Here is a 71,463-nt window from a genome sequence, read left to right as displayed (position 1 = left end):
ATGGCCCAGGTCTAGGTGGTGGGTGATTCACAACAGGGCTCTTGTTAGCAGTATTGGCTCAGAAACTGTTTTCAGGCTAGGCACCATATGAAATATTGATGAGTATGGAGAAGCAACGTGGCATTTTCAGCCAGCAAAGGGGCTCTGCCAAAGGGCACGCTTGCAGAGTCTGGTACCAGCTCAGTGTATCAACCAAAAAAGGGGGCTGGAGAGCCACAAGACAGACAGGCCAGGCAGCTCCTTCGCTGCATCCCTTGGCAAGAAGCGCTGCCAAGGGGCACATTCATGGTGATCACTGCTGGGAGTCAGGAAATCCCTGGAAACACTGACCAACTGCTGCAAAACCAGGGGGCACACGGGAACGAGGGGCTGTGCCCACATGCCACCTTCCTGGGAAACACCAGAAGGAGGAGGACAACAATTCTGGAGGCTTTTAGCCTTGCCGGTCTTTTCACATACGTGCATTTATCTTCGGTGCCCTCTATGCAAAGGAACTTGCAAGGAGAGCATGGATTTTTGCTGACTGCCGTGCTAAGGACATCGGTATATGGGATGCAACATGCAGCCTGCACAAGCAACATCTGCAGGCAAAGCAGAGCAGCGCTGTAACTGCAGCGCCAAGGGCTAGGAGGAAAGGTGCTGACAGCTGTGACGAGGGTGGAGGGACCTGGGGGAATGCCTGATACGGGACGGCTACGCACAACCATGCAGGTGCACAAAGCAAAGCAAAAGCTGCAGAATACCTAACTACAGGCAGAGGAAGCCACCTCTAAAAACTGCTTTTTAGCGTGCTATATTGATTGACCTCTTCTGACTGTAAAGCAAGTCTTAAAGACTTCACTCAACAATCAGCAAAATGCAGTTTATAAACATTCTCCTTTTGCTTTTTTTCTGTTCTATAAACCCATAAACTGGTATAGAGATACACTTTGATTACTGTATTCACTTTCTCTCCCAAGTTGCATGTTTCCTTTTCTTCTTTTTTTTTCCAGTTAATGAAGCTTACTTGTATGATTGGAGATTGTGAGATAGGATAGCTGGAAAAGTCTTATTTCAAATAGCTCACAATTATCATTTAGACTTTTGTTAGTTTTTGTGCTCCCAGATCAATACTGCTCTTAACTATTTCAGATTGGAGGAAAAGCATCAAAATGTCGCTGTTTCTATTCTATTTTCACATGAGATACAGGATTAGATCACTTGTTCCAAGACACCAATTATTTTTATGTTAATGATTGTTCCAGCCACAGGGATTTTTTCATTTCTGATGCCTTTTACAAAAACAGGAACACTGTAAAATGCTAGTTAAATTAAAACTTGACTTCTCCTATTATAATATGTTGGTTAATTTGGGGGATAAAACATTTGAAAAAATATGGATAAAGCATTCAAAATACAGTCTGAAGAGTGAGTCCATTTAAAACCTCAGAAATAAAACACCACATTTTTTTTTTTTTGCACACATCCATCTTCAATTTCAGCTGCAGGCATTGACAGTGGCTGGCTGTGTGGGAGAATGAAATTGCCCAGGCTGCGCCAAGTTAATGATGTAGAGCTAGATTTTTTTTCTATTTTATTTTACTCTTTTCATCAGACAACATGTTTTTTTTCCAAGTCTCAAATGATGAGGGGAAGGAACTGTGCAGAGAAAAGGAAATCAAAGAATTCACAGAAGAGAATTCGGGAAACAAAACCGTCTGCTCCGGTCCCCACGTATTGAGAGGCAGCAAGGCAACTCCTTAACCAGGCGCAACATTAAAGAGGGAAGGGATTTAGGGACTGCTGTGGAAAACTCTTTAAAGTTATTGGCTGCTGTGCACTGCTCACATCAAAGCAAGCATTGCATGCAGCCATGTCAGCTGAAACCCTGCGCTCACGGAGGAGAGGGCAGGGAACCTCTGTGCACACGGGCTCTCCCAGAGCTTGGCAGAAAACAGCCTCCAACATTTGTCCAGTGCAATTTTTCTCCCTTTTGGTTACTCCATAACTGAGTCCTCTCTCCACAGGAACCACCTCCCTGTGCATGGAAAGGCTCCTCCAGACCAGGGAGAGATGGAAAGGATGTTTATTGTGGGCCTGCCAGTGCGTAATGGCTTGGGTGGTCGCTGCCTCCAGAGAGGGGCTGGCTGCATCGTGCTCTTCCCTGTAGCACCAGGGTGAGTTTTTGTTCTCGGTAATAACCCACATCTGCCCTTTGTTGAGGCATCTCTGTGTCTATTTACATGCATTTCCAAAAAACTTTCATGAAAGCCCCCATTTGGGAGGAAAGTGCCGGCAGGCTGCAAGGGCCACAGCTGGGGCGACTGGTAACGACAGCCAGTTTCTCCTGCAAAGCTGGTGTGGGAATTGGAGGACTCCTCTGCTCCCCTTTATTAAAATACTTCAAACGAGACACCAAAGCCATAAGGCACGGCAAAGCAGAAGAGAAGCTAAACTGAGAGGGAAGTTCAAGTGGCTGCTTTACAAAATGCCTCATTTTTCTTTGAAATTAATTGCCTGAATTCTGACAAAACCTGTTATTAAAAGAACACCCTCGCTTTTTTAATTATTCAAGTTGTTTGTAAAGCATTCCCAGAAACTCGGAGCCATATCCCCTCTTCCAACTTTCCATCTGAGGGGGAATTCATGGAAATTCATTAGAAGGTTATTGGCACCCCAAAGCCAAAAGCAATAGCACTCTGAAAATGTCCAGATAAAAACCTCGCTAATGAATAATCAGTGTCAAATAGCCAAGCTAAGAAAGAAAAACAGGACAGCAAACAAAACTAAACAAAAACATAAGCAGCTGAATTGTCTGCTAAGCTGGGATTGCAATTATATGTGGCTGGGGGAAAGCTGTCTGCAGTGGGAACTTCAGGGAAGATACCCTGGCCTCCCTTGTTGAAGGACTGGGAAAAAACACAGTTGAAATTACTTGTGCACAGATACATAGCATTCACTATTGACACCTTAACATACACCCACCAGAGCTCTGTCTACAGAGTGATTTGGGGGAGATAGATAGCTTCACCACAATGCCATGGGACTTACATTTTGCAAGTGAAAAGATAGGGTTGAAGGCAGTTGGGATATTTAAAACGTGCAAATGCAACTTAAATTCTAAAAGCAAACTTGGCTTCTTGCTTATTGCACAGTCCCACCAGGACAGCTAAGTGGGTCAAAGTCTGCCTTGAGATATCCTCTTGCCACCACGCGATAGGTGGCAGGCCCAGCTGTTGACAACTGCCTGTCCTCAGGAGCTGAGCCTGCACAGGGATAGAGTGAGCATCGTTTGGTCCTGAGGGATGGTGTTAGCATGATGTCTTTTATCAGCTAGATGGGCAGCAGGAAGAGGAGTGGAAGGTAGTCTGTGGTCCAGAGGGTCATCTACACCATGGCCCAGCCAGGACCTCTTGGGGGAGACCACGGAGCAAGGCAGAGGGAGAAACCAAGCCAAGCGCAGGACATGGGTGGCCAGGGCATCCCATTGACTGAAGCTACAAGGTCCTGCTCCAGGTTGCTCTAGCCCAGTGGCCCTCATCCCTTGCCCCTGCCCCCATGGTGGGAGTGGGCTTTGCAGGCTTCGGGTTGCACTTACAATGGCTGCATCAATATTCATCTCTTTGTAAACATAACCTGCCCTTGCTGCTTGGAGTCACTTCAGATTATTCATATCGATTCTGCACTGTTAATGATTAAATACAATGTTCTTCAAAGGTTGCATTTAACAGGAAAGCTTGATTGGATTTGCTGTTTTGAGGTTGGGTGGGGTGTTTTCAGCTAGGTTGTTGTTGTTGTTTTTTTTCTTTTGCCTTGTGGAACATTGTGTCATTTTGTAAATCAAGAATTACCTTCTTGGCTTTTAATAAAAACCTTCCATCTCTTAACGTCCTCCTGCTTAATCAGACTATTAATACACTGTACACCCCACCAATATCTCCGCACCCCTCTCTCCCCACAGCCGTCACAGGGGTGGCAGCTCCTGCAGATCTGGCAGGCTGAGCCTAGCACACCAGTGAGCTGCCGGGCCGGGGGCACTGGGGGATTAGGCCTGGGGACTGGAGAACAGGGCATAGGAACAGGTCCCCAGGAAGGCAGAGGGCTGCAAAGTTGGTGTCTTTAGGGCTCAGTCTTCTTCACATGTCTCCACGCTGCACCCAGGGAAACACTCCTTCCCTCTTCTGCCACCAAGCTTCCCTCCTGCAGAAACCAGGGGTGGGAATGTCTCATGGGATTATGTGTTGTGCAATGTCATGGGGAGGCAGACGCAGGTCTCCCACGTGCCAGGCTGACACCCTCACTGTTGGACGGACCTTCCTATCTGCACAGAAGCCCTATCCCCCATACTGACCACGCACGTCACTGCCGAAATGTGGCTCCTTGCAGATGTACGCGGGGCTTGCTCTGGGCTCCTGCGTGCTCCGGGCGGGTTGCAGGTCACACTGAAGCAGCCGGGCAGCCCGCGGGCAGGTGGCTGTGCCCACCACTGCACTACAGGGCCCGGCATGGGCATCCGGCAGCCAGGGTGCAGCTGGAAGCCCTCTCCCAGGTCAGATTATTGTCAGATAAATCATGAGTGGGCTGCCAGTGGGGCAGGGGTGCCAACAAGCACACAACCACAACCAGCAAGTGTTCTCTTCTGCAGAGAGACTTGATTTTTTTTCTCTCTCTTGTTTCTTCCAGTGTAAGAATGGCAAAGACTGAAAACACATGGCTACTTCTAACAGGTAGAAACCATAAATAGAGATGACATTGAAATGAAAATGGCTAGGGAAATTGAAGTAGATATGAAGAGGTTTTCTGGTCAAAGGCCTCTTGAAATACAGCATTAGCAGATACAGACTTTTTTCTCACCTCAAAGTTTAGTCTATAAATCACTTACCACCACAGAAAAATAGACTTTCTGATGTCAAGGATTTCATCAGGAGGTGTTCTCAATTCTTCAGGTCTTCAGCGCTAAGCATTTCTGTTTTCAAAATCTGCTTTTCTAAAATTAAATAATGCTGGACATGGCTCCTATTGACACTCATATCTCAGCTTCCACCGGTTAGAGAAGATAACAATTAGAAAACCTGGTTGCTTGTCCTGAACAGTATTTCATGCCTTTACAGAGAAAGTCAGAAGCCAAAATGTAAAAAGAAGTGAAGTGAATTTCCTGATGTTTTCAACAGATTACTGGCAATGCTGGGAGAAGAACCCCTCTTCCCAAAACCCCAATGCAATGCACTGTGCAGTTTTGCCTTCCAACTGAACCAACAGGAATCCACACATCCAGACACCTTCCATCCCTCGCTGAGTCCCAGCCTCTGCAGGAAATGCAGTGTGACTGCATTGGGGTGGAGACTCTGCCAATGTTTCCCCTAATCACATGCTAGCCCTGTCCAACACTGCATGCATTAACAGTAAGATTTCTGCAAACTCATGGCCATGTGTGTGATTCTGCTGTCAAGCCTCTGCACCAAGAAGATAGAGAAATAAAAGTGACCCAGAAGTCTGAGGTTACATCTGCTTAGACTCAATGAGATGAAATCAATTTCAAGATCTCTAATGACCCTCATTCAGCAGTGTCACGGTGGAGTCAGCACATTAGGGACACCTGTCAGGGCTAATTTAGGAAACAGAGACCTCCTGCCTGGTGCCCCTCCTCCTCTCTGCACTGAGCTCACATCGCATCAGATGAGGTCTGCTGGAGCAGGACATGTGGGAAGTTCTGATTTTAGTGGAAAGCCTGGATGAGAAACTGGCTTTCTGAGCCTCCCGTCACACTCAGATCTGAATTCTGTGGGTTTATTTTTGGTGTCCACTTCCACCAGTGGACTTCGGAACCAGCTTCACACCTAGGGCTTTCCACATCCCCAGGGACAGAAAATGGATTAAGGCTTCTCCTAGAGAGCTGCCTTGCGAAGCTGAGCTGTTACCTTCTCCCTTGTGGAAGGCAGGACAGGAGGAGAAGGAAAATGAGCGTTCAGTATCTAAGCATGAAGAGGAGACTTCCCTTCAAAGCAGCGAAGCAGATGGCATGCTGGTTAAACAGAACCAGGCAAAAACATTTGGGCTCTGACCTGCCGAAGTGCAAATGCTTTGAGTTTTAGATGTGGGTCCTGATCTCATGTCTCCCACAAGGCTCAGGATGAAATCCCTAAGCCTGCAGTCTTAATGCCCAGGGTGGGTCTAGCCTGGCTCTGTCCCGTTACACCTGTCACTCAGAACATCACTTGGATCCAGGAAGAAAGTTGTGAAGATTGGGTTTGCTCCTCTATGAGAGCTATTTCCATAACTACCTTACCTTTCCTCTTATTCACTACTGCCGTGGGTTGCAGTTCCCTTGTTTTTGAGCAGAAGTAGGTTGATCGCAGGCACCTCAACATGGGCAATTGGGTTTTGGTTCCTGGACACCCTGTCCCTACAGAGCCTCCCACACTGGGAGCACTGCAGATGCAGTGTGCTTTGTTTGATTCAGAATCATTTGGGGAAAAGCACATAGCAGAGGGATAGAATGTGTTTTAAAACAAGGGACTGAAGACAAACCTATGAAGTGTTCCATAAGCAAAAGCAGGAGGAATCCTTCCAGCTCAAAAAAGATCCTGCTGCGATTTGCATGTGAAATGAACCATTGGTGGAAGAAAGTAGGTGTACAATTTCTCATCAAATGACTGGATCAGCCAGCCAAGAACACACTTTTCAAGATTATGTTGCAGTTAATTCAATTTAACATCAGACCCTCCTTTTTGTTGTGCCATTATCTCCTCCAAAGCTTCCTCAGACTCCAACTATCTCTTTAGAGTTACTGTTTCCCAGCACAGGGGAAGTCAGTACCATGCAGCCAGCTCCCTTGGCAGCAAGTTATGAAGGCAACCTCTCCTCCTACCCTTTGCAAGACCATAGCAAGATGTATTTCTCTTACTAGCCTTAAAGCCAAAAGGAAAAGAAACAGGGGGAAAGTAAGAAATAGGCAAATGAAGGAGTTGGTGTGTGATTTAGGAGATGCCTCACCAGCTCAACTAACCCCACTGGCTGAATGCAGTCCTGAGTGCCACAGGAGCTAACACTCCTTCAGGTGTGGGCACTACGCTCCCTTCATCCACAGCACTTAGATACTGCCCCAGAATTGGAGCTTTTGCTCCCTTTGAGGCTCTGCTGCAGAATTTTGCAATTATGGACAAGGGACATGAAGTCACCCAGACTGAAACAGCCAGACACACTCCTCAGCTTGATAAATTTCAACAGCAGTTACTGTTTCAGCCCTTTTATGAGCCTGGTTAGGATATATTATCCACCTTTTGCTTTCAGGTGTAAACTTAAAGAGGTTATTTCTTCTTTTCTCAGACTACAGGGCAAGATGCTCCAGGGAGATTTTTACACCAAGGACTGGGATTTCTCAAGACCACAGCCAGTCAGGCACTGATGATTCAGTAAGAAAGCTAACCCTAGAGACAGTTAGATTTATGAGGGGTCTGAAAGAGCCCTGCCTGCCAGCAAGCATGTCTCCAGCCACCTAGCATGGTGCTGCCAAGCCTGGTTTCCAGCTCTCTTTAAAGTCATCTGGAGATGGGCAGACAACAAAAGCATCCAGAAACCCCTCCAGGTTCCTGATGAGATGACCCTTATTTACTTCAGCAAGACTACAGCCCAGTTCAACACATCATCAGATACTCAAGGCAAAAATAAATTGCATTTTCTCTACTGCTGCTAGTATAAGAGTTAGTTGCTTAGAAATCCTCCCAGTTTCTCCTACTATAGCTTCTTTCCCCTCTCCAAGCTCATCTTCTCTGAAGCATTAAGGAATGCCAGAAGGAAAATCAAAGTCAGTGCAAACTCCAACTACACCAGTAGTAGGTAGGTTCCCATAACAGTTCCTATTCCAACTGTGCATGAATCAAAGACAAATTCTTCTTTCTCAGAGCACCTCTTCCCTATACCTTCAGCATTTCCCTCCCTCACAGTTTCTCCTTCTTCCCTGAGCTGAATTTCAGAGCAGACCCTCTTAACAAGAAATCCATTGGTATTTCTCTTTCCTTTTTGCTAACCTACAGAGCTATCTTAAGAAAATAAAGAGCTGTCTCTAGTCTCCTCTGCACTGTTCCCTAAACCCACAAAAGTTAGAGCTGTAGATTAAGATCAGCTGTGGAGCATTTAAGGCCTCATCTGTGTAACAAGTGGCTGCTGGGAGGAAACCATAGAAGGCAGCACTGGTTGCCCAGGTGCAAAGGGCTCTGCTAGAGTCCACCCCTGGTTTTATTCTACTGCTTAGCTAGGGGAGCTGCTAGGTGACCTGAGCTGTAGGCTTATGGCTGAGGAAATTTGTTCTCTGTCTTTTATTAGAGCTGCTAGTCTCTCTCTGTTTCTCTCTCTCACTGCTAGGCACTCCTGGCAAACTGTGCATGCCTTCCCTGGTGCCAGTGACCTTGTGCTCTTGGAGAGCTGGTGGCTGAACCAGCTGCCTGTGGGCTGCAGGAGGAAGCAAAGCTGAGCCCTGCAGCCTGCAGGAGCTAAACTGAGCTCTCCTAGAGCTGGAGGCTGGTTGTGACCTGGCTAGTAGAGCAAGTCAGGCTGGTGGGAAAACTCAGGAGCCAGGCAGCTTATTAATGAGCTGAACACTGCAGGCTGAGCCCTCTAGGAGATAGGCAAGTGGGTCACTCCAGCTTCCCCTAGCTTGCAGTGAGACACTGTGCTAGAAGAGCGGGTGTTTGGAGCCTGTTCCTTCTCTTGGAGATGTTAGAGCCATTAAAAGATTTGCTGTGGAGCCTATATTCTGCAAATTGCACTGCATAACTAGGCAGGGGGTCCTGGCTGTCTGCACGTGCCTTCTTTTGGGTTTCAAATGCCATCCTAGTCATTGAGGTATCTTTGTGGCTGATGCTACTTTAGAAATGAGTTCCCTTTAGGAGTTCTGCTCAGGGAAGTCTGTCCTGGTCCCAGCTGCTGTAGAAGACCCTTCAGTGAGCCCCTGCCACAAGGGAGTGGCCATCTACATTGACTGGATTTAGTTACTGTTTGTGGGGGAGACCTATGGCTCAGCTGCTAATGTAATAAATGATCCTCTTGTTTACAAATCCTATCACATCAGCAGAGGCACTTATGTCACTGAAGGCTGTGCTAATTGCTAAAAAGCAGAGAAATATATCTGCTACTAAAATTTATCTCTGAATTTGAGCAGGGAATATAGATATGTCTCAGCTATCTACATCCAAAGTTGAAAGGAAATTTCCTACTCAGAACTCTCATCTTTTTTCCTTACTTTGGCTTTGAAACCACTGAGGGGAGGAGGGAAATGGAAGGAAATAAGAAGATCTGCAAGGGTGAGGCTTGAGGGCCCTGCACAGGGTCCCCGTCACTCCATCCCTCAGTGCACACTACCCCGAGCTGTGTTGGTAGGAAAGACTGGGACCTTCAGCCTTTGTTGCTGCTGTGTCTCTGCTCAGGCTGTAACTGCTCTGCACCTGGTCCGCGCACCCAGGACAGGACAAGAGGAGGCTGTGCGAGAGGTTGCCGAGGGATGAAGGTTACAGGCAGGCGTGAAGGGCACTTCTGTCATCAGAAAGACATCTGCCCACAGCGGGACAGAGTCACGGACCCTCCTCCATCAGGCACTGCCCAGGAAAGATTAACCCCAAAAAGGGGATGGAAAAACAGCCCTGACATGAACCTACATTCCCTGGTGGAGAGTCTGGAGGGAAATTCAGACACAGGTGCAGGATTCAGTGAGTCAGGTTCCTTTTTCTCCCCTCTAATAATACCACTGAGAAAACAGTTCCCAGGAGTTTGGGACTGGGTTATGTGAGGTCGTGGGGGAATTTGAACAGGGAGGTTTCCAGGAAAAAGCAGAGCTGCTGGTGGGCCTGGTCCTGTGATACTGCAGGGGCTGGAGTGATGTTGGATTTACACCTGTGTAAGTGAGAGGGGAGATCCTGTTTGGATCTGACCTACAGAGCATCCCTCCACTTAGCCCCCCAATAAACAAGTACATATAGACATAGTGGTAAAAAGTCCTTAAAAGGAGCACTCTTCCTAGCCCAGCTGCATCCCCCCAGAGCTCCTGTGGAAATCCCCATATCTGGAGTTTTTCAGTTGCAGAGGAAGACAAGTCAGGCAGTAATGTACTGGGAAAAGCTGTGATGAGTGAATTGGTTCTGCAGAAAGAAATTCCCTCAGCCTGGCAGAAGCTCTGTTAATCTCCCAAAGTCTTTAGTCTCATTTTCTCCCAGGGGAGCAGTAATGGAGCTCATTAGGAGCCCCATGACAAACAAACCTTTGTCACATGCCAAGAGGGCAGGCAGGACTGCCAGCTCTCTGGTCCCCCTCGGAGACACAAGGGGATGCCTCGTGCTGCAAATGCCATGCCAGAGAACATGACAGTGCCACTCAGAGACCCATCTGCTCGCGGGCCATGCAACAGGGCTGTTAATGCAGATAAAACTCCCCTCCCTTGAGGTACCTCCTGTCTCTGGTGGATGGGAGTGAAGTCAGACAAATGCTCCAGATAGAAAAAACCCTTTACCAGCTGGCGTCCCACCACTTCCCTGCTGGAGCAGGAGGGACAGAGACTGCAGCCGCGCTCCTTGGCCAGGGGTGCAGCTCCTTGGCCAGGGGTGCAGCTCCTTGGCCAGGGGTGCAGCTCCTTGCCTCATTCTGTGCTCTGCACCCACACGGAGGCATCCAGAGCCTGGGCCGATGCTGAAGCAAACCTCCCCTCTCACTGCACCCTTTTCCGCAGAAATTCAGACAGCCTTAGGCTGCTCTGAGTGTCAGTAGCCCTCCAAGAGTCATGCACAGGCTCTTGGCAGCCCCGGATAACTGCAGCCCTCAGTGCTGGTCTCCTGTCTCAGGACAGCGTTGACTCTGTGCCCCTGCTGTCAGGGCCGGGAGGAGCTGCTGGCATTGCTGGCACCTTTGCATTTGCCTTGTCCTTCCTGCTCTTACTCACCCTGCTGCTATGGATGGTCCCCTGCCTTGAGTTGGGCTGATCCCAGCACCCACTTTAGCAAGTGCTATTTGTCCCATCATGCCTGGTCCTGCTCTCTTGCCTGCTTGGCAGTACTGGCTCTGGGAAGCCATCTCTGCTGTAGGGTCATGCTCTCGTTAGGTTAAATTACTCAGCTATTGACTACATTAATTAGTCAGATATTGACTCATCACTCTGAAGGAAATGAGCAGGACTATCATAGTAACCGCTTTATTACTCAGCCTGTTAAAAGCGAACTGCTCCCTGTTTGCTTATCCCCAAAAAGTTGAATATTCAAAAGGTCAGAAGGATGTCTAAGCATGAATCAGCCAGGAGACATATACCTACGATCAAAGGGACTGCCATTCCAATTAACAGTCTGGGTTCCTGCAGCGGCAGGCGTTTTACATATAGGATATACTCTATTCATCTCCAAATAAGCCCTCTAACAGTCCAGGTCTCTCTGGAAGTCTGTCCTTTCAAGTCTTTCTTCCCATTTCCCTGGCTGTCCCAGACATCCCTCGGCTAGCAGAAGCAGCTCTATAACCAAGAGTGTAAATTCTCTCTTTCCTCTCCTTTCCTTCCCTAGGGATACTGCTACTTTTCTCTCTCTCTCTTTTTTTTTTTTTTTTTTTTGAGGTTAATTAAAACCACCTCATTTTCTAACTGCAGCTGCCTGCCCAGATCAGAGAGAGGAAGCTCAGTGTTAGACTGCGACAGAGAATTGGACCCTGGGTTTCAGATCACAAACAGGTCATGATCAAAGCAACCAGGGGCAAGCAAGCAATGAATGCACCCTTACTCTGCCCTGGGGATGGGGCTCTGTGTTGCTAGAGGTACTCGGCACTGCTTTAAAACACTGCGTATCCTGGGAGCTGGAAGAGCAGATCTTTGGCTGATCCGACTGAAAGGCAGCATGGGTTTATTTGAGCAAAGCAGGAGGAATAACACTGAGGAAGCTAGAAGAGGCAGAGAAATGTTGTTGGATGCATACAAGGGCTTGTGTGACCCCTGGCTTCAGGATGCCAGGCTGGTGGTCTCCACAAGACGTGCCGTTCCAGGAGAGAGTGGTGCCGGCACAGCCAGCAGCCTCCCCACAGCCACCCCTTGACGCCCAGCTCCCTGCGGGAGAACAGGGCTCTGCCCCAGCACAACCAGCCTCCAGTGTCCATGGAAAGAAACCACAGCCTGAAAGAAGAGGTTGCTCGGAGTGGGTTAAAGTCTGTGAGCACAACATGCAACAAATTCTTGGAGGAAATAAAGATGGGCTATTAATACTCTGCATCATTGCGGGTTCCTCAGGGACACCCAGGGCACCCACATTAATTCCCTATCAGCGCATTAGGATTCATGGGGGCATAAGAGAGGCTGCACTGAAGAAATGAATAATGATGAGGCCATTATTTAATTGGACTTTATGGAAACGCTGACTTCCCCCCATGTAATATTAGCATAGACAGCAGCAACATTGCACACAGGCCAGGATGACTTACTGAATCAGACGGACTTCCAAGTACCCAAACCTTTGTGGATACAGGCTCTCACCCAGTGTAGGGCTCTGAATCCCTGCCTGATGGTAGATAGGAAACCACCCTACTACAGTTGTGGTGCTGCTGTGGTACTCCCTGGTCAAGGAGGTGGCCACTTGTAGGAAAGCAGGACTTGACACCACCTTTGCATTGAGTCCAATATCCTGTCTCCCATAGTGGCACCTGATGTCCCAGAGGAAGATGGAGAATACACAAACGAAGCAAGCCCTTGCCAAATGAGCAAGGTTTTCCTGTTCCTCAGCCAAGATAATAATAGAGCAGGATTCAAACCCTGAGAGCCACATTGTATTTTAAGCTGATCCCAGTTCATTCAGGGGGCCAATAGACTGCACACAACATGCTGGTTCCCCAGGCCATGGGAAGGTGGGAAGGCTGCAGAAAGGCAGTGTTGGTGGAGGAAAGCCCCCCTTGCATTGCTCTCTGATACCCTCATCTGGTTGAATCTGGAAGCTCAACCTCCCAATGGACAGGACAAAGCTCCAAATGGGTCCCCAGCAGCATTTAGGGCAAACGTGCAGGGTTTGGGACTGGGAGTGCCTAAGCTGCCCTTAAAGAGGAGGGACGGGACATGAAATGTCTTGGGAGAGAATACACCATAGGATAGATGAGGATTCTATTTCTTCTCACCATCCGTGTAGAAGACTAGAAGGAGAACTGAGCTGGGAGGGTCCTTCTGTAGCCTGAGGCAAGGAAATGGAGGTATAGCTGAGCTTTTCGGGAAATACACCCCACCCAGGAAGGAGAAGAGCAAGGAGACAAAACAGCATTGGAAGGGGAGGTACAGCCCAGATGGTTGCTCCAACAGGTAGTTACAGAGTGCCGACCTAGGGGAATTCACAGCAGAGAAGGCAGACTTCAAAAACATGTTAGCTTCCTTCAAAGTTATCTAGTGAAGTGGTTTCCTATTAAAAGTAACCGTGGAGATGCAGCTGCCAGTTTTACACTGAATCGCCCCAGTTGGCTCTGCAGTCCCCAGCTGTGACTTGGTGATGCTGCTCTGGTACATTCTGTAATTGTTAATCAGCTCTATACAGTGTGCAACCGCCCCAGGAATCAATGCTTAAATAAGCACAGGGAAGTCTTAGCTAATGAAATGGGTGTTCATTTCTATTCTGGGGACTGGCTTGTTCTCTTGTTCCTGAGAAGTATCCTGTATTTATCTGTGTACTGAAGTTGAGAGAAGCGTGGCAGTTGTGACTCCCCAGCTCTGCATCAGCTGAAATCTTTTCCGCGACACATTTAACACAGCATCCTGCACTGAAACCTGTCCGCTTTCAACACTCCAGCCAGTGCTGTGTTGCTTCACAGCTACAGGGGCTTGAGGCCAACAGCAATGCTGGCCACTGTCTTTTTCTGGGGAGGGCAAAATGAAGGGGTGTGTATCCAGGACAGGAGTAGGTCTCATGAATCAGTTCCAAAGAGTAAGAAAATGGGGACAAAACCAGAGCCATGATCTTCCCCTGAAGTTTCAGAATATTTGTCTCAAGAGAGCTGCTTTTCTCTTACCTTCTGCACTCCCTGTGTTTGCTTTATTTTCTTTGTCCAGTCCCATCTTCTTCATCCTTGTCAGCATTACCAGCACTGTGTTTTCTGTCCCTTTTTGAACAATCCCTTTGGCTGGGAGGGATGTACCTCGGCTGCTGGTGGGTGCGAGAGGTGGAGCTGACTGTGTCCGCATGGAAAGAGACACTAACAAAGCTTTCTGCTATTTAGGATACGGCCTGAGCATCATGTGGACTAATGATCCCATCTCGCTGTAGGACTCAAAAAGAGGGAGGCAAATGTGGGCAGAGTCGGGGCTCCAGGCAGCAGATGACATGGCGTGTTTGCTCCCAGAAGGTTGAAAACAACATCATTCTTTGAAAGCTTTTCAGGGACTTGCCTGCTGGTGTATCTTTATGTCAGCTTTGGAGCTCCTCTGGCATCCATGAGTGCCACAACATGATCTGCCTCCTATTGACCCAAAAATCTTTTCCTGTGAAGTTCCTCTTTTGATTTTTCTGGTCTCTGGAAAGACTGTCCCTTTTCAGTCAGCCTCCCTGGTGCCAGAAAAAGTTTCTCCTCCTCTCTTGTCCTCTGCTTCCTTCCTTCAAGCCCTCTCAAGCTCTCTCGGCTTGGTGAAGATGCAGGACACTTTGCTCAACAACACGTGGGGAGAACAGCCTTGGTGCCCACCAGCACCGCTCAGCACTCACAAACATGCCATTATTGTTCGTCATGTGTCCGGGGCATCTCGCTCAGGATCTGCTCCCTCCCGTCACCTGAAGGCAGCAAGGGGAGGTCTCGGGGGTGAGGTCAGCTCTTCCACCCCCAAGGCTGGGGCAGTTCTTGCTGCTGAGCAACTCTCTCTGGGTGCTCTCTCTGCATAACAAGCTCTTTTGAATTTTGGGCACGCTAAGCCTTCCTGCCCTCAAGCACACTCCAAAAATAGCGCTGAGCCCCTGCTGAGCGCGCAACCTCGCCAGCAACAGGTGCTGAGCTCAGGCCCGCGGTCCCGCGGTCGCCGGCTGGGCTGTGCAGAGCGCACCGCCTGCCTGGCCCTGCGCCTGCCGGGCTGCGGGAGCCTCCATCACTCCTGCAGGGTTTGGGGCTGTTTCTGGGCAATGGGCGGAAAGTAAAATGTAACACGCCTACCATATAGGCCTCTTCTTCTTTCTCTGCAAGGGAAGGGAAGGGAGAGTAGAACAGTCTGACTTGAAGATTTTCCACTTGACCCTTTTCAGCTGGCGTTGCAGCCAGCCCGGAGGCGAGCTCTCCCACAGAGCTTGCATTTTATCTCGTGTAGCAGCCTTGCAAATGAGGCTGCTTTTTCTTGGCAGGGTGCTGTCTCCCCATGCCTCCCTGCCAGCTGTACCTGGGAAGCAGCTCCGTTCACATCAGTGACTGTGCAAAGGTTGCAGCACACGAAGACAAGCGAGGTCTCCCTCTTTTCCACCCTTCCTGCCAGAAAGCATGCTGAGCCCGGCTTCCCACGTGGCAGGGGACCCCGTAATGCAACCACCACCTGGTCTCTTAGCCAGCCATAAATGTGGAGTTTAATGATCTCAGTAAACAACAAATGGGTTAAAATGACAGGAAGCACATAATGAAAATCAGCCAAGGTACGATATAATTTTTGGCTGCAAAAGGTTAACAGCCGAGCGAAAGCAATGAACACCAGGGTAGCTGTCAAACACCAGTGTCTGTAGCCCTGCAAGGCCTGCTGCTCACATCCAAGGTGTTGTGCGGACCCGGGGCTGACCCCTGGGGATGTCCATGTCCTGGCTGCGGTACAGCCGAGCAGTGTGGTACCAGGGATCCTGTCACCCAGAGCTCATTTTCCAAGTGGGACTCTTGAACTGTTTACCACAACCATCCAGAGTTTGCACAAGAACCAGCATGAAGTACTCAGCTATGGCCACAGGATGGAGAGCTGGAAGTGCCATTTAACTAGAGACAGCCACAATTTTGGGATTAGAGAGCGAGATTCCATCAAAACCATTTTTTTCTCAAGAATGCCATTTATGATTACACTTTTATAAGGGAATCTCTGAAACATGGCAAACTTCATTTTGGATTGACACATTCATTTCGCTTTGGTTTTGATGATAAAAGAAAACTGAAAAATTTAATTTCCTCTTCATGTGCTTTATCCTTGAATGCATTTGCCTAGACAATGCTAAGGGTGTTGTCATCTCATTTTTCCCCTCTCCCTTTTTGTTGTTTTAAAAAAAATCACAAAACTTCTCCAACTGATGGAGTGTAGGAGAAAGTGCAACAACTCAAAGTTCAGTGCACTCCACTTACTTATTATTAGAATGATAAAAGGGGAGGAACAGGGTGATGGAGATGTGACTGACTTAGTTTTAAAAAGAAACATCTGAATTTTGCAAAGACAACAAATATTCCCTTAAAAATAACCAAAGGCTTCCTGAAAGTCTGCCTTTGCGAGCCTGATGTTTGTTGTGCAATTGCTTTCTAATTCTACAATTCCTTTGAACATGTTTCTTGCAAGAATCAGCTGCTGATGCTTCTGATGGGCTTTTTCAGCAGCTGAGCATGTGATGGGAAGCAGACAGGAATGTAAAGTTCCCCAAAAGGAGGCCATTGCTGTATGCTCCACCCTGGGAAGGCTGTCACCAAGGGCAAAACATACCTCAGAGCCATGTCCCAGTTACAGCGCCGATGTGGGGCCTGATCCACAGCATTCAAAAGGCTGCAGAGGCTGCACAGAGTGGCCAGGATGTGTCTGACCAAAGGCAGAAGTCTCCAGCTGAGCTACTCAGAGTGGCTTTTGTAACCTTTGTAGAAAAATAGCACTTCTAGGCAGAGGCAGTTTAGCCTAGCACAGGATAGTCATATCTTCCTGATGTTTAGCTGATCTCTGGTTAGCCAAGGTGAAGGCTTAGGTTCTGTTTGCTGCCACTGGGGTGTTTCCTCTGCCTGTCTTTTATTCTCCTTCTTGCCCCCTCCTGCCTATTTAGATCTTGAGCTTGCCAAACTTTTTCCTGCATGGGTAGTATGATACCCAGAACAGCGGCGCTCCCTGCTCCCGTTGCCTCCTTCTGCAGCCCTAGAAGCCTAGAGAGCCTTTCCTTTGGCTTCGATGGGCTTTGAGCAAGGATTAACTCTTAAAAGAAATTGGGTTCCCACAGAGGCTGCTATCAAAACCAGTAGGAAAATAGTTAATAGTTAACAGAAGCATTAGCTATTTTTTCTACTTTTTCAGCTTCAAGTCACAACAATTTGCAGAGAAGCAGCATCAGTCTGGTGTTTGTAATGCCTGGATACATTTTGCTGTTATTTTTTGTGTTTTAATTACCATAATTTCCATTTCTGTAACACCCCATCTTCCTGTTTTTCATTTCCTGCTGTCACATGACAGCCTGGTCTGTGCAGATTCACAATTTCATTATGAATTTCACTGACAGACACATACAAAAAAGAAAAGCAGGCAAATAGCCCAGCCCCCATCACTTCCCTAACTGATGAGGCAAAATCAGTCCCCTCAGCATCAGGATTCTGCAATTTAAATGTGACCCCTTTTATCGATTTCCATGGAGACCAAAACAGTGTCTGAGATTTAAAAGTACTCTCATAATAATCAAAATTATGGTAAATTACCAGCATGAAGTTATTTAGTCCAACATCCACTGGGCTTTATGCCTATAGAATTGAAGGCAAATGTGTCTGCAGGATCCAGAAATCAGCATTGGCCTCAGGAAGGCAGAACAGCACAAGCTGGGGCTGGTCGTGCTATAGGAGAGGACCAGGAACAACAGTGGTGCCATGCCAGCAGCGCCCTTTGGAGTGGTGGTGGGCCAGGGTGGCGTGACTGGGAAGCGTTACGTCCTTCAGATGGCAGGATAAGGCAGGGCAAGTGGCTGTTGCCCAGCTGTATGATTTTAACAAGGTCGCTAAGCATGGGAGCATCCCAGGACGGGAAGATGTGGTTACGGATGGGAGCGACCGTAGCTCTCAGGTCAGTGTCGGAGCTGAACCACCACTCATGGCATGGTCTCCTCAATCTCCCTCCATCACCCAGGCAAACCTGTGCCCAGAAGCAACAGGACTCTGTAGAAAGGCATCCTACAAGAGCTGCCAGAGACAGTGAGCCCTGTCTGCACAGCAGCGAACAGAGCAAACCCTGAAGTTGCAGCTGGAGCAAGGGAATGGTTCTTTCCCCTGTTTTGCTGACAAAAACCAACACTGGTTGCACATGAAAAGCCCCTGACTCTTCTGTGGTCTCTGCTGTCTGCCCAGTAGCACAAACCCTAGCCAGAGGTGGAGTTTTTTATTAACCAGCCTATATTTGCAAATTGTGAGGCTTCTCATCTGTTGCAAGAGATCACAGTGCCAGAGCCTTGAATAGACAAACAGGCCAGAAACCAGGAAGCAAAGTCTGCTGTCTCTGAGCCTGCTGCACGGTGCAAGAGCAAGCGGTCATTCGATTCTTGGAAGGATTAAACGGGCTTGTAAAATAGCCCCATTCAGACAGCAGCATTTGGAAGCACTGACATCTTAGCTTAACAAGGTTTTTCAGCAGTTTGAGAAAGCAGTTTTACATGCTGCTCTAAAGAGCTTTAAACTGCCATAATTCATGTTCATACCTCTAACCATGAAAGGATGAAGAAAAGGTTTATTGCAGTTATGTACTGCAATATGATCTCCTCACAGCTCTTTTTTTCGGGATGGCTTTAAAGGTTTAGGAACTTCAGAAAGCTATTTGGACACATTGTGGGATATCTGGAGACAGCAAGATTGTGCTCTCAGAAAACAAGGCTCAGTCAATCACTATTTGTCCAGTCCTGAAACCCAGGGCTGACCCCAGAGCTCAGCAAAACCAAATACAAAGTCTGGGGCATGGGCAAAACCCATCCTGTTAGCTTGCTGGAGGCCTGCAGAGATTCAACAAACCTCATTAATGGTGGACATGGAGGTGTTTAGGTTCGCATCTGGCTGGCACAGCCGTAAGTGACTTTGGAAATGTCCTTAGGAAGCAGGGCATGAGAGATGCTTGGTGTTTTTATGGTACAACGTTACACTACTAAGTGGAGGTGGGGCACAGTGAAGACATGCATGGGGTTACACAGCTCTCCTGCTTTGTTCAAGGCTGTGTCTATTCCTTGATAAAAGACACACCAAAAACCTCTGGTATCTCTGTATGCTGGTCCCACCCCAGGACCAATCCCAGGGCTATGTGGACCTGGACCTGTAGTGTAGATGCTCTCTACATCCCATGTGCTCTCTGAGCACTGGAGAACAGGCTGCAGGCAGAACACTAAGCAAAACCTCTTCCTTGAACATCTTTATGTATTAAGGCCCTCCAGGCCCTCCAATGTTTAAAATTGGGATGATTAATTGTCTAATCATGAATTCTGTTGGAAATGTATCATTTTCATTCTTTTGGTGTGCAGGGACCAAACGCTTCCCCTGACAATTGCTTCTGAAAAGCTGTAATGCTGTCACTGCCACCCTGCCCCAAATCAGTAAGAGAACAGCCGAGGGCTCAAGGGGGACAACGAAGGAGCCTCCTGCTGTACCAGTGACCTGACATTTGTGCAGAGAACTAGCACTCAGGACCAATTGCTGCCACGTGGAAGGGCAACTCCAGATGCCTTCACTGTGATCCTTTGAAACCCTTGGGAGTCTCAACATCCTCTCTATCTTTTTTTCTCCTCTCTGGTTTCTTTGACCTGTCCTCTTCCGACTCTGCTCCAAAGTAGCTGTGAGAGCTGTACCTACACAGACTGCTTTTCTGTGGCTCGCCTCCTCTCTAGCCTTGTCCCCTACCTCCATTCCCACAGTGCCTGGAGATGCTGCACCCGTTACCTAGCTTGCACCAGCAAACTTTTTGGAGAGGCCCTGCAACTTTCTCTGGTACATTTTGTGTTTTGATTCTCACTGACTGGTCTACCAGCATTCAGCCTCTCTCCCAGGTAACTCCAGGGACCTTCCCTCAAGCTATCCCTATATCCAAGGAAGGACAATGACTTTCTGCTCTTACCATCCAGGTACAGTCCCTTCTTCCAGCTCTGCATGATAAACAACGTTAAAAAAAAGGGGGGTGGGGCGGGGAGAGAGAGTGAAAGGAGCACTTTTCATACTTTATTTGTAGGAACAATTTGTTCAGTGAGAACAGAGCACTTACAATCACAATAGTGCTCTGACCGAGCGCTGTACACAAAGACTCCCCAAGCAATCACTCCACGTGCGTTCACTCTGAATTCACCTGGGTCTGCTGAGGGTTCGTGCTCCCCTGGGGGTGCAGGGCTCCATCGCTGCAGAGCTGTGGCTTCAGCTGATGGAAATGATTTCAGGCAGCACCAGAATAAACAGTGCCCAGACACTCACCGCCACGACACAGACCATTATCCCCCACCACGTGTCCTGGTACGGCTGCATGGGCAACGCCAGAGAGTCACCCACCTCCCTCCGTTGCACAGCTTGGTTTGGCTGAGATGCAGAATTTGCTGTGTGCTTGTCCTCGCAGGTTTTCGCTCCCTGCTGGGTAAAAGGGTGCTCACTGCTGACTCTGGCCCACTTCTCAGAAACATCTCTGTGCCCGACCCTTACCCATGCCACGCGTGCTTCGTTAAATCTCATGCAAACTTCACAGTCTGCTGCGGAGACTGTGCATTGCGAGAGGTCCTGGCTGCACTGCTGATGGGTGCAGATCCCTGACAAACCCTTCATGGCTGCATTAACAAGCAATTAGGCTAATTCTGTGTCAAGGTGTGGGAAGGACAGAGAGCAGCAGCAACTAGGGAGCCAGAGAGGTTCTTTGAGGAGGAAAGATGAATGCTGATCAAGTGGTAAAGCTTGACCAGGACATAAGGAACAGCAAGTATTTGAAAAGGATCACTAGGAATAATGGAATGAATTTTTCTGGAGGAAATGCAGGTGGAATACTAATAGCAGCTCCCGACTGGGACTACAGAGCAGTCTCCCGAGGGATGGCACGATAACCCTGGTGTCAGGGTCATTTAAAAATAGGCTCAGTACATCACTAGTAAATGCAATATATAGAACAAGCCTGAATGGCCATAGGCAGATGGATTTGTTGTACATCTTTTCCATCTCCAACTCTTATAACTCTGCAAGGAAGCAACAGCAATAAACAGGTCACTGCTTTCAGGCCATGTTGGCAAATTATCAGAGAAAGTGTATCTATTTCAGTTATTGCAAACTGCTCCTGCAGAAGAGAAGATTTGTAAGAAAAAGAACTACAAAGATCCGGTGTGTCTTTCTAACTTGAAAACTAATCCCAAGGGCAGTGTTTCCAGTACAGAATACATGACTTGAGCCAGCCAGGAATTTTCTGAGGAAACAGACTTTTGTTGGGAAAGATTGCCATTTGGCAGCCACACCGGTTTGGACAGAGCTTTGGTGGGGCATTTCAGAGGGAGGGATGAGGGAGAAGTCGAGCTCCCTTGGAGCCTGCCCCGAGGGCCATGGCAGGGCCGGGAAGCCCGGGTACTCCGGCTGCCTGCCCGAGTGTGGGGGCTGTGGGAGTGCAGCAGGGCAGGGGAGAGCGTAGCTCTCTCACAGAAATGTTTCCTTTCTGCACTGGACACAGGTTTTTCATGAAGCGGAATATGCAGTCACAAGTAGTTGCTGCCAGTGTGCCAGTTCTCAGCCAAGTGGGTAGGAACAGCCAAGGCTGGACATGAACTGTTAAGAAGAGCTATAGCATTCGCTTAGAGAGTCTCAAGCCTGCCCGTCTCAAACTGGCTGTGTTAAATGGGTCTGTAAATGAATTATTGCTTCTGGAGATCGTGGAAAAGATTGTCAGGCATTTAAACACCTGTGCACCCCTCTCAGCACACTGGTTCGACTTGCCCTGGCTGTGGATATGGCCCACTTGGAGCTCCCGAACCCAGGATGTATGTATAGTAAGTTTGCTTCATAATAGCTGGGAGCGTGGGAAGGACAGGATTTGGGGGTAAAGTAGGAGCAACTCACACAGAGACACGTGCCCTGCGCAGTCACAGCTGCAAATAGAAAATCTGGCTAGCAGGGCTCTCCAGAGCTTACACAGCCTATAGCTGTCCTGCTGTCCTTCCCAACAAGAGTGTGTCCAGCCTGTTCTTAATTCTCAAAGGATCAAAACCCCAGTCACCCCAGGCAATGTATTTCTGTTTTAACAGCAGCCATTTCCTCCTGCCTCATATGCACATGTTCCCACACCCTCTGTGTGTGCCTGGATCTCGCCCGTTTGCAGCATACATCTGTCACACTTTGGCCCACATATGCCTGCTTATGCACTACTTGCTGCGTACCTTTGGCAAGGCCAAGGGCCCCCCACTAACCCTTCAGCCGGCTTGACTAGAGCTAACAGACGCTGACTGCAGCCCCCCAGTCAGATGGCCGGCAGTCGCAATGAAACGCTCAGCTTTTATTTCACTAAGCCAACGCAGAGGGGAGGGCAGGCGTTCGTCTGCACCTGTTTTACAGACACACAACATGCACGCTTTCCTCTCTCGGCTGTGGACATGTCCGGGGAGGGTACTGTGTTAGCAGCTTTGCATCAGGCAGCCAGAAAATAAATAAATAAATACAATTGCACATGATGGAGGGGTTTGGCGCTGGAAGCCCGAGAGAGAGAATGTGCAAGATGGGGCTCCCGGCAGAGTTCGGTACTGGCACGTTCTACCCTGATGTCCAGGAGCAGGCCAGTGAACAGAGACCTGCAGCCTCGCAGCTGGGTACAACAGTCTGCAGCCAGGATACCATTTGCAATTAAGAGGTGCAAGTTTTCCTATGGTTTTTCCTTTGATTTCCTGTCTGAGCTTCTTTTACTCCTTCTCTCCCTGTTTCCTTCTCAGCTGAACAAATTTTAAAAAATCCAAGATGCGGGAACTGACTGTCCAGCCTGCCCACATGCTCATTTCAACAGCTACAGGAGAGGTCCGGATGCTCTGTAATGTTTTGGGGCTCAGGTGTCCAAACTTGGCTCCAAAACATGGCTGGTGATGTCGGCATGTGACTCCTTGCAAGTATCACCAGGCTCAAGCCTCTATCTCATCTAAGTTCAGGCACTCCAGTTTGGGATTTGTTGGTATAAAGAGCATATGAAAGCCATGGTTATGTCTGCACTGTGCAGTGTCAGCCCCATCTAGCAAATGCATACTGCACTGAGCAGGACCTGCCCTATCCTAATACTTCTGTCTGCTTGGGTGGGTCTGTGCTCCACGTGCAGTACATGTAGGCCTAAAGAGAAAAAGAGGCAGACGGAGAAGACACCAGTAGGAGAAACAAGCACAGAATAAATCAAAGCAATCTTCCACATGCCTTTTCTTCCTAGTCTTGGTCGGATTCTTTAATTTTGAGCCCCAGCCAGCACATGGACTGGGCACTGTGGGCACGTCTTTGTGGTCTCTTGACCTGACCGTAAGGCAGCAACCTTGCCACATCTCTTCCAAACTAGCCACTGGAAAGGGCCAGGTGGTCCTGATACCCCCTTCGCTTTCAAAAGTGCTTTCCAAGGACAGTGTGACAGCGAAACCCTGCAGCACCTTTTGTGCTGATTTGGACATTCACCTCCTTCCGTTCACAGGGCTCTTTTAGCTTCTTCCCAGAACGAAGCTGGTTTCATATGCAGGGACTCCTGGAAAGTGCTTCTCTTAGTGCCGGTCCCCCATCTGTGTCTTTCGCTGCTTGAAGTGCTGGTAGAGCCTTTCCTGGTCCTCTGCTAATCCTTCATTAGCTTCTCTTCCAGTGATGCACTATGGGCTATGGGTTGGGATGAAGACACTTGTCAAGGTGATCACTTCCCACAGCATCCCCAGTCTCAGAGAAGCAAGGCCGTGCTCCTGCTTGATCTCTTCAGAGCCCTCATGAGCTCAGGATGGTGAGGAAGAGAGTTCAACCCATTCAGCTCTCAACCATTCCCGGACACCCTGGGATCTCTGTGGGACAGAGAAAGGAAAAAGACGCATCAGTTTTGTACAGAAGAGGCTGGGGGAGAAGGGGTATTCAAATGCCAAACTCAGGAGAGATGTTGCACTTCCCCAGGCCTCTCTACCTGCTTCAGCGCACACCATACCCAAGAACTGTATCTTAGCTTTCAGGCATTCACCTGCTACGCACCCCAGCCATTGCACCAGCCACTGTCAAACACCATCTTGAAGGAGCCAGTGGATGGATGAGCACCAGGAGCCAGCCCACTCTCTTGGCCCAGTGAGCAGAGCTGTGCTACGGCTTCTCCCTGCCCATGCATGCCACCGAGTGCAGATGACATCTGTGCCTCCTGGTGGTGGGTGAGCTTCTGCTCCCACTGTTAGCAGAGACATTTCTGCAGTGATGTTGCATTCCTGGGCTGTGTATCTGAGTGATCTACCAAACCATTCAGCAGGGAATGCACCCTCTGGACAGCTGGGTGCTTTAGCAAACTCTCAAGTTTGCTAAACTGAGTTTCCCATAGTAGCCACCAAAAGGGAGAAGAGTGCTTCCTTGCACGAAATAATGGAAGTAAATAGATGCATCTCCATATATTCACTCGGGCCAACTGCCCAGATCAGAACTGAAGTACACAATACTTGCTTCTGGTTTTAATATCTGTAAATCTGTGAAAGGGAAGAAAAAAGGGCTTTTTACTGATTGTGGATATATCTGAATGATGATGGACATGTTAGATGGAAAAATGGGAAGTTAATCTTCAGACTGAGAAAAGAACAAGTACTTGATATGCTTGTGCTTTTTTTATTTGAAAGTGATAGTTTAATAAATATCTGTCAAAGATTATGGTTGGGGGGAAGAAGCTTTTAAAGACAGAGTGAATCTGAAGAAAGGAAAAACAAAACATCTCTGTTCCCTGGGAACATAATGTCTCTCTCAGAAGAATTTTGGGTATCCAAAATGAAATTATATTTCTTGTGTAAATGAAAGTTGAAGTTCTGATATGAGAGAGATGATTTGCAACAGTGTCAGTTGCCAGCACCTCTTAAAAAAAAATCTATCCACACTCCATCTGCCCTGCACAGTGTCCGTCCCTCCACCCTTCCTTCTTTCCTTCCTTCCTTCCTTCCATCCATTTCAGAGCATCCTTGGCTCCTGTGATGTCTAATCTCTGATCAATTCTGCAAAAGTTGGGTCTTATTCTGCACCGTGACATGAGCAAATGGGAGGAAGACCCCTGAGTTCTCCGAGGCAAGCAGAGGATTTTGCAGGCTGCTTTGAGGAGCAGGTGGCAAAGCAGGAATCTAAAGAAAGGGGTTTTCTGTGGGAATGATAGTCTCATGACAGCCAGCCCTGGGACATGGGGTCAACTCAGCAACTGGAAAAATCTTTGCAATAAAGTGGCTCTAGGCACCCGTGACCAACAGGTCCTAAAAATTACCCAAAGCAGCAATGACATTTTCATAGACTTATTCAGACTTGAGATCAGGCTGCTGCAGTGATTAATACAAATAGAAAAGTGACTTTCCGTTTTCATTGTTTCAAAGGGAGGCAAATCCACCTCTGACCATGGCTGTGGGTGTGCAGGGCAGACTGGCGGGGAGGATATGTGTGCATGGGATTATTCAGTAATGGGCAACTCTAAATATTAGGGTATAATACTTAAGGATGCAGAGTTAAACCCTGAGCACAAAATCAATAGTACTCTGGAAAATTTCTTATTGCCAAGAGGGATTCTACAGTGCACAAAGAAGGAAGAAAAGTTTCTCACCTTTTATGTTTCCTCCCCCTGAAATAAAAAAGAGTCTACAGACTGCAATTATTTCTGCTGGTGCAGCTAGTGCAGTGAAGTGTAGACTGGGGCTGGCAATCATTAAACAACAGGCTCTAGAGAAACTGATTTGCTAAATCAGTTGGATTTAGATGATTTGGATATATTAACCGTGTTATCATTTAGTTTTGCATACAGGGCACACTATCAAAATCCAACAACGTCACAACTGTGGTTCAGAAATCTTGCAAATCAGGAGCTCTTTAGAAAATCCTTGAGATTTCCTGTGTGGAATAATAGCTGCTACCACAACTCCAGTGATTTCCACAGGCAATCCAGACCCATATATTCATGCAGTACAGAACCAAAGGCTAACGGTTTAACAGAGGAAGAAAACTATACCCAAATATGAAGTAACGAAGATGAAATCAGTGACATTCTGCAATGCGGTATGCTAAGCATGCTGGAGTTTTTCCAGAACAAAACTGGAATCTCTGAGCGAAGCTCCTCTGCCTTTTTCATCAAGCCAAAGCCAGGGGCCTCTTCTTCGACTCTCCTATAGATGGAGCTTTTAAGCTTACAAGGAAACTTGAACCATGCTGCAAGCTCCAAGGGCAAAGTCAGTTTTAGAAAAGAGTTTATTTGGAAAGGGGAAGGGAATAGGCTGAACAAATTGCATGTCTACATTCAGAAAAGAGAGCCATGAAGCAGAGCAAGGCTAGGCTTCTGACTCTATATCCCTCAACCACTGTGATCTAATTGCCTCTTTTTCTAATTGGAAAGAGCTTTGTTACTTGCTTTGCTACTAACCATCCTCATCCCTCGCAGATCAGTCCCCGAGGTCCTGACTTAGTTCTCACTAAGAACAACCTGAGAGAAGTCTATGTTTCTTGATAGCTCTACTTTTCATGACATTATTATTATAATAGTGATTTTTTGGTATTCTAAATCCAAGCCATGCAGATTAGTTATGATAGGACATACAAGTCCTATGTCCTATTTCTGCTCCCTCATTGGATAAGCTTAACTTTCATACTCAGATTTCTATGACAACACTCACAGTTTTGTTTCGTGACTAGTAAACTGTGCAGTTTCGTACCAGTGAACTCATCAGCTAAGTTACTCACCTCTACAGAGAACAAAAAGGGTGGGAAAATTTGGGTTGTGTTCTCTTAGCTCTAATTATTTTCTTCTCTACTGAATAACATGGGGCCACTTTCCACTCAAGCTGTGCGGAGAAAGAGATGAGAGCAGAGTGCATGGAGGTACCTCTGAGCTGGCGCAGGTCCCTGGAGAGACCAACAGCCTGAGTTCAACCGGGCTGTCCTGGGCTGCCTCATCCCACACTTGCACTTCATAGAAGGCATCCCTCCCTGCGGCTGCAAAGCAGGGCCTTGGGAACCATCTCACGTACCAACTGGGGACTGCTTGGAGAATGGTCTTATTTTCTCTTGTCTGCAGATGATAACTGTGTCTAGACCCTTGGACAGTAAGAACTGGGAAGGGATGGGCTGCAGTTCTTCTCAGGGTTGTCTGGTTCTCCTGATGCCTGTGACCTCTGCCAGGGTAGGGGAGGCTGCTCTGGGAAGAAAGCTGGGTAAAGCATGTCCTCAGTCAAAAAAAATTATAAAGAATAGGTGGAGGGCTTAGTTACTTGGGACTCTTACGGCCCTGTCCTGTTCTGTGACATCTCCAGGCTACCCAGTGGGTCAAATGGACCCTGTTTCAACTCACTGACTTTAAAGCAGTTGTGCTACACATGGCTGCATTTCACCGTGTGCAAACTGAGCCACTCAGCACAAATGTGTGCTATTAAAAAAGAAAGTCACTTAGGAACAATTAGAGGGTTGGCCAGATGCCAACAGAAGACTGCAGGCCAGCTGGTATAAATCAGCTTGTCTCCACAGACTTTAACACAGCAAGGCTGATGGTGGCTGAAGCAACCATTTGGCCCTACACCTTCCCAATCAGCAGCCACCAGAAACCCAGACCCTCCATGCCAAAGTCTCTCTAAAAAGTAAGGTTGTGTGGGAAGCCCTACAGTTAACAGGTTTCAGCACAGAGTTTATACTGGGGAGCAAATGTCTGTCAGAAGCAAGCCTGCATTTCACATCTCCTTCTGCTTGAATCTGCAGTCTGCAGGCTGAAGCCACAGCACATCAGCAAGAGGGATCCGAACCTCTTTTACAGTCAGTGTTTTTCACTTCTAGATCTATAGAGACAAGGTAGGAAAATCTAGAGAAGTTATCCTATATGACTCTCCTGAAATGGCAATGCAACAAGATTAATCATTTTACACAGGAGCATCGGTTTATTCTTTTTCTTCACTAATGCACTATCTGTGTGGAGCTCCCTGAGACTCAAACTGTGGTTAATGTAAAACTCATTTTCATCAATATAATGCCAATGAAATCAGTGGAGTTGCTCTACAGTTCCACCAGTGTATCCCTGAGCAAAACCTGGCCTGCTGTTCAGTAATGTAGTGCTAGTACGTGCTAAGCCCAACTACTTTTGCTCTTGTTCTGGCGTAAATCAGCAGCAATATTCTGAAGTCAAGTGGTCTAATTTTCCTTTACATTGCTATTACAGCACTGACGTCAGTGGAGTGACTCCAGATTTATGCTAGTGTCACTGAGAAAGGAGTTTGACCTAGTTGATTTACACCACTGTAAAACTGATGTGCAAGAAGGATTGGGTGTGCAATACATAGTCCTGTCCAGGCATTGATGGAAGACAGGGCTAGCTACCCAAATAACGGCATAGCCTGAAGAATCTTTATTTATGGTCTCAGAATGTGTGTGCGCACGTAGGAAGGGGGTTTGGAAGATGGCAATTAAAATAAACAGTGTATCACTTCTCCTAAACATCTGCCTCGTAAAAGCACAAAATCAGATGTTGCCCTGGAATGCGTGCTATTTACTGCCCCGGGGTAACCCAGCGGGAGCGCAACTTGCCTGACCTCTTCCAACATTTCCTCTGCCCTGAGATCTGAATTCCTCAGAGTTCACAAGCCCAAATATAATTTTCAAAACAGAAGCCAACTGATGAAATCTTGCAGTCTCTGTTCCTGAGTGATGTCTGTTAGCCTCTGGAAAACCTGGACTTGCTCACAAGCCAGACACGAGAGGATGGACCACCTGCATCCCACAAAGCAACAGATGTGGTCTGGACACAGGCCATGGTCCAGATGCATTCATCCTGCTAACTATGTAGACAGCTGGATTTCACTAATTTACATTTCCTTATTTTGTATCATTACAACCCTGTAAGAGGTGGAAGACTAATGATGAAACCGATTTTGTTCAGTAGTCCTACTAGATCTTGGGCTTGAGGGGAGCCACTCTGGAGGGTAAAGAGCTGATGTGAAAATAAAAATGACCTTTTCAATCAAAGGGAACTGACTATTACCCACAGAGTTACAGCAGGATTTAGAAGTGCCCCCTAAGGGGTGTTTCCCAAGGGTTCAAAGGAAGGACGAAGAGGGAGAAATTTCTCCCCTAGCCTTGGGCTGTAGCTTAGCAGTAGAGTATCTCAGTGATCTCTACCGCTTCTTCAAGGCCATGGAAAGCCCTTAACACACTCATCTTTTTGGATGTGAAACGGTGGATTGGCGCCACAGGGGACCCTTCAGCCGTTCTTGCTCAGCTCATCCCAAACCCCAGTTTACACGGATGAGCTCTATAGAGTCAACATCTAGATGCCCCAGGGGCAGATGTTGCATAGATATGCTCTGAAACCAGTTCAGAAAGCTCAAAATGCCCAGGATTCTACCTCATTAGGATGAGATTTGTTTCACCTAATTTGAGACATCTACACTGTGAAGATCTCCATCCAAAAGTTATTCGTCTAGGTTTTCTTTATCACCACAGGAGAAATAAAGGCCTTTCTAGGGGGGCGCAGTTCTCAAGCTAGTGTAGATATCTGCAGTGTAGCTGAGTGACTCATCTCCTAAACATCAGCAGGATTTAGGGTGGAGTGATGGCATGACAAAATGGGGTTTCACTCTACAGCCTTCCAGCATCCCTACGCCAACAGGACAGTTGGCAACCTTGCATTGCACAGTCTCTGCTTCTAAATAGGGGACTTCTGTCCTTATGGTGTTTGGTGCAGGTTGTCCACAGATTCTCTCCTCTTCCCCCTCCTGCCTTTTCAATGTCTCACTGGAAACCCTTGGCATTTTATGATGTTTCAACAACCTGTCATCTACTATTTGCCAACGATTCTTGCTGTAATCTTTAAGTAGCGTAAGTGCAGGATGTAAAAAGGATCATAGGCTACAATAACATGAAATGAACCATCAATTGCTTTTTCACAGATCAAGGTAAAAGAACAAACAGTTGTTAATGGGTAAGAAGCTGAGTTGTGTTTTTAACACAATGGCAGAAGGAACGCCAAAATATATCAAACAGTCCCAGAGGCAAGGCTAATTTATGACCAGACTTATTTAAGGAGAAAACTACATCACAGAAGGAAGCACCTAGCAGTGCCTCTGACCACTTTATAATATATCAATCAGCTCAGAAGCTGTTATTTCCCTCCTGTCATTCTCCTTTGAATCAGTTTGTGCTTATTTTGTACTCCTTCCCCATGAGCTCTCTTAGGGGAACAGGGATCCAGCAGCTGACACAGCCAAGACAAACTTTCTGACACAACTTCTCAGTCAGTGTCAGCCCTAAGCACAAGCCACATTGCACCCTCCTAGCCAGGCACTGTTTTAACTTAACATTTCTGCTTGTTGGTTAAGTTATCAAACTCCTTGAAAGAGCTAAGTCCTCTTTGTCATTTATCGCTGGTTAGAGAACACAGATTTCCCACCCCAGGTTCTCTCTCGGATCTGCCTGGGTCTCAGTGAAGACCACTGGCTGTTAAATTGATGCATGTGACAGTCCCACCATTAAATCCCAAATGCGGATCCTCGTTTACTTCAGTGAGAAATTATGTCCACACAGAATTCAAGTTTTAAAGGACTTCTCTTTTTCCAGGCAGTGGATCATCAAAGTAACTCTGGAATGTAGCCAGAATGTGGAACAGCTGCAAAGCAACAGGATTTTAAAAGCCACGTTATCTCATTTCTCTCTCTTCTTTGCTTGCCCCAGCTTTTCTGAGGGGGGTTGTTTGTTTCTTTTTTGATTTGGGGGAAGTGGAAAGGAGATTGTTTGCTTTGCTTTTTTAATCAGTGAACAGATTGAAGGTGGTTCCCAGAAGAGCAACAATTCTCTTTGAAGTTGTAAAATCAAACTGTAAAATCCTGCACCCCCAACAGGAACTCTTGACTGTTGGGAGAGTTAGGAGACTTGTGCAATGTTTATTGGGGGAAGGAGGAGATGTTTTTTGGCACATAATGATTTTTCCTCCTTGCGTTTCCCTGGTAATAGTGCAATGTGCTAGAATGTGTACTGCTCTTGTGCCCTCAACACTGAACAGTTGATAGACTTCACTTAAATGGTGCAACTGTGACATTAAGTACCAGGGAAAACACCTTCTGAAGCTTTAATGGAAGAGGCTGACTCTGAAACGTGAGCAACTCTATGCATATGAGATATAAGGCAAATGATTTTCTTCACAGATGGGAGTGTTGGGACAAGACTCTGTGGAAAAGCTGCAACAAAACCAGTGACGGGCACTCAGTCCACACTATTCTGTTAACTCTGACACTACATCTTGCCGCTGGAGCTGAATACACTCCCATCCTGACCAAGCGTAATACCATGTATGTGGGGTCTCACTATGCTCTTGAGCTGCAGAAACATGATTTCTTAATAGAGCAAAGGGCACCTCCCTGTGGCGTGCTGCAAACCCGAAATGGTGACAGAGATAAGTGTGTTATTATACCCAAACCCTTGCAGGCAGATAACGCAGACAATGCTTTTGTCTCGGTTTGTGGCATGCTGCAATTTGTCTCTTTGCTGTGATGCCAACATAGTGTAGACTTGTCCTTAAGACGGATTTACACCTAGCTTCACATATAGTTCTTTCAATTACTACAGGCTTAAAAACAAAAAAACAAACTGCTGCAATGAGCTGAAAATCCCTCTCCCCACAGGCATAACAAAATACTCAAATAGCACCCTTACTGCTCCATCTGTCTCTGTACTCAGCACCCTGTCAAAGGAAGGTATTGGGATGGGATTTCAGCCCCCTTCTTGCCCCACTCAAAGGAGACACAGAAAGGGGTATTAATACTTAACACATCGTGAGTCCAACTGGCATCTCTCACAAGCTGCTGGCACAGGCGGCCTTCCCTTCTCCCTGTTCCTCAACTGAGCACAGCAGCTAGATCAAGAGGAGTCATGATTGCCAGAATCAGTAGTGGCAGTGGGCTTCCCGGGCTGCATTAGGAGCAATGTTGCCATCCTTCCCCTCTGCTAAGCACCGGTGAGACACATCTGGAGTGCTGGGTCCAGTGCTGGGCTCCCCAGTGTAAGAGAGACATGGACATACTGAAGCAAGTCCAGCAAAGGGCCATGAAGGTGATTAAAGGATTAGAGCATCTGACACGCAAAGAGAGGCTGAGAGGGCTGGGACTGCTCAGCCTGGAGAAGAGGAAGCTCTAGGGGATCTTATCAATGTATATAAACACCTGATGGGGGGGATAAAGAAGACATATGCTTTTCACTGGTATCCAATGACAGGACAAGAGGCAATGGGCACAAACTGAAATATAGGAAACCCATTTAAACAGAAGAAAATAACTGTTTTACTGTGAGGGTGGTCAAGCACTGACACAGGTTGCCCAGAGAGCTTGTGGAGGCTCCATCTGTTGAGATACTTGAAATCCAACTAAAAATAGCCCTGAGCAACCTGCTGGAGCTGACCCTGCTTTGAGCAGGGAGCTGCACTAGATGATCTCCAGAGGTCCCTGCCAACCTCAGCAATGCCGTGATTTTGTGAAATACAGCAGGTAGGAACATTGCTATGTGCCAGCCGCAGAAGGCTACGTGACATGAAAAAGTATATACATGAAGACATCACCAGCTCTTCTTTCCTGCCAGCCAGCTGTAAAGTAGCAAAGACTACCTCTTAATTTGAAATGTCTAGACTTTGCCCTCTGAGTAGTGCACTGAGTTTGCAGGGCTGACAAAACATGTTAGGTGCCATGCTGAAGCAATGGGGCATTCCAGTGGCAATTTCCTTCAAGGGCACTTGAGGCTATTAGTGAATTCCAGCAGCGAGGATCCTTCAGTGAAGTGTCACTCCGGCATTTGAGTGGCAAAGTGCTGGCGACATAGGGCACTACCAGCTCAAGTAAAGATCCATCACTGATTTCTTTATGATGGTGCTTTCCCCTGTTAATTCACAAGCTCTCAATTTTTCTGCTACACTGCAATTCATTTGCTGTGTGGACTAACTGAAAATAGATAATGAAAGAACCAGCCCATGATGGAAGCTGCTAAGCTGAAGCTGGCAATGCTCTGATTACAGAGCACGGCAGGGTTGTTTCTCAGGTTTGATGAGGTGGGATACCACTTACAGTCCAGAGGAAAGTCATTTCTTGAGGCTGTCTGGTTCCCTTCTGGGCTATCCAGCACAGTCAGTAAGTACCAAGCCCAGGAGTGTTTGGAATGACAGGGCTGCCAGCCCCCGGGAGACAGACCTGGCCACAGTCAAGACTACCAAACTGAAGGGCCATTATGAGAGAGATTAGGCTCAGGTGCCTTCCCTGTCCTGCTTTTAGATGCAAATCCATATATAAGAATAACAAAGAATGGGCCTCTGGATGAGAATAGGCCAGAGACAGGACAAAGGGGACACTGTCACCTCAAAGTGTCACTCAGTGCTTACCCATGAATGCCTGGCAGGACTTTCACATTAAAACAAGTCCTAAATTTTAAGGAGGAGAAATCTGTGGCTGTTCGGCTTCAAGCTACGAAAAGACTCCTCCACATTTAGAGTCATTGTTTCTGGAATTCAAGTCTGAACTCTGATTTCCCCCAACTGTTCAAACTTGCTAATGGTTTCTGGGAAACCTTGTAAATGGAGTTTGGGTGGTCTGTTTAATTGTTTTATGCAAAATAACCTGGGGCTAGGGGGAATGAGGGCGGGGGGGGGGGGGGGGGGGAAGAATACAAAAGAACTTTTTATTTTTGGAAGTCCAATAGAGTCACAAGGCGACTTGCTGGTAATGCCAGGGAGATGCACCGAGCTTGCTGCTAAGGCACTGAGCGCTGAGTCAGAGCTTTGTTTTTTACCTCTCCCCACAGTGCCTTGTGATATGGAGAGACACAAGAGAGGATCTTTCTCAGCTCTGTTGAGGGACTCAGTGGATTGACAGCAGCCCCATAACTCCCGTGCTCAATTATTCCTAAAGGTCTGATTTGAAAGAGCAAATACTGGGAATTAGGAGTAAAGCTAACTGTCACCTCCAGGTGGCTTAAGAGAAGCTACACGAAGCTGTTAGGGTGTCCCTCAGGCTACTTCCATGCTTTTTTTCTTTCAAGGATCCAACAGGTAACAAGCAGAAGTAGCAGAAGCTTTCTTTTTACTGCATAAAACTGTGACGACAGAGCTTTTCCTGTGCCTCGTATATCATTTCTGGTTAAGAGAGGCGGAGCCAGGCTGAGAAACCCAACCCGCAACCACTGAGTCAGCTGGTGAGACAAGGCAAAGGGGAAAGAGAAGGTCCAGATCTCCGCTTTCAGTTCACTGACCAACATCCAAATCAGCTGTCTCTTGGTCATTTGGAGTGGGGAATCTCTCCCTTTGGAGGAATTTGGTGTGTTTTCTATATATATACACCCATAACTGTCAGTCATATTTACCCAGATTGTTCTAACCTAAATTCTGACTCACCGATTGAAGCAAATATTTCCAGGACAGCTCTCAGCTTTGAACATGGGACAGGCACATAGGTGGAATTCAGGCCAGGTGAAATTGGGCCCTACTATGTGCCCCTTCAGAAACACAGATAACTAACATCCCAGTTGGTGCTTTGCTGTGAGTATTTGTGATGCTGCTGTGGTTCCCTTGGGAATCTTCCTGGGGGGAAGATAGAGAAAGAGAGTCTCACTGTGCCAGACAAGGAGGACGTCCTCTCTCCATCTCTCACATGCATTTCTGCTCTGTGGCTGCCTCTCTCGCAGGCCTAGTTCCCATGCGAGACTCCAGTGTAGATGATCTCTGATCCCAAGGGCACGAGTGGAACGGACTCGGATGTGGGAAATGGTTTATAACCTTAAAGCCAAGTCCCTTATCCCCAGGCAGCTTATGAACCCTGCATAAGCTGCAAGACTAGGCAGAGTGCAAGGAGGCTGAATACAACACTTTCACCACTCTTAGGAATTGCAGCGCCCCGGTGAGCTGCAGCAGCACACTTGGTTTGCTGGGAACTCGCTACTGCTGGAGTTTCCTTCTGTGCTGGGGAGACACGGAGCCTAGCAGAGCCTCACTAGGGAAGGGGAGGGTTGGTTTGTCTCCATCCAGCTCTGACAGTCTTGGCAGGATTTTCAGAGCGTACTCTTCCTGCTGCCCAGCCCAACTCCGTGCTGCTGCTCTCCTTCCTCACTTGAACTGCAGAGCAGAGCGTGGTCCCCTGCTCGCAGCCCGCCCAGCACACCGATGACCAAGAGGAAGGAGGAAGGTATTAGCCTGTTTATGTCAACACAAAAATATTTCCTCCGTTTTCAAAATGGTGCATTTCATTTGCTGATCTCAAAGTACTCTGGAAAGACGTGTTATGCCTCTCACCCAGCAGATGAGGGGTTATGATCTGACCAAGGTCACTCAGCAAGCCAGGGCTACTCTAGCAATTGAACACCAGTTTCTAGATCCCCGAACTCAAGCCCAATCTCTGCACAGCTCTGACATCTCGGAACGAATGCGTGAGCTAATGCTAATATCGCAAATACAAATGTAATACTACACCTACAAATAAAAGGCCAGCCTTTTCCCTTATGAGAGCCCATTCTCCAAAACCATGTATTATTCACCTATTTAATTTATTGGGATTGGGATGTGGTAAAGAAGACAGGGGACAGGATAATGGTTGACCAAGAGAGATGATTATGGGAGAAAGCACATGTTGCTAGTTCTTGGGATTCTACGTTACTGTTGTATTATACAAATTTATATTCAGTGAGCATCCAACCCATGAGACAGATCAAAACCAGCAACTTGTAAAGATGAATTTGACAATGCATTTTTAAGCACCCTCATTTGGAAAGGAAAGAGGAAGTCGCCAATACCAGTTCTGTTCACGTTCTCCTACTGAGGGCTATGTGACTGCACTGAGGACGGAGAGGCGTGGTCCCATTTCAGAAACAACCCCAGAGTATTTCAGGGGTTGTTCAGGCCAGACAGTTTGGGTTTGTTCAAGGGCTTCAGTCAAACTGTGGCAGGTGTACACAGGGAAAGGGAAGTTTCTCTAAAGAAGGGAATCAAAGTTGAAAGAGAAACTGGTGAAATGCAATGCTTCAGCAGGGCAGAAAGTAGTCTCTGTTCTCAGGAGTGATTACGGGGGTCATAAAGGTAAGGGTTTCTTTTTTAGAGCCTTAAATTTTGAAGACATTTGACCTGCCACTGGAAAGTAACAGATACACTCCTGCCCCTCAGGGTAGCCAACAACAGCTTGAAAACCTGACACTGGCACAGATGCTAAAGGCTCAGAAGCGAGCAAGCCAGAAGAAAAGTAAATGAAAGAAGAAGAAAGAAAGAAAGAAAGAAAGAAAGAAAGACAGACCATAGGTTTTTGAGATTTTCTTAACGCAGACATTGGAGAATTCTTAAGGTTTTCTAACACTGGGGGGAAGAGCAGTTACGTAACTGTGAGTGATTCAGCACAGAGACCATTTGGAGACAGCAAGTCCTTTCCTCCCAGTGTCAGCAGTTATACTACCAGAGTACACAAATAACAGAAGGGGAGTATAAACAGCCTGGCTTTCCTGGTCTGGGGAAGGTGGAGGTGACGTTAACCCTCTCGTAGCTGACATCCTTCCTGGCACAAATCCCTGATCCGAAGGGGTACCGCATAAAGCAATCAGACATCCTGCTCGAGGCTCTCAGGCTGTTTTCTCTGCAATCGTAGTTTGTCACCTCTTTTTCCTGCAATTAAAGAAAGCCAGGAGACTCCTGAGTAGCAATGAAGTTGTCCTGCTCTCATCTAGCTAGAGAGCACTGAGGCATCAGAGAAGGAAACTGAATGTAGCTGAGCCTTGCAGAGCTGCACAGTACAGCACTGAAACCATATTTGGGGCTGGTGGATCCCAGCATGATGATTTCTCATGCATAAGAACAAATGGAAAGTCCTATTTTGAAGACTGAACAGCATGTTAGCCCTGTTGGACATTCTTCCACTAGCCTATTTCTGAACTGCCCTTATGTACCAGTGCATGGCTTCACTGTACAGCATCTAACGGCACTCCTTCCCTTCCCCCTTCTCAGACAATACATAATTAACTAGAAAAAAGAACTCGTCTTTCATCTCACTTAGACAAGAGTAACTTAAGGGTAAGAACGTTCATTGCACCCTGTGTATGCTGGAGTTACACAAGCAACTTAAAGCGGAACCTAAGTGGCAATTTTCTGCAATGATGACTGTATCGTTGGTTTTTGGAGGATATTGCTCCTGGGAAGTCCAGAGGCTCTATCATCCCACTAAACCAGTGAAGAACATATTAGAAATAGATGACTGTGTGGGCAGGGAGAACGATGGAGCCCTTGTTGTCCGTTTTTTTCTCTCTTGCGCAACAAATCTCTGGTAACTTTCAAAAGCAGCTCTGGAGCTTAAGTCCCATTTTCAAAATTGCCTTGGGAAATTGTCCACTCCCCACATAAGTAGATGTTATTTGATGAGAATAAGTAAGATTCCTTTTCCCTTATCCTGCTCATCCACATTAGCGGGTGGAGCACAGAGGTTATTGCCAGGGCTGATAAACACTCCCAGGTTTTACAGGGCTAAACCTGTGTGGGGTATGCGAAGACTCACCACGGCTGAGTTCGTACTACACTATGGTTTCCTTCATCAAAGCAAAGCTACAGCCACCCAAGCAACGGCTGGCATTGTGAGGTGCTGGCCACAGCTGAAATTGTGAGGTGCTGGCCACAGCTGACGGTACTGCAGACAGACACAACACAGCCTCGCAGGAGGCCAGCAACCCTGTTCTGCCATGCAAATAGCATGAAAGCAGCAGCCTGGAATCCACGGGTGGAGTGAGCATCACACCCGGATAAATACAAGAGCAGCAAGAAGGCCTGTTTTCCCAGAGCCCAGTTCTGAGCTGGTGATTGCACCACAACAGCCCTCAGGGGCTTTTCTCTGTTTCTCCCTGGCAAGCACCATCTTAAGTGAGTGAGCAAATGGTTGGCATCTGCCACTGAGATATAAAAAGACTTCCATGCGAGGTGGAGCTCAGCTTGTTGATGAGCTCATGGTTTCAGTGATGGTGACCTGTTGCACTTGATGGATACACCCATTCCTTCAGGGCTCCTGCTCTCACCCTGCTTCATCAGCAGCTGTTTCTGTCTTCAGCTGATTTTTCAGCCAGGGAGGCTGGGATCTCCTAGCCCATTGGTTTCCAACACAAACCTCAGTCACACATAACACAACAGCAAGACCCATTCTCCTGGTCCCCAGAAAGGTTGATGGAAATGAGAGAACCCTTGGAGAAGTTGCCTCTCCCGGAACATCTAGAAATGACAAACACAGAATCTCAAGGGGATGCTGAACTCTAATTTCAGTTATTTATTCTGATTTCCTTGCATTTTAGGAAGGGCCAAATCCTACCTCATAGCATCATGTTCTGTGAAGTTCACTTGTAACTTCAGCCCTCTTTAAAAATGGATGGTCCCAAGACTTCTGTAGGAATGACAACATGGGTGTTTGTGAGAGGTTCCACCAGCCTGTCCACACTGCTCTGATGGTCTGACACAGAAGGGCTTTCAGGTTTATTATATTTCAATCAGCTTCATAGTTATGACAGCACTGAAATCTGAAGGCCTCCAACATCCTGCTGGAGACTTACTAGCAGCTCTATGAAGTTGTCTGATTCCTCCACATTTGATCCTGACATATAAAGGCTCACTATTATGGTGAGAGGAAAGAGCAGGGTTCAGGATCACTGGAGTTTCTGACTGTGTGCTAAAATGGCCAATAAAGAACCAGTGATGTGCTCTGGAACAATAGTTTCCGCAGCATGGCAATCCATCCAGAGAGAGTCAGTGAGGAAATCATAACTGAGCTTTTCATAAATTACTGAAAATCAGATGTTAACAACTTCAATGTAAGGAAGATAAAAAGTGGAGCAGGTGAGATGCATACATATATTCACTTCTATTAATCTTGCCTCATAAACCAATCCAGCCAGCCCTTTAATCACTCAGCAGCTCATCCTGCAGTTGTCTCTATTATTAACAATAATGTGCCTACTATTTGCATTGCAATCCTTTGCAGACTTGTGAACGGGGACCACAACCCTGCAGTGAGAAGCACGGCAGAGAAGGACAAACCCCAGGAGGTGATAAGCCAAACAGCATCCTGCTGACACTGTTCTTGAGCAGAGGTGCTCAGAAGGAAGGTGAGCACATGCACAGCTTTTAACAGGAAGAGCTACTAGCCTCCACAACTATTTGTGCTGAATACTCAAAACATATAGCAATACCTGACAGTTTTTAACAGAAATGTATACTCCATTTCAAAAGGGGACAAATCTACAGCAATTCTGTATTACACTAGGGATCAAACGTACTGATCGAAGTGGTTCTCTCAAGATTTATGGCTTGCAATGAGCCAAAACGTTAGTTAAATACATCAAACAAACTGAGAAAAGAGTGGAGGGGAGTGACATGACAGTGAAGAGTTATTCAAAAGCATAGGAAACACAATAGCATGAAGGGACTGGCTTTGGTATTTGAAGCCATATAGATACAAAAGAAAAAAAAGGAAGATGGCAAACTCTCTGACCAGTGCTGATTACACTGTCTGCATCGAACAAATGAACTACAAAAAACGTTGTTCTGAGGGGACTGAAACAGAATAACAATGAGCAAAGAGGTAAAATGGAGGGGACATAGGAATAGAAAACTGTGTGTCTCTGAGATATCCTAGACTGTTCTCGTCAGGAAAGATGTGAGCACCTCATTGCCCTGATTGGGGCAAACACAGCCTGAAATACTTATAGGTGACTTCTGAGCACGGCACCCATACTTATGTTTACACTATAGTGGAGGAACACTCTAGCAATGCACAAAATGACCTAACAGGTCTAATTTCTATTAGTCATTTACTTGCAACAAACAGTAACTGGAACTCCTGGCTAAAATCACTGGGGATTTCCTCAGGCAAAGCCACAGCTTGGACCTGGCTTTGCTGATGCTATAATTAGCATGTGAATAGAAAAGTACCCATTAGCATCTGCCTTCACTGGCCCGATTTGCACTGATGTCCATGATGCAATTGCTTCCTTACTGCTGGCTTCTTGTATCACCGACAAAGGAATGCGGCATCCCTGAATGAATCATGCAAGAAGCAGGGGGGAAGGAAGGAAGGAAGTTCTCTACAAAAAAAACCTTTTTCGTAATCAGCTGAAGGAAGGAAATGGGGGAAGAAAATTTTAACGAGTACTTAGGGTTAAAGAAATGATAAGCTTTTGGCTTTTGCGGGGGATGCAGTTACTTTTAAATTAGGCAGGATTACTCAAGGCTAACTGACAAATGTAACACAATGACTTTCTACTGCTACTAAGGGTTGCTCTCTTGGTGCAAATGGTTGCATTTTAGGCTTCAGAGATGTAGTCCTGGTCTCTCACCCTGTTGGCAGTGCGGCATAATGACATAACAGCAGTTGTCTTATAACTTCACAGCACCGCAGGTAAGCTCTGGCAAAGTAACAAAACGGTTTAGTCGTTAAGTGAAAGCGTATCAGGCTGAGGTTTAGATTCCTGGTGCGGAAGCCAAGAAATGACAATATCTGGCAGTTGTGAAGCATCTTCTATCCAAACTCCCCAACACCCTTTGCAGAGACATTGCCCTTCCAGGCACTGGGCGCCTGGCAGACTCCATTTCACAGGCAAGTGTGCTGAGGCACGGAGATGTGAAATGAGTCACCACAGCTGAACACAGACCTCAGATCTCTCAGTTTCTAATCTGGTGCCTCAACCGTAGATGTTTATCACTTCAGAACATGGTGAGATTTTCATGATGTATTTTTTCTTGCAACTCAGCAAGCACCCCACATGAAAGCTATGGGGCTTTAGGTAGACTTTTGAGGTCTCGAGGAATTAGGTACAGAGCCTGAAGAAATATTTTGGCACAACTGGCTCACATGGGTTTCAGTAACACCACAAGCTCCACCAGTGACAATACAACTGCTTCTCAGGGAGGGCTACAGACACCGGAGATCAAAGGTATCTAGACATTACTCCAAGGGTGCCTTCCACAGAAGGACAAATCCAGTCTGGATCTGAACCGTGGACAGATTCACATCCCTAGTGGGCCAAGGCCTTGCTGAGGTCCCCGTCCTGCGGGGCTCCCACCTCCTGCAGGACGTCTGACTTTCCTCTGGGCATGGGGCAGCTGTGGGCCCCTGCTCACGTTTTTTGGAGCTGCTAATGGCCAAACTATCTCAGAAAACTGGTGTTTGTGCTAGCCACTCAGCACACACTCACGTTACCACAGGCACTGGAAATCACATGGCTACAGCAGCACAGGGCTCTGCGTGGGCCCGCTTGCTGTGCTAACAAGTGTGCTCGATGGACATATCAGAAGAGTTTAGCTACGCTGACCTGCTCCCTCCTAACTGCGGCTGGTGGCTGGCATGTCTTGCTTTGTGGAGCTCAGAGGCTTGCCAGACACACTTTAAGCTGAGCCTATTCAAGACCAGGGCTTTGGCCATCGCCCTTCAGCACAGCCACTGACTCTTCCTCACACAGCCGGCCCTCGCCTGGCAGAGGCTCTTGAGAGATACCCCCAAATAATTTTAAAAAATAAAGCAAGCTAAGAACCACAAAACTTTGGGGTATGATGATGCCAAAACCCAAGCAGTGTCCCCAGTGCTGCCTAGGTACCAAACCCTTTCCTGCAGCTCTCCTCCCATGAGAGGCGGCTACTCCACTCAGGGGAAACCCCATTTTCTCCACTTGCCATCTCACAGCTGCATCTCCTGCTTATCGCCAAGGCCATCGCTGTGCTGGGGCAGCGAAAAGGTTGTCCTGTTTTATCTCTGTACCTGTCAGACACACTCACCGCAGAGGCACGCGCGGTTGCAGAATGACAGAAACGCCTGTTCCGCGCCCTCCCTAATCACGCCTCGGCATCAGCAGAACAGCCTCCAAGAAAGAAGCAACCTGACGATTCGTTTGAGGAAATCACAGCTCTGCACAAAGCATCACGAACTTGGGAAGGAACCAAGGGAATGGGAGGAAATTGTGGATGTATTGTCTCATATAGTCCTGTCTTGTGCCAAGGCTTGGGAGGAGAGTCTCCAAACACACGGGCTTGTCTCTGTGCTTTCTACAAGGAAGAGGAGGAAAAAGACGCCTCAGAAAGAATCAGGCTACAAGAGTCAAATGCCCCAAATTCAGAGGGGGAGGGATGGAGGATGGAAAATAAGGGAAATAAAGAGGGAATAATAAGACTGATAGTACTTTTTTGGAAAAGGATAGCAGGCTGCCTTCATCTGTTGTCCATCACTGGTTCACGCTGGGCACCTCTATCTACAGGTGGGGAATCCTAATAGAAAGCACATTAAAAATACTTTTTTTAAAGCCACCTTCTAATTCTTTTAGCACTTGTGGACATCAGAAGTTAAAAATTCCAGTTAATGCCAGCAAGAGAACAGACAGGCACTGTGCAAGCATGTCTGCCCCAAAGGTTGCAAATCAGGCTGCTGATCTCCCCAGCTATGGCTTTTATTCAAAAAACAATACATTTGGCAGGGATTTTTTTATTGGCCATATGATTTGTGGTCCTTCGAGGGACATGCACAAGCATTTCACCCCACCCATAGGAGCTCTTCTTTAAAAAAATGCAAACAGGAATTGCCAGGTTTTTCACATGACTCCAGCAGGTGAGGCTCCAATAAAACACCATCTACCTGGAAACTTGTAATCGTCCTGTGAGACTGTGCAGCACAGCCCTCCTTCAATCTCCCTTCCTGTCCAGGCTGCTCTGTGAAACCCTTCTTTCCTTGGTCACCCACCAACCCAGCTGGTCAGCTAGCAGTTCCCCCAGCCCTGCATCACCGTACTCCCTGTTTGGTTCAAAGGCAAGTAGAGAGGCTGCTCTGCTTGCCTTGAAATAACTGCCCTGGGCTCCTCCAAGCTTTGTTTCATCCCTGTGTAGGATATGCTTTTGTGTGTGTGCCGTAGTGTTTGATGATAGCGCCTGACTCTGAAACCTCCAGAGTGGAAAGTGTAAGTCTGCACCCCACATTCAAACAAATGCACAAAATAGTGAGACCTGTAGGAGACTCTTCTGACCTATAAATTGGGCAGACAGCAGGGAGGCACAAAAGCAACCACCCCCTCACCAGCATGTCTGCTTCAGTCTAGAAAAAGCAGTTGGTATAAATCCAGTTCTAATGACACCTACTTCTGGATCCATGGGGACACCAGTTCTGCTGTGCCATCAACTCTGACACCTGCACGCTGAAACTGCTGCCCACAAGAAACTCACTTCCTGACAACTTCTGTCCCTGCAGCACTGAGCAGACCTAAACAGCAGGAACAGCCTGCTAGAGATGGCTCTTTGTTATGGCTGCATGAGTGAAACTGAGTTTATCCCCTTTCCACCATCAGAGCACCTGCTTGGATCCAAGAAAAACTTTCTGCTATGTCGGGAGAGTTTGGAGAGGCATTTCACAAATAGCAAAGACTGGTCATATGTCTGTGCTCAGAGCTTTTACGCTCGGATGCAATGGGCTATGCTCATTGCTAGCACAGAAAAGGTAATGTATGCCAGTCCGCCAGCCATGCAGGCTCCCACATATGCATCATGTTGGCAAAACACAGCACGCATGCCAAGTTTTCTGTATGTGGTCACTGTTTGGACCAGCCGCTGCTGGCTCCCCACTGCCAGCTCAGCACGAGCATCAGTGTTTATCATAGCGGAGCAAGTGTGAAATGAGGCTCAGGGCTCACGGGGAAATGCTGCAGGAGCGGAGGTGGAGGTGAGATGACATCATGGTGGGACTGATCCCAACATGCCTTCCCCAGACCACAGCCAGACAGGGTCTGCTCCTCATGAGTGGCAGCTCTGCCAGCACAGGCTAGCTGGTGGGGCCTGTCCCCACACTGAAGGGGTAGAAGAAAGTCTTGGAGACGCTCAGGATGGAGGGGAGGAAAGATTCCTCCTCCTGTGAGCTGCGATGGCAGGAAGGGAAAGGTTGGTGGGCACACTGGAGGGGTCAAGCACAGGGGACACCAGAGATGCAGGCACTGTGCAATAGGAGTGTAAGATGCAGACATGGGCACAGATGCACAAACAGAAGAAAGCCGCTCAGAGACATGGCAGGGACAGGGATAGTCCTTGGCACTGGCACCGTGGCTTAGCTTTCTAGCTGGCAAAATCCTGCTGGCTGCAGGGCAGAGCAGGGAGTGTAGAGAAATAGCCCCTGGGTTTGCACCTCACCGCCACTCCCAAGGAGACACAAGGCAAGGCGGTGCTTACCTGGGAAAATTTAATGCGAGGTTTGTTTGTTTAAGGCTGAACCACAGGATTCTGTGCTGTTTGTGAGCTGTAGCCATCGGGGTGATCCACATGACCCCCACTGCAGATAAAATGACAGTGAGGTCCTGAATGCATCTGCACTGCTATTTGGCTTATACAGTCACCTTCCTCTCTCTACCACACAACCAGCTTGTCCCTGGTGCTCTAGCAGGGCTATGTAACCCAAGGTCAGCTTTAGGCTACCTCATGCCACTTTGACTGTAATTGTATTTGGACTGTCTGGAAGGGGAGATGGGAGAGAGAAACATCAGAAGCAGGACAGCAATATGTAATACAGAGCAGGGACACGTTTTGCAGCAACTCTAGTTCTGGCTCAGGGGACAGAGACTGACTTGGCTCAGCTCAGCTCTAGGGGAACTTCTCCATTCTGGACTACGCCATCACCGTCACCTTTTCTCTTCCCTGGGCTGAGCTGAAAGTACAGCCGGATGATGGCCCCTGCTGTAGCCAGTAGCTCCCAACACTGTTCTGGGTTAGCTCAGAGCCCTGGGTTCCTCCATGCTCATTTCTGCTTCTCAGTTTCGTTCCAAAGAGAGACACAGGATAGTCTGATTCTGCAGGAGAAACTGGAAGGAAGAACATTATGGCTCAGCACATACCTGTTCCTACTCCACTCCCACTGCAAGGGGGATATCACCGTAATGCTGGGCTGCTCTACAGCGCCTTGTAAATCGAGATGCCTATGAAGTGGATTCCTCATATCTCCTACACCAAAGGGCCCTAAACACTAAGGACAGTAACGATCCAGCTGTTTACAGAGCATCTCAGGTTTGCAGTAGCAGTTCCCTCCCATAAGTAAATCCTTGGCTTTTCTTCCCACTCCAGCAGCATGAAGCAGCCATAAAATTCCTGTAATGAGCCTGCTGAAAATTTTGGCTGGCAGAGGAGAATACCTGAGCAGCATAGCACTGGTGTAGCATGCTCTGTGCCTTCTCCAGTATCAGGCTAGGTTGGGGCATGACTAGGGAATGGATTTATACTGCTGTCTTGTGATGCCTGGCCCTGTGACTGGCAGAGTGAAAAGGTGACAGATGGACACCTACAGCCAGGGATTTATTGGATTTCTACCGATCATGAGGATCAATTGTCTGTCATTCCTTTCTGTTGGAAACCCCCTCCACATACCTTCATTAGACCTGAATGCCACATCCCAGCTGATTTACTCAGTAGTCAGTGGAACAGTGCAGAGTCCTGTCCCATACAAGTATAATTTGAATACCTATCTTTGGTCATTTGAATCCATACCTGAAGTTTGAAGATATAGTCAGCTCAGTTTTCTTGCATACCAGTTGCTTGCAATCAGCCAGCTCTATTTTAGCATCTCTCATCCCCAGGAGAAATCAAACCTTTCGTGAGGCATCAAAAATAGGGAAAGGTAAATTCTGCCAAGCAGCCTGCCTTCTCTCTGACATTATCAGCTGAGACATCACTTGAACAACACCTTGCTTTACCTCTCACTAGCTTTCTCTTTGAATCGGCTGTTTGTTCTGCCTTGGGTGGAAAAAATTCCAGCTCCAGTTTGTCACTGGCTCCCTTGCACAGGCCCACTGCACAGCGACCTGGTTCAGCCAGGCGAGATCTGAAGCTACCTGGCACAGGGTGCTCTCACTGCACTCACTGCTCGGGTGATTCAGGTTTAAACATAGCCCTGCTGCTCAGTGCCAAGACCCTGTCCCCACCTCCTGCCTGCTCCTCTATTCCCTGCCCTGATCATTTTCCCGAGGTGCTTGCTTGCTGGGCCAGCAGCTTAGTGCTTAGTGCTACAACAAAATAGCACTAGTTCTGTCAGACAGGAGGGAAGAGAAGTGATTTGAGATGAAAATACTTGATGCCAGTTACAGGCAAAACCAGTATGTTTTAGTTTGATTGCGGCTGTTTTTCCCTGCCTTATCCTGAAACTGGAACCGCTCTGCAGGAGGTGGCATGGTGCGGGGTGAAGGAGGTTGACTTTAAAAATAAAACAACACTCACTTTCTCTGCTCTGGGAGCATAAATTAAACCTGGCCACTTGCCTTACACAGCTCTACCAACACTGGAAACAAACTGCGCATGCACTGCCTCTTTGATGGTCATCCTCTCTCACCCCAAGGCTAACAGTTCCTCAGTATTTCTGTATCACTGAGAAACTGTCCCCTCTCCCTTTTGTACTGCCTTCTTCTTCCTGCCAGATCTGCTAAATCAAAAGAATTACTGAAAGCTGAAAACAGACAAGAAAGAAATACTAACGTAGGAGGGAAAAGGCAGTAATCAGGCTGCCTGCACTGAAATGCAGATCCATGCTGTCCGTGCATTTCCCTGCTCTGTTTCTTCTCTTTCTGCAGTCCCTTTACAGCTTCTCCCTCCTTTCCCATGTGTGATTCAGCCTCTTGCTTTCCACTTTAAGACTCCTGCTAGTGCTTGAGTCATTTTCCCTTCCAGGGCCCATTCCCCCATCTCCATTCTTTTTTTTTCTTTTTTTTCTTCTTTTTCTTTTTTTCTTTTTCTTTTCTTTTTTTTTTTTTTTTGGTCACCTTTTCACACTCTTTTGGAGCTATATCTCATTTTGCCTCTGTTCTTCAGCTGCCTCCATCTGTCCCTCCAAACATTCTCCTTAAAGTCCTTCTCTCTCTCTCTCCCTCTCCCTCTTTTTCTTTCCTAGTCTGTACTGTGTTCATGAATTTGTTTGTAGGGCTGACAAAAGCCCCTTATGGACACAAGGCCCCCCAGTAGGCTGGAGCTGTAGAAACCTATGCTAAAAAGGTGACCTGTCCAAACAGATTTTTCATTACTATTCCTCACCTCAGATTTTCAGTGTTAAAGAGAATTTTTAGGTAGAGAAGAAAAACATTTCCAAAATCATTCTGACTTTGACATAAGCCTGTGACTTTGCACATCATTTTGTATAGGAAAACCCCCAAAGCTTTGCTATCTAACTGCAGCAAGCAGCACTGAAATCCCATGTGCCCAGCACACTGAGCCAGTCCAGCCTGAGAGCACACCTGAGCAGATATAACGAAGACACTGCCTCTTGGGGTCCCTGCAAGCTCTGGGGGCATGGCAGGCTGATGGGGAGGCACACCCGACCTTGGCACTTCTACCCAGCACTTCCAAGGAGTCCCAAGCTTCTTTTCAGACCAAAAAGCCTTTCCCCTCTCTGATTCACTTCTGTCTCTGCAGGCCAACATGCACAAGTCATGCCTAGAAACCACTGCCCTGCCTGCCTCGGCCCAGCTGCCACCAGCTCTCACTCGGAGGCTAATCACGCCACGGCTCTGCACCCTGACCTTTCCTTCCTCGGCATGGTGCAGGCTCACCGCCTCCACTCACTTGACTCTCACCCACTGTCATGTGCAGGGCAGCTCAGCTGGAGTTGCCCAGCACCCTTCCCCCTCTCCCCTTCCTCCTCCTTCCAGAGCCGGCGGCAGCCGGGGTGTCATCACCTCCCGCACCAACGGAGAGCTGCCTACAACTGTTCCCTACAGCCTGCTCGCAGATGTCAGCTGGGCGCTTGCAAAGGACGGGTTGAGACCGCAGGAGGAACAGTTTGTACATCACTCTCCCGCTGGGGACGGGGAGGTGTTCATTCAGGGCTGGATGTCACAGTGGCACTCCTGGAGGGGTTTCCATGCTATAAATAGGTACCTTCAGGATCCCCTTTCAAGAAGGGTCTTTCTCTGCACCAGGGAGCTCTGGAGGGACTGGGATGCACACAGCCAGGTTTTCAAATGAGCTGTACAAATCATGCCGCACAGTTACTGGGGAATGGCCTTCTTTCTCTGAGTCACCAAATGTCTTCCCATGGTTCTGATCTCCCCTTTTTCCTGCCATACTTCTCCCTCTTATCACTCCCTTTTGTCTCAACTGCTGTACTGAAATGATATGAATTAATTCCAGTAGTTGGCAACTGTGCTAACAGCCTAGTCTCTTCCTCTCTTTTATAGCTCTGTATCTATCTCAGTTAGAGACAGCAGGACCTCCAGTTCTTCCTTCAGCCCCACCACCAAAGCTGCCCTATGCTCCAAGAAGGCTCCCTGCTGTCAGTCGCTAAGGGGAGAGAAGAGACTCAACCTCCGCTGACTTTGCTCAGGGCTTGATCTCCCAAGGCAGGGAGCACGCTAACATCTCCACTGCCCAAAATGCTGTCAAGTTAGCAAATGGCTCAAGAGGTTCTGCTTTAACTGAGCTGATGTGCACAGAGCCTAGCAAGGCACCTGGAAAGGCGCTGGGCTGGAGGGGCAGGAAGAGCATTGCTGGTGGACTGGTAGGGCCTTGTAGACCAAATCTACCTGGGATATCATCCTAAAACCCAGCCTAGAGAGTCAACATCTCAGCATATCAAACTGGTGGGGCATTACTGCGGTGTTTCTCATCCCAGCATGAGGGAACTGTTTCCTCTTTCTCTTTTTAGCTACAAAATGGTTTGTACAGTCCTTCATACTCAGCAGCTCAGCACTTGAGGTTTTTAGCCTAACTTGCCCATATAAAACAAAGTTACACACTCAGCCAGACTCATGTTAAAGCAGAACATCACAGTAGTATCTGGGTTATAATAAGATGTTGCAAAAGCCTGCGGTCATGACTGGTGTGAATTATCTCCACATTGCTCCGTTGTGCTAGGCTGGGAGCTCTGCAGACACTCCTCCTCTCTGAAACCATTGACTAACAACAATATCTTGTGACAATGGTGTGACACAGAGATAGTGGAGGGAGCTGTGTCCCAGGCAGAGGGCTAGAGGAGAGGGCATGACAGTCTATGCCCGATCCCACCTATTCATGAGAGGGACAGCCAGGTGAAGTGAAAGGGAAGCAATGGTTGAACTGCAAATTAGAAAACACTTGAACCATTTCTTCTGTGAACTAGGAATCACCCTGTGATCACTAGGCTCACTCTGTGACCTGAGTAGCCCCTGCTGCCTGCTTCCTGGCACATAAGATATGTTGAGGCTTCCACTGTCTCTGCCACATGCAGAAACACTTCCTTTTTCTGCTAAATGTGTATTAGAAAAATCTCTCTCACTGAGCAGTTTGCTCAGACTTAAAATAACTTATCTAGGGTTTCTACTACAGTTTCTCATGGGCAAAATTGCTGCTCATTTCCAGACATAAGTCCAATAAGACAGGATGGGAATCTCAGACTTCGGAGCAGGATATTTTGTACTGGTTTTGAAGGCTTTTTCAAGGCTGCCCTAACTAACCAATTTGCTGTCCACACACCATAGTCCCTCAGATGCCTGAAAGCAAATGGGACCTCTACCCAGAAGCCACCAAGCAGCTGACTGTCTGGGCAGCTACCCATGCGGTAGCACACTGTTCATGGTAGACACCATTTGCACTGATGCCAGTGGGCTTGAGAGGCAGGAAAAGTGGTACGGCTCTGGCAGCGATGAGCAATGTTTTTGGCAGTGTGGCTCTTGCTCGAGTTGATGGTTGCAAAATCAAGCTGAGGGCTGCCCCCATCCAGGGATGAACAAAGCATTTCCTTTAGCCACAGAGAGAAAAGATTAAGGAGGGATTTTCACACTTACACACACTTAAGAGGAGAAAATATTTATATGAGGGAGAAAGGACTTGGCAGGGATCTCCCTGAGGCCCTGTTTGTTGTCATGCATTTCTCAGGATTAGGTTCAGGCTGTGGAGTTCAGTGGCAGAGCCTGAATCCCCCAGAGCTGCCGAGGAGGTGGTGCGAGTGGGGAGCTGCGTTCAGAGGCTGGTAAGAGATCCTCTCTCAGTCGTTCCTGTTGCCTAGGCCTGCAATGAAATCATGTCTGAGAGACTGCAGGTAGCGTAGCTCTGGCAGCGTAATGTCATTCCTTTGGCACCACTGGAAGATCAGAGCCATGTGAGGCTTAGTCCAGTCACCAAAGGTGCAGAGAAGCAGGGTCTGGGCTCTCAGCACCCCTTAGGACCAAGCACCTTTCCACAAGGTGAGATGCGATGAGAAAGGTTCTCCAATATGAACATCCCATTTTAAAGGGGTTGGGGGGAGCTGCATGGCAGCTCACACTCCACACAGAGATGCTGAAGGAATGACTCTGCTTCCCACTTCAGGACACATGCAGTCAGCAACAGCTCATACTTCTAGCTGGGGCTCTCTATCCCTTGAAAGCACACAGAAAGCACACAAAACCCAACAATCATTATAATGCGGGCATCTGCTGTGTTTTGGAAGTGCCTGGTTTAATCCCTTCCTGTCTAAGCTGCATGACGGCTTCCTGCTGTTGTTTCTGGAACAGAGAAGCCTTGAAACGTGCAGGGCACACACTGGCCTTTGCTGCCAACACACTCATCACGGTCCAAAGTGACATAAAGAATGCAAAATAGTTGTCATTGCAACACGCTGGGCTGGGATCCTGGTTGACATTAACCATGTTCTTTCTTCATTACCACCTGAAGCAATGAAAGCACCAGGACAACAGGGCTGGGCAACAGAGGAACAGGCCAGGGGAATAACATACTTTGCCAAAGACCCCCAGAAGCTTTACAAGTCCTAATAAGGAGATAAACCGACCTGGGACAGTTAGAAAAGACCTGTGCTACTGTGCTACTGTCACCCTTTGCTCCTGCAATGCAGTTCAGACCACTATCACTGCTTTCAGCCCAAGCTCCCAAGCAGCACAGCTCTGGAAGCTGGGGCACTGTTTGCACTATGCTGAGCTAGGATGAATGAGTCCTGCTGGGAGGCAAGACGTACGGTGTCGGTTGTGGGCGAGGGAAGGGGAGGTGCACAACACCTTGCTCAGACAAGTGACGAAGAATAGTGTCGCTGCCATGCCAGCATAGGGACCTTGCTTCTGGGCCACAGTAGAGTAGTGACCACACCGGGCTTTACAGAAAAGCCATAGATAAGTTTTCCACTGTTTCATGTTCTGCTATCAGATGGTCTCAGTGCTGGACATCTGTGTTTCTCCCAAGATCCAGGGGAACCTTGGCACTGGAGACCAGCAACAAAGGATTAAACTCCCCAGCTGTAAGCAAGACAGTGCTTCTTCAGCCCTGTCCTACTGCACAAGCACAGGAGCCATTCAACCCTGTGACTGTTTGAAGCCCAAACAGCCAGAAGAGCAGGTGGGCTTTTAAAAGCCACTCTGCCTGCAAGCCCTGACACAAGAGATGCCAACCAGAGCAGCCCTTTTACAGAGAGGTGCTAAACACCTGCAACTTCTTCTAGGCAAGGAGGGCTCATAGCTTTGCATAAACTTATGAAACTCTCCCTGCAATACAAGAAGGCTTTGTGTGCGTCCCTGCTAACACCAGGCTACTTGGGGCACTTTTTTTTAAATGAGCCCCGAAGAATTCATGGGGAGAGTCTTGAAGCATTTGTGGGAAGTACACCTAGCAAAACGACTTTAAGCAAGGACACTTGACTACAAACATACCATAAATACTCTTTATTTAAACACAATGTCAATCAATAGGACCTGCAATAAATACTCAAACTTCTGAACATACATGTCTTTATCTATGTGTCCATCTAGCACAACAAATCACCTTTACATTTCCCTGTTTATATACAGATCTATATATCACCGTATATAGATAATGGAGATATATACACACATATACATACATATATTTAAATATATATGCACTTGTGCAAAAATGACCTTACCAAGGACAGTAAACAAGTAAATATTTCCCAATCCACTCTTGCTGGCACTGGTAATATTGCACCGAAATTCAATTGTATGCACCTGTCATTGGGAGGGTGAGAAAATAGGAGAAAACTGAAATTGCAAGCATGGAGAAGCAGCAAATCCACTTTTTTCATGATAAAGAAAGGCTTGTAAAGGCTTAGTGCCTTCTGAAGTACGGAGCTTGATTCAACACCCTTACACACAGCAATTCAAGCAGACACCCACTACCAAATCCAGGTGCATCGGGGTTGTGTCCAGCTCTTACAAATAGATCTTGCAACACTTACCAGGAGAGATAATCTCCTTCCGAGATCTGCGTAAACTCCAGCTTCCAGCATGCACAGCTCTGTCTAGACCCAGTCTGTGTTACTAAGAGCCGGGGGAAGTGTCTGTGTTCCCGACCAAGTTGGCTGTACTTTGTTCTTGTTTGCAGGCAAAACATGAGCCTCAGTCCTTCAGGTGAGGGTGCAAGAGGGGACTATTGTGCCACAGTCTGCCTGTGCACCCCCAGAGGCAGCTTGGGCTCTGGAGGAACAGTCGTAGGGCATCCCTCGAGAGGCAGCACTAGGCAAAATATTCGCTGCCCTAGTCCACAATACACAGAAAGCACCTGCGGGTTCCCTTGGGTGCCCAGTGTAACTGGCCACGCCGGAGGAATGTCTGTGATGAGAACAGGGTGTAGCTACCCCAGCTGCCAAATGACTGTGGCCTCACAGCCTGGGATGTGCGTTCTTTGCAAAATATTCACTTTGCCTCCAAGAAGAAAGGTTAGAGCTAATGCTCACTTTCAAAACAGCTCCAATAAAAAATAACAAGGGGAAGAAACACTCAGGCTGCTAGGTTCAAGTCTCTGAAATGGCCAGGTTTTCACATCAAAAAAGACTGCTGAACAGGGACGAGATGCCAAACAGTAGCTGCAGTCCTACTCGGGGACCTGAGAAACCACATATAAGTGTGAAAAACAACAATGAAAGGAACCTTAATCCTTCCAAAACACTGGTCTCGGGGAGCCAGGGGTCATGCCATCTCTCTCTGCCAAGAACAACATCCCACGCCTAGGTGGCTTTTCAAAAGAGCCCTTGCTCATCTAAATCTACAGAAGCACACAGGGTACTGCGCACATTGCAAACCCAAAGCACAGGCCCTGATACGGCTCTTCCTAGTCAGTGAAAGACATGGGCCAGCCGTGGCACAAGGTGCTGCAGCAGGGCTGGGTTATCTGCAAAGATGGGTGGGGAGGGGAAAAAGTGGGGTGACATGGGTGAGCACCCAGCAGGCAACTTCCCCTGAGCCCTCCCTCATGTCTGCACTGCCAAGGGGCGCAGCCACTCACCGCCACAGTCAGCCAGGAGGCCTTGGCTTCCCTGGCATTTTTAAAAGGACGGCACTTTCTATCCACTGACAGCAGAGAAGGGACACGCAAGCCAGGACAGCCTCCCCCTGGCCAGAGGAATGAATGTGCTCATAAACTCATCTCCTTGGGAAATGGATGCGTCATGCCAGCGAAAAGAAACTCTCAGAGGCAGAGGAATGGCAGAGACGGGGGGATGAAAGTCTTTCCCTTAGCCGCTGTGGGTGTTTTTGGTTCCTGGCAGCAGGAGCACTGTAATACCAGAAGGGCAAGAGATGCTGGGAGAGGGACTGCAGCCTGCTGTTTACTCCTAGCCAGCCCTGTCAATACTCTCCCTCCACAGCAAAAAAATGTCCCTTATAGTAAATAAATACGTAAATAAGCCCTTTAAGAAACGTAGCAGCCATGACGTGGGAAAGCTGAAGAGCACATTGTGTGCTTGCTCACACATCCGCTCTCCTTCCAGAGAAGCGGGACTCTCCCTTCTTCACTGCAAAGGTCTGGCCTGTTCTCAAACTCTTGGGAGGATTCGTTAACTTAGTCCTCTTCGTTCCCTCTCTGCCATACCCCACCGTCTCAACAGCCGCCTTAAACAGGGGTCCCATGTACACCTGGCGCAAGGGTGTTGCTGAGGCCGCAAGGTCTGGATGTGACCCTGCAGGCGAGGCTGGGACATGCCTGGCAGTCGCGGTCCCCTCGCAGCCCAGCTCCGCGTGTCTGCCTCAGCATCCCGCAGCAATGGGATACGAATGTATTGGTACTGCTGTGCATTAGCAGCTGCCTAGACAATCAGCCATTTACGGACTTCTGCAAGTCATTATTCTGGCATAAAGGCTCCCACATTAACCACATACTGGGACTAAGGAAAACAGAGCCGAGGCAGAAACGGAATTGGGTAACCAGCACGGACAAAACCTTAGCTCCCATATTGGCCATAAGCAAGCTCAGAAAGACTTCAGCAGGAGCAAAAGGTCACATCTGAGCCTGAACCTGAGCCTTTCCGGATACAAGGCTCTTTGCAAATTACTCATCCTAAAAAGAGGCTTGAGTCAAGCTCGCAGGTGGGGCTCTGCGTCCAGTCTGCTTCCACTGCGTTAATTCCCCCAGCCGTTTCCATAGCTCCCTGGTACTGGAGCAAGTGTCAGGTTTTATTTCAAGGCCTGGGCTTCCCGGAAAGCAAAACCTCTCCAAGAATGCCTCCCAAGAAGCAAAGGACTCAGCAGCTCTCACCACTGTGCCTGTTTTGGAGGACAAAGCAAAGACAGCTCCTGATGTGGAAACTACAGCTACCAGAATTAAAAGCAAGACCCACAGAGAGGAGAGTATTTTGTAACAACACAAAAGCTGCATTTGTGGCACTAATTTTGACTAAGACATTAAAAACAACAACAATCTCTGCTTGGCCAAAGTGGCCAAGAGCAGTACACGCACCAGCAGAGAAAGCCACAGTTAGCTGTATGCACCCTTACCCATGGGGTCAACAGCATCCCACTTAGGCTCTCTGCAGCTTCATCCCCTCTGCAGCAGTGGTGTCAGGTACAAGCCAGCAGCACAGAATGAGGCCCAGTCCGTTTGCAGTAGGAATTTTTGGTATTTCATCACCGTGACTTTCCTCAAGTGAAGTCACTGCTGTGTGTTTTATTAGATGTATTTAAACTGGGGCAATTCTCTGCTAGTGTAAAATTCTAACTATGCTGAAATCACTTTAGCCTGCTACGGTTCTGACTTAAATACTCCCATTTTTGAATGTCTAGCATAAATACTATTATCTTTTCATTACAAAACAATTAAATAGGCAAAAGGATTCCTTTATACAGCTTTTCTTTTTCAACTGTGGAGCATGGAAAGTTTGTCAGGTGTGGCTGGGTTGGTATCACAATATTTTTGTGATTTGATCTGTTTCAACGGGCAGTCACCAAATTTCACAGGATCAAACCCAAAAGAAGCTTTGCCCCAATGACTGCTAGATTTCAGGAGTTAGTTGCTGACCACCCCATCCAATTCCAGCTGCCTTCAAAACTCAGCAGGTCACATGTCACCAGTTTTATTCATGTTGTCTTAGCGGAAAGAAATCAGTTCTTCAGCAGTCAAACTGCATTGCAAGCCTGAGGTTTCCTAACACTGTCACTGAGCACTGCACTGCCTAGGTCAACTGCCCAGTGCAAACAGCCAAACATCCCCTGTCCCTTCCACATTTCCATGCTCTGGATACTGCAGTGGTTCTGAAATAAGCCAGTTACTCGCTTCTCAGCTTTGGCTACATACAGCAGCAACATCCGAAGGGTTAATATAACCAGCCAAACAAAGAGAGCAGTTATTTAGACAACCAAGTCCTGATCCACAACACGTGCTATTCAAATGCAAACAATTATTAATAATAGTAAAAATGCACACAGCAACTGAAATGTGGACAGTGGATTTCTATGTGCTGGCAGCCTGCTCCTGCTCCAAATTCAGTGGAAGTTTGGCTGCTGACCTCAGGGAAGGCAGGCACCTCCCCACTCTGGAGCCAGCTATCACCGTCGGACACCTCTTCCCTCTGTGCTCGTACAAACACTAACCTACCTTGCCCCTGGATATCACAAAATATTGCAAGGGACTGGCAAGATAACACAGGAGAAATCAATCGCTACAACCAAGAGGTTAATTTTCACTTCCCCCTGAGTGCTATATAATAATAAGGGACCTGCACTAATCTAAAGTGCATCTCTAACCAGAGTGTGTTTACCTACGTGTACTATACAACATAAATCCTCACACAGTACGAAGCAAGCAGCACCTGATTCTGCAGATTCCTGGGCCTGTGTTGGGTTTTCCCTGGCTAGGACAGCCTGTTAAAGTTTGTCTGAGGACCAAACGTTTTTGCCGATCTGGGACCTTCTCCCTCCAGCAATCACATACCACATCATGTCATCACACCCCTTCTTTGCTTAAGTGGCTTAGACAGTAATTTAAGAGCTAACTCAAAGGAATTCAGGTGCACTCAGGAGCTGCTGATGTCCCTACTGAGGCAGCGGATGAGGGCGCAGACAGGTGCCGGCATCCCGACACTCGAGTCAGAGCTGACAGATAGAGGCAGGAGGGAAGAGCTTTCTCAGGCACATTCCCTGTCTCTGCCTGTAGTCCTGATCTGGAAAGACTGCAAGCAGAGCTGAGCCAGCACCCGTCACAGGACTAGAAAAGGACTGCGCTTTTACAGCTATTTCTCTGTCTCAGTACCCTTTCCAAGCAGAATCAGGACCACTCTGGGGAAGAAAGAAGGGAGCACCAGGCGTTTCCGTTCCCCTTTCCCATAAAAGCCAGGTGGGGCTTTGCAGTTCAGAGTGGCGAAAGCTCAAGGAAGAGTTGTCTCTGCCCTGCACCTTGTAGCAGCTGTGGCGGAGACCAGCAGGTCTCACCACTCACACCACCTTTACAGGGGCTATTCCCCACCAGTGTTCCCAGGAGCTACCTGTTTCGGGTACCAGCACTCGGGACAGGTCCTCTCAGAGCAGTCAAGAGACCCACAGTCACACAGGGATTGCAGAGCTGCCAGCAGACAGCCCAGCTCTGCTCCCCCCACTCCCAGCTTCCGATCTCCCCCTGAGATGGCGCAAGCCGCTTCCCTGCAGCACTGCCCCAAGTCCCCTCTGCTACCTGTAGTGGGGGGGGACCAGCATCCGAGGACACGGCTCGGCTGGGGGCTTGGCGCAGGGATGCGCACAGTGCCAACCCATCACCCCACTGCCTTCACATCCCCTCTCTGCGCTCCTCCTGTGCCAGGGACCCAACAGCCACCACGCACCAGGGACCTGTCACGGCATGTCCCCAGCGTGAGCAAAGCGACTGCAGTGCAGGGCAGGTGCTTGAATTGTCTGGGGAGGAGGCGGGAGCCCACGCAGGGATGCCAAGCATCCTTCCACGGGGCACCACAGCCCCAGGGCCAGGTGACAGCTCCCGCGAGCCCATTTCTCCCCTGCCTCTCCTCTTTCTGAAAAGACACAGCACTTCCACATCCTCCCAGCCCTTGAGTTCGCTCTTTCAAACAGCAGCTGAGGACGGAAGGCAACGGGGACGCTTTATTTTCTGAGCCCAGCTTGCTGGTTTCCTCCAATTAGGGACTTTCTGAGAATAACTCCGCAGCAGCACAGCCACCCTCTCCTGTCCCCACTCCAACCCACACCTGCCTGCCCGTGTCTGGATTAGCTTCCCCTCTGACAGCCCAGGGAACTCACAGCCAAGTTTTGTAACCCGAGAACAAAATGCAAAGCCTGCCGCAAGGGGAAAAAAACCCTTAACAAACAAATAAACAAACCAAAAGCCATCCCGGGGCTAGAGCTCTGCCCCCGAAGTGTCAGTCCTCTTTGCAACAAAATGAAAAAATCCCCTCCTCTCCTGCCTCCGCGGGTTCACTGTCACTTGAGACCTGAAGTTAAACAAACTGGACAGTTTAAGGGCTGGAGGAGGCTTTGGACAGAGTCTGATAAGGATAGTCCATGATTTTAGCAGCATTTCACCCAGCTTTCCAGTATCACATTGCTGAGTCTCACAGTCTCACATTCTGGGCAAACAGTCCATTTATTTCTATTATTATTTCAGATGAAAGTCTTACAGCACTTGGCAAAAAGCATTCGTTTTTTCTGGGTGTTGTTTAAACTGTCCCACTTAGAGTAATAGCTGCAGATCTGACATGGCCCCTCCGAGCCACGCTCAAATCCTGCAGCCCTGGTCCTAGCATCCCTTCGGGGGGCTTTTTCATAGGGGGGCATCTCCGCACAGTCTCCTGGGCTGGACAGCACCGGGACTACTGCCCAAGGCTGCATTACTGGCCACGGAGGGGGTCCCACGGGCCACCAGTCTGCCAAGGGGCTTGGTCGTGAGAAAGGAACTGGGAAGACTTTAACGGAGGCAACATCGCCCAGGGTTTGCAGGCAGTGCCACGAAGTGCAATCGCTGGGGTGGGCAGAGGGCACCCGCAGCCAGCGGGAGCCTCCCCACGGGCAGGGGCTCCTGCCTGCCCCGCAGAGGGGCTCCCACAGCAGCAGCCTGGTTATTAACACTAAGTCCATGAGGTAGTTCAACAGCAACCACAGCCAGGAAGTTCCTCCTGGGATGAACTTTCTGCGCAGCCTTAAAATCTCCCCGCTCAACGAATGAAGGTTTTGCCTCTAAATAGGTACACGCTACAGTATTTTTGACACTCTACAACCAACCAGCCTGTTCGACCCTTCCCGGAGCAACCTTCCACCTGTTTGCACAAAGTTTGCTGAGTTTTAGGTTTCTTGCAGACACCAGATTTTAGATGCATTTTAAAAGCAGATTATTATTTTTCTTGGGGGGGTTGTTTTTCCTTAGAGAGAGAGAGAGAGAGAAAGGCTCATTTTTATAACCAATGTGTGCCACACCAGAGCCCATCGCGTCTCAGAGCTACCCACTAGGCACAGTACCTTTGCAGTGCAAAAAGTCCTCAGGGTTTGGGAAGGAGCCTTCTTCGCAGAGCAACTCGCAGGTTTTATCCGGTGCCAGGGGGTAGCTGTTGTCCTCCTCATTGTAGTCACTCCTGCCGTTGCTGTTGGAGTACCCATTGGCATACATCTTCAGGGCAGACCTGCGGAGGCACAGGAGCTCCTGGAAGGCATACCTGAAGTCCGGGCTCCGGCAGTAGATCAAAGGGTTGAAGGCAGAATTGATATAGCCCAGCCAGTTCAAGAGGAGGTACACGTACTTGGGTATGATGTTGTCCTGGATGACGTGCACGATGTTGACGATGAAGAAGGGCAGCCAACACAGCGTGAAGGTGCCCATGATGATGCCCAGGGTCTTGAGGGCCTTGTGCTCTTTCAAGCAGAACTTGGAGGAACGGCGGTGCCCAGCTCGCCCGTTCTGCTCCTGCTCCTTGTTCTGGATGTGAAACCTCCCCTCGCTCTTGTCTATCTTCTGCAACTGCTTCTTGGCCACCTGGAAGACCCTGGCATACACGAAGACCATGACCACAAGTGGCACGTAGAAGGAGATGATGGAGGAAGCAATGGCGTAGGCTTGGTTGGTGAAGAAGTCACAGCATGTGTCCTCCTTGTAGCACCGAATGGCTTCATCACGGTCTGCCCGATACCAGTGCATCTGGATGGGCAAAAAGGAGGTGAGGGCAGAGACCACCCACACCACCAGGATGACCACACGTGCCTTGCTCTTGGTCAGCAGGCTCTGGTACTTGAAGGGGGAGGTGATGGCGAAATACCGGTCCACGGCAATGACGCAGAGGGTCTCGATGCTGGCCGTGACGCAGAGCACGTCCAGGGAGGTCCAGAACTCACACCAGAAGTTCCCAAAATTCCACATCTCCATGATGATGTGGCTGGCGCCAAAGGGCACCACGGCCAGACCCATCACCAGGTCAGCGCAGGCCAGAGAGGTGATGAAGTAGTTGGTGACGGTCTGCAGGCGCTGGAACCGGGCGATGGCGGTGATCACCAGCACATTGCCGAAGACGATGGCCAGCACGATCACGGACATAAGGATCCCCATGCCCACTACCCACACGTCCCGCGACAGCGTGGGGTCGGCGGCGGCGCTCTGGTTGGCGCTGGCGTTGCCGCCGGGCAGCGCGGCGCCCGCCGCCCCCATAGCCCCCGGCGCCGCCGCCCACGGGGCTCGGCGAGGCGCCCGCGCCTAGGGCTCCGCGGCCGCGGCGCTGCGCCGGGCGCCGCGCATACGGGGCGGCAGGTGCGGGCGGGCTGTGCGGCGGCAGCGGCACCGGGCTGCGCGGCTGGGCGCGCTCCGCTCCCGTCCCGTCCCGTCCCGTCCCGTCCCGTCCCGTCCGGCGGCGGCAGCGACGGCGCGCCCGGCCCCGACTGCCCCCAGCCCGTTAGGCGCCGCGGAGCTTATAGCAACACCCCGCCGTGACATCAGGACCGCGACAGCCAATGGCGGCCGCCGCCGCGCCTCTCGCCCCCCCGCGCTGTCCCCGCGCCCCACGCGCGGCCCCGACCCGCGGCGGTCCCGCGCCCCACGCGCGTCCCCGCCCCGTGGCCACCCCGCGACCGAGCGCCATGCCCCAAGGTGTCCCCGCGCCCCACGCACGCTCCCTGCCCTGCGACGGGCCCACGCCCCATGCACGTCCCCACCCGCGGTGGCCCCGCAACCAGGCACTCCCTGCCCCGAGGTGTCCACGTGCCCCATGCACATCCCTGCCCCACGGTGTCCCCGTGACAGAGCGCTCCCCAACCTGCGGTGTGCCCCTGCCGCACACCCCCCCCCCGACCCGTGGTGCCCTTGCACCCCGTGCGCTCCCCGACCCGTGGGGTCCGCATGCCCCCCTCCCCATGTGTGTCACCACCCTACGCACGCTGCTCTGCTCCACGCATCACCCCATCCCGTGGTGTCCCCTGCCTTACACATGTCCGCCCACCCCATGTGTGCTCCCCGACCCCCAGTGTCCGTGTGGTCTGCACTGCTCCCATGTCCCACGTGTGCCCCTGACCTGCGGTGTCCCTGCACCCCCCCACCCCACACGTGTGCCCCACACATGCTCTGTAGCCTGCCCTGTCCCTGCGCTCCATGCACAACCTTGCTCTGCAGTGTCTGTGCACCCCACACACGCTCCTTGCCCCACAGTGTCCCCGAACCCCCATCCCAACCCACAGTCTCTCCATGTGCCCCCATCCCTCACGCACTCCCCACTGCAGTGTGTCCGCTGCTGCGCTCAGAGAGCCTTTGTCCCTGGTTGAGTGCTGGGATTTGGGCTTTCTTGAGAGCCGGGTGACCTGGGGGAGGCCCTGTCCTCACAGGCGACACTTTGCAATAGGGCATCACCCAGGGCGTCCATCCCTCCCAGCCCCCAGCCCAGCACTGTTCCTTCAGTGAGCCGGTCCCCCCCCAGCCCATGGCTGGGATGGGCACCCAGGAGCTGGTGCAGTGGGGCTGCATACTGGGTGCTCGAGCTGCAGTCCAGCCCCTAAAACTGTGGTGCTGGTGGAGCGCACAGAGCACATCCCCTTAACAGGGCCAAGCGTGCTGGTTGGGGACTGGAAGGCCACACAGCTGCTGCGCACTGCGGTCCACCACACTGCAGCCAGACATGCTGGAGACTATCACAAGTATCTCCCTCCCAAGCAAGCAAATTTACTAAATAAGGACTAAAGAATCCTGCAAACTCCCTTTTAACCTAAAGGGAGATAGCTGCACCACTTGAGTTTCATTTCTGCCTGTGCTGAAACCTCCCAGCCTCGTGCTGCCCTCTTGCAGAGATACAGAGCTTCCTGCAGTGCCCGGGGGTCTGCTGGAGGTGATAGAGGAGCCTGAAGGCTGTGATTTGCACAGTAATTAGAATTATTCCATGTCAGAGAAAGAGAGAATACAAAGAGTCGCTTTTGCCCAAATTTACCCACATGCCTTCTGGCCACCAGCTGCACCAGAAGTAACTGCATTTCAGTGTCTCCTCAGGCACCTGCACTGTCTCCGTGCCTTCCAGAGGCAGATGTTTGCAAGTCACCTCGGGCTCATGCACATAGGACTCTCTCATTGCCACTTCAGGATCCAGAAATGCAAACGTCGCCCTTTTAAATAACGGGCTCAATGGTGGAGGACTCTTGCCTAACCTTCCTTAGCTATTAAAGGGTTACTAATTTTGGATCTCATTTGAAACACACTAGCCATTGGAATTTGACAGGGCTTCAGGATTCTGCCTCATTTTTCTTTTAGACTACAAGGAAATGCAAAAGTGCTAAGCGCCAGCCTCAGCTTGCAGAGGGGAGCTGCCTGCAGTTGCTGTACTTCCCTTGCCTGCGTCGGTGCATGGCAGAGGGGCTGGACACCTTGCCTGGTCCGGCCCTGCAAACCACTAGGTGTCCCATGTTGTGCAAGGACCGCGCAAGCTAAGCGTAGGGCTATTTATAGAAAAGAGCAGAGTGTACACAGAGGAAGTTTGGTGGTTTAAAACAGAGGGGCAAATGAGGTGTCAGCATCAGGAAATAAGATGAAAGGCAGTTTCAACTGTATCAGATTTCTCTCTAGGCAAGGATCTTTCTTAAATATGAGCTTCCAGTACTGTTCCCATATTCCACCTCGGCATCTACGAACTTTGGAGGTTTTAACATAAAGACACATGAAAAGGAGATCAGCAGGACACCTCTTTCTACTGCAAACATGTCAAGTCTTTGGAAACCAGGGGGATTTGGGTGAGTGAAAGACTAGGAAATATTAATGACCTTAAGAAACAATAATGCCCTTAGCTGAACAAAGAGTTTCAACTGACCACTGTTGAGATAAACAGGGCTATACTTTATATACATCTGAATCAATAGGTACAACTGCAACCAGCTGACCTAAGTCAGTTGTTCTCCATTGGTCTTCACCAACTTTATGCCAGCTAATGATCTGATCCCTCTAAAAATGCAAGCTCATTTAGCACTTGCTTGGTGCAGTATCTATCCCCTGGCTCCTTGCACACAGGTACCCCCACATCCCCTCTGCCCAGTGGCCAGCAGCATTCACCTTGCAGTGGAAATATTGCAAGAAACTGCTGGAAAAGTGGGGGTATAAATCAGATGCAATTTTGGGAGAGCAGAGCAGAATGGGGAAGGAAAAGCAGCTGTGATAACTATACATTATATTCAACCTACTTTTCCACCTTCTTTGTTAAGAGCTGATCAGAAAACTGCAGAAGGTGATCAAGTTTCTGTTAATAACTTGGTGAGTGTGCTGTTTTCTGTGGATTATGCTAACATTTAGGAATATTCAAACAGTAAATCAAAGAGTTTTCTTCCTAACAGACATAAAAATATTCATCCTTGCAAGAAGCACTGTTTGGAAAGGAGGAGAAGCAGATTGGGGAATTCAGTAGAAAACACCAGCTCTGGGACAGTCAAAGCTGATCTCTCTGCTTTGGCAGAAGTGGTTCATCAAGGGCACCTGATACATGGAGAAACCCATACTCCCTGGTAACAGTCCTACATCCTTCTCCAGGACCTGCTTCCAGACTCTGGAAACCTCTGTGGCCCAGGATGCAGAAATCACCAAATCCAGCTTATATCTAAATATTTTGTCTTTGTTGTGCTATATTCAAAGAGTCTTGAGCCTCTGTAGTGATTAAGAATGTGGTAGAGGAAGTACAGAAAGGCTGATTTTTCTTCCTAGGTTCTGCAGCTCTTTACTTTCTTGAGTAGTCTTTGCTCACTTACATGAGGTGTGTCAGAGTGGGCCAATGGCACAAGGTGATTTCTGCCCTTGGCTATGCAGCCATGGTCCACACCAAAGAGGACTAGTGAACACAAGTTCAAAATAAAGGCAGGATTTGGCCCCACATAATTTTAATCATTCAAAACTTGACTGTTGCTTTTGAGGTTTTCATGCCCATATCTGTGCTTTGGAGTGGTTATTAGCTTTCAAGCATGTCTGAGGCTTCTTATTTAAACAAACGTAATACCAAAACTCGAAAGAGAGGTTAGGAAGAGAGTTAAGTTTGCATTTCCTATATTGGTTGCCTAAAGTGCTGGGACTCTGCTCACTCCAAAATGCCTCCTTCTGGTTTCCTCTGGCCTGGAAGGTGTCAAAACAAGGCACATCTCATTTGTTTCATGCAGCACATCTCTGCCACTGACCCCGCTGCTTTGTCATTATGCTAATCTTTTCTCTATTCATAATTGGATGTGTGCTCCCTCCTTGCTGGGTGACATTTGAAGAACAGCCTGTGGGATCAATGAGAAAGACAGGGTTGATAGGAAAAGGTAATCACTTTTATTAGCCCAACTGACATAATTGGAAAAAACAGCCAAGCTTTCGGGCATGCAAGACCTTCTTCAGGACTGGGGCCAGCTGGGACACTGGCCTCAACCCTGCTTCCCCAGATGCTTATCACAGCCTGGAAAGCATGAGGCACCCTGATATTAAGCAGCTGGCCAGACGCAAGGGCGCAGAAGTGGTAGTCCTTAACAGTTTTTGTCTAGAGAGGAATTTGTAAAATTCTCTTCTTGCAAATAACTGATAATACTGTTTGTATGGTATGTCACTGCCGGCAGGGCTGTAAAACAGCAAAAGCAGTATGCAAATAACATTGAAGCATTCCTCTTCCTGTGGCTGCTGATGAATACCAGACTCTGCTGTAGATGACCTGCTTGGCAAGCTCCTGATCCAGGCTGGTCCCAGCAGCAAGGGGCAGAGTTCACACAGTTTGGTAGTGCCTGTTCTGAGGGGCCTCATCCTGCATTTCCTGGTTTTCGAATGTTTTTGTTTGAGCGTGCCTTGCTTGGGCCGTAAACATGCACTCTGCCAGTGCTGCGTGGAACTGTCTGAGCGCGTCCCCACAGCAACGCCGGTGACAGGGCTGTTTGTGGTCAGCATCTCAAGAGTGGAAAGCAGGCAGGGGAAACTTTCTGTGGGTCATCTCTGCCTTCACACCCTCCCCTATGGGCTTGAGGCTTTCAGTTCTCACTTCAAACAAAACAGCTTGGCAGGAGCGAGGGAGCAGATGTGCTGTAGTAACAAAACAGTGTGGCCTTGTGGCTCGCTATTTTTTTTCCTCTCTTGCTTTTTAAGCCATGAGGGGGAGCCACCTGAGATTCACAGCTCTGGGTTAGTCTCCGATATATGTTTGCTGGGAATAACAGTGTAATTAGAAATCAGGGTTCAAATGATGAAGAAAAGTGATTGTTTGCTTATTAGTTTTTCTCTCAGGGCTCCCTGCACGTGGTGGTGGGAGCCCAGAGGCACCTCCTTGCTCCTCTCACCCATGGCTTGTAAGGAAAGCAGTGTGGTCCCTTTGGTATCAGCGAGGGCCTTACCAGGCACGCTGGACCAGGCCCCCGCTGGCACGGGCAATGGATGGGAGACAGCAGGGAGGTGCCGGCTCCTTTCAGCGTGAACCTGCCTCTGCTTCCCATGGGCAGGGGCTTTGTGGGTTGGCAGGAGGCTATAACATCTTTCCCTTCTAGATTACTCAGCCCAGGCCAGTACCAAATATTACAATCTGGCCCAGTCGTCTTTCCAGGAGTCTTTAGAGTCTGCAGCAAACAGATGCAAACCCTGGTCTCCCCCAGCTTATAGACCCCTCTGGGTGGGGATAAGGACGGGTCTGTGTCTCTGCACTGCCCTCCTCTCAGCTGCAGAGTCCCATGTGAGACCCTTCTTGCACAATCAGGCTTCTGAGGAACCTGGTTACCGCCGTGGCCTTAGGGAAGGCAGCAGAGATGTCAGCAGAGAGCTGCCTGGCAGCCTGCAGCTGCACTGACTCTTCTCCCGAGGACAGCACTAGGAGCCCTTCCTGCACCTTTCTCCTCAGCACAGTTCTGCAGGTAGATGTGATACATCACCCTCAGGTGAACAGGAGACCCATTTTAAAGGCTAGTCTCTCATGTGCTCATTCTCTGTGGGGAAGTAAGGAGCAAATAACTAGCCATGCCCACCCCACATTTTACAGGCAGGGCTGAGACAGCATAGCGAAGAGGCTCTTTTCCACACTGCGGTTTGCAGAATAGCATAAAGTGCCTGAGACAGTAAGGGTCTACCGGTCTGACACAGAAACATCCCTAACTCTATCATAGGTATGATCTCTGCTAAACAATGTCAGGCCTCACATCACAGTTGGCATAGACAGGGTTTGGCACTTGTGAGGGTCATTTCAGCAGACTTTGTGTTGAGTTTGCACCCAGGAAAGGGTTGGGAGGGGAAGGTATTCCCACTGCTTGCCCTCGTTCCTTGCTGTAGGTATATGGAGAACTAAGCCTGCCCTTGGTAGAGTGAGGTACTGTCACCATCCACGGCAAGTTGGGGCGGCTGCCATGTGAAGTTACCAGCAGGAAGAGGACTCCACAGTGCTGCTTGGGAGAAGTGACTTAAAAAAGGTTTCAGATAAGAGGGATCTTTATACACTGAGTGTTGCTGTTGATGAAAGGTCTACTCAGGGTAAGCTGTGCAGTGTTTCCCAAAGCTAGCATGCCTCTCCTGATTCCTTCTGGATGGTTATTCCATAGAAGCACTCTTACTGATCGTGAATGGTCTGTGGCCACTTCTATACACTTCGCTCTGCACTCTGTGGTCTGCATAGTACCATCACAATGCAAGTCTCTTGGGGTCTGTATGGTCTTTGATGTAGCTATGGCGATTTGCAGCAGCTGCAGTGCAAATAAAGCAAAAGCAATGATGAACACAACCCAGGAGCTAAGAACTACTGGAAGAATTTGAGCACAGTCTAAACATGGAGGACGTGGACAGTCATTCCTGTTCAATGCTAGGCACTATCTTCATGCCCAACTTCAGAGTGAGGTCCAGCCATCTAGGCTGCAGGTAACAAACACATGAACCTCAGTGCCCTAGTTGATAGGAAGGTTCCTAGTTCTCTGGAGGTAAGAAGAGGCAGTTTCCACATTACACCTTTGGAAAGTAGACTAGACAAGCCAAATGAGGACAATATTTTACAAGAATGGTTCCCTTGTGAGGATGCTGTGGAGGTGTAAAAGAAAGAGAGTGGGAGAAATCATCTGTTTTGCAGCAGAGTGGACAGTTTGGTCTCCTTTGTGCATCTTCCAGTGCGTTTGCTGAGTGTGCAAGATTACGGTTATTAACCTCTATATACTGGCATTGTGGCAGTTACAATGTCTTTTTTAGACTAGACCAAGGAAAAAAGAAGCTGGTAAATATGAGCAAGGACCCAGTGAAAACTCAGATGCTTAATATGGAACATGACACTAGTTAGAACAGCTGAACATCAGTGATTCATTGTCTCTGGGCCAAATACTAAATTGTTCATCTGTAAATCAATACTGATGGTGAATGCAGTTATAAAATGACACAACACAAGGACAACAGAGGAAATAGAAGAGAGCGCTGAAATAATAGTTAGAGATAAAAGATTGCTATCAAGACTTTTTTTAATTCTCATTACTGTTTGTTTCAGAACTGTACATCGTACTCATAACCACAAGCAACCGCTGACACTAATCATCTGCAGGCACAGGCCAGCACCTCCTTCCTCTTGACCTGACTCTGGCAACAATCTCTGAGCCCATCCTGACATCAGTCTTTTCTTGTCCACTCTCTGGTGTCTCCTTTTCTGGCATAGCGCAAGGGCATGGCATGAGGCTGCAGCAGGGGAGATTGCTGCACAGTGGCAGTTCTTTGAGTGCAAACTGCACCCCATCCTCCAGGCACCATCAGCACCATGGTAGCTTTGCTCCATTACCCCCACACAGCAGATCAGAGCACTCACCAGTGAGGTGCATCTGGCACCAGGGCCAAAGAGCAGATAAGGCTACATAAACGCAGCTCTAATTTCATGGGAGCCTGGGCTGAGAGCCAAGCTGAATTGCATGCTCATGGTGTGAGATGGACAAGTCTGATTCTAACACAAATGCATGGAGCTGTGGCCATACTGAAGTGCCTTAGTTCTCATTTCCTGTCCATCGGTGCAGAGCCAGAGTAATGATTTGGGTGATACTTTAGTGCTGTGTTTGGGACAGGGCAGAATCCCAGCTCTTCAGAGGTGATGCACTAAATCCAGGGCTGTTCTGAAGCTGCCCACCCCAGTTCCTGGTAACAGCACGGAAAACTGGTCACTGCAGCATGTTTTGGCACCTCTCAGGGAACATGTGGCAGCAGCAGTCTCAAAGGGAGCACCAGCTTCCATGGTATGCTGGTGAGGATGGTCAGACCTGGGCAAGACAGTGGTGTTACCGCAAGGCATTCAACCAGTCGCTCTCCCTATTGTGTCTCATTTTCCCCACCTGAGGATGACAGTCATCTTTCCTCATCCTTGGAAGGCAGTCTGAGATCCTCAGATAATGCTCAGTATCATTAGGCAGGGGCCATATTGTATGGGATTTACACCACCCCATTGTAAACATGTAAACTGATTTACATAAATATATGTATTTAGGAGCCACACTGGGGAAATAACAGAAAAAGAAAGGGCACTCTGCCCTTTTCAACTCTCTACCATTAGTGTGGGTCTACAGTGATCCTAAGGTGAATCCTGGTCCCATGGATAATGGGAGCATTGTCCCTGCTTTCAATGGGGCCAGGGTTTCACCTCTCATTCCTAATTTTAGAAGGCTACCTCATGAGCTTATAGGAAAAGGAACTCTGTGTGCTGGAATATGTGCCCAGTTCTACTGAGTCCAAGAGGAAATTTGTTTTTTCCTGAGAGCTTTCTTATCAAATCTGCTGCATATCAAACCCAAAATAGCTTGTGTGGCTGCTGGTCAGACCAAGTTTTGCCTGTGCTCTGAGGGATCATTCAAGAGCCAGAGGAGGACTAGTTAGTCCAACACATTACTGCAGGTCAGTGATGCCATGGGGACGGCTGTGTGCATGTTCTTCATCTGGGGCAAACCTGAGGTATTTTGACTTCATTTAATCCTTTTTCCACTGTAGGCTAGGCCCTTGCCATGGTCTAAAAGCAAGTATACAGATGTGTGCTGCTGACAGATGGTGCCTGGGTGCCCAGGGAGTGCTTTATGTGCCTCCATTGGAGCATCCAAGGAGCAGGGTGAGAGAAGGAAGCACAGAGAAACTCCCTGCCCCTTTATCACACTCTCCTTCCTCTTGTTGCTCTCTTGTAGGACAGACCCAGGGTTTGGTCTCACAAGGGACTCTGTGTGCCTCCTCCAGCCTCTTCGCTGAGCTCACGAGAGCCCAGCTTATTGGGGTGAGAGTCAGAGATGAGGGGAGAGCCAGTCTGGGAGTTTATATGTGTGTAGGGAGAGCATGGCCCTGTGGAGACAGAGCTCAGGGCCTAATCCTAGCTCTACGCGTACATGTGGCCCAGAAGATCACCAGCAGCAGTAAGAGTAAGTAAGAGTGCAGAAGGAAGGGCTTTAGCAATACCATGATTTTGGACAGATTTGAACAGCCCATGCTGAATATTATGGCACCCTGGTTAGCTAGAATAGCAGTATGTCAGGTCTACCTTAGCCATGCTGCCAGCACATATCTGGTTGTCCTGTGTAGATACCCTGCAAAAGCTGTGTGCTCTCCCTGCAGTACCCATGGATGTCTTCTGAGCCCTTGAGCAAGTGCATAAGCGGCTCCAGACCTGAAGTGTCACTACAAATGAGGGAGAAAGGCTACTGTCCTTGGCACTTGGTTCCTAGATCACATATACATTTTCAATAGTTGTGCCCTTAATTTTCTGTTAACCTTCAGTGAGTCAGACTTAATTCATCCTTAGCCCTCCAGACATCTGAAGAGGACATCCATCAACATCTGTGTCAGGTCTTCTGGAGCAGACTCCACAGGGTGGTGCCAAAAAGGTTGTTCTTCTCTGTGATTGCACCATATATGGTCCCATCCTTTCCCTAAACACCTTGCTGGAAGAAGGAAATCACAATCCAGAAGTGGTTTAGTGTAAGCTCAGGCATACTCACTTCTTTGTCATGCCTTAGTCTGACTATATCCAGCTACCTTTCTGTTTTATACCAAGGGTGTGAAACATTTGTAGTGAGAATTACCACAGAGTTCTTGCTCTTGGCCTGAAAGAGAATCCATGTCCTGAAGGAAAGGCAGTAGCTGCATTATGCAAGGTTTAGGGGACAGGAGGGTCCTTTAAAAGTGAATGCACTTGATGGAAATGATCACATTGAGAATCCTGGACACAAACATCTCCAGAACATGCAGAGATACTTATTTTGCCAGTTATCATCAACAAATTTGCCTAACTGGGGACCATGTCTAGAAACAAGAAGGGTGTTAAGCACTAACATACCAAGGTGATGGGTATAACAGAAGAACCTAGGCAGAATTCAGCCTCCACAGCTCACATGCTGCTTGCCCCTTCTCCTCAGACCGGTCAGGACAGCCAGCCCCATCAGGCTTTGTTTTATGATGTGAACCCTGTTTAACTTATCCCTGAATTCAGAGAGAAGCTTGCAACACATCCCCCACTCATATCACATACACTACCTAGTGCACATCAACTAATCTGAATTTTTCTGCTCACTAATGAGCATAGGCTAAATTCAGAGTAGCCGCATGAAAGTGAAAGGCACTGAGTCTCATGACCACCCAGATTCTTTACCTACCCCAGCCCATTCTGGAATGTCAGAACAAATATTGTGTGTAATTCCTTAAACAATGTAAGTAATTGCTTTTAGATGGGCTATTGTGTGTGGCATTCATCTAGGAGATGGTATCTGTGAATGGTGTTTTGTGTTATTACTGTATTTTAATAGCACATGTGATTACATCTCTGGCTAGTGTTTTTATTTGCTATAGTATGGTAATTGGGTGATTTTAATCTGTGGTGAGGGTTGTGGGGTTTTTTTTCTTTTTTTTTTTTAATGAAGCTAGCCCTGAGGGAACTAGTGTTCCCCTGAGGGAACAGATTCTTCACTGGAATGAACAAACTCAAATTTGCCCCTTCCACCAGCTCATGTGCAGAACACTCACTGGGAATAAAAAATGCATCTTAGTCAGACTCTAAACAGATAAAAGAGCTTGCAAGGCTGGGTTTTCTCTCCTACTTAGGCGATTAACCTCTTTGACAGAGGTACAGACTCAATATTTTGAGCGCCATGTATCCTCCAGAATTCCTCCCCCCTGCAGGGAACAGGAACATTCTTGCTCAGATCGCTAGGAGAGTGCTACAGTGAGGCTCAGCTTCTTCCATCACAGAAGGGCTGTACATTGTGTCCCAGGATTTTTTTGATCACATTCCCGGGTATGCAATCCCTTACATGTCTCTGCAGCTCGGCTGCTCCCACAAGTCAAGCAGGACATGTTGACCCAGGTGCCTTCATTGCGGATGTTGCTGCAGTGATGGTCCAGCCCTGGTAACCAGCGTATCTCTCCAGGAACCTAACATCTGTGCCCAGGCTTCCATCACACAGCCACCTGTATCCAGCTCTTGGAGCCCATGGGGACCTCCCTGCCCCTAGACATCTCTGGGAGGAGTTTTCTGCACTTATGTTTCCAGTTTCCCAGAAAACCTCTCTGACTTCTGCAAAGCTGCTGAGCTGTTCTCCAGGGCATAGCGGAAGACCAGGGCAGGTAAACTGAGAACTGTGATGAAGTTTTTAATGTATGAATTGGGCATAATGTCTGCTGGCTCAGTGCCATCTCCCAAGAATGAAAGAAATTAATACAATGGTCCTGAAGTGCCTGTAAATATTTCTGCAGTGAATTGAGCCCTGCCCAGCCATTGATTTCCCACTTCAAAGGTCAAGGTTATTTGGTTTTGTAACAGCTTATGTAACTATCTGATGGGAGTAAAAGGCAGGGAGAGGTGTTTCAGAGACTTCAAGTGGCAGATGGCA

General features: G+C 48.4%; 1 protein-coding gene across 1 annotated transcript; it reads right to left on the bottom strand.

Annotated features, from left to right (window-relative positions):
• Positions 1 to 20,036: 20,036 nt before the first annotated feature.
• ADRB2 (adrenoceptor beta 2) lies at positions 20,037 to 60,000 on the bottom strand. Its single transcript, XM_026122705.2, has 2 exons — positions 58,669 to 60,000; positions 20,037 to 23,861 (listed from the first exon to the last, which is right to left on the bottom strand). The coding sequence occupies exons 1-2, from the start codon at positions 59,843 to 59,845 to the stop codon at positions 23,827 to 23,829; spliced, it is 1,212 nt and encodes a 403-aa protein (XP_025978490.2). The 5' UTR covers positions 59,846 to 60,000; the 3' UTR covers positions 20,037 to 23,826.
• Between the last annotated feature and the right edge of the window lie 11,463 nt (positions 60,001 to 71,463).

This window comes from Dromaius novaehollandiae, chromosome 15 (genome assembly GCF_036370855.1).
Source record: "Dromaius novaehollandiae isolate bDroNov1 chromosome 15, bDroNov1.hap1, whole genome shotgun sequence".
NCBI lineage: Eukaryota > Metazoa > Chordata > Aves > Casuariiformes > Dromaiidae > Dromaius > Dromaius novaehollandiae.
This window is presented reverse-complemented; position numbering and strand designations above follow the sequence as displayed.

Bases quoted from the DNA above. Each gene is read 5' to 3' on its own strand.
- ADRB2 (XM_026122705.2), bottom strand. From the start codon at position 59,845: ATGGGGGCGGCGGGCGCCGCGCTGCCCGGCGGCAACGCCAGCGCCAAC. The intron at 23,862-58,668 runs GTACTGTGCCTA...TCTGTCCCACAG, and splicing joins GGACTTTTTGCACTGCAAAG to AGATCCCAGGGTGTCCGGGA.